The sequence below is a fragment of the Oncorhynchus keta genome, chromosome 27 (assembly GCF_023373465.1).
Source record: "Oncorhynchus keta strain PuntledgeMale-10-30-2019 chromosome 27, Oket_V2, whole genome shotgun sequence".
Classification (NCBI taxonomy): domain Eukaryota; kingdom Metazoa; phylum Chordata; class Actinopteri; order Salmoniformes; family Salmonidae; genus Oncorhynchus; species Oncorhynchus keta.
In genome coordinates, this window is record NC_068447.1 from 7,374,347 (window position 1) to 7,444,346 (window position 70,000).

At 43.7% G+C, this 70,000-nt stretch overlaps 2 protein-coding genes and 2 long non-coding RNA genes across 42 annotated transcripts in view; 3 read left to right on the forward strand and 1 right to left on the reverse strand.

Moving 5' to 3' along the window:
- Positions 1 to 15,021: 15,021 nt before the first annotated feature.
- LOC118373564 (synaptophysin-like protein 2) lies at positions 15,022 to 27,608 on the reverse strand. Its single transcript, XM_035759736.2, has 6 exons — positions 27,422 to 27,608; positions 27,188 to 27,265; positions 18,346 to 18,464; positions 17,858 to 18,059; positions 16,813 to 17,004; positions 15,022 to 16,571 (listed from the first exon to the last, which is right to left on the reverse strand). The coding sequence occupies exons 1-6, from the start codon at positions 27,437 to 27,439 to the stop codon at positions 16,437 to 16,439; spliced, it is 744 nt and encodes a 247-aa protein (XP_035615629.1). The 5' UTR covers positions 27,440 to 27,608; the 3' UTR covers positions 15,022 to 16,436.
- On the forward strand, positions 17,491 to 26,893 carry LOC127912402 (uncharacterized). Of its 37 annotated transcripts, XR_008082298.1 has the most exons (7): positions 17,491 to 17,573; positions 23,321 to 23,398; positions 23,438 to 23,515; positions 23,633 to 23,905; positions 24,360 to 24,905; positions 25,023 to 25,747; positions 25,865 to 26,893. It is a non-coding gene; the product is annotated as an uncharacterized LOC127912402 (long non-coding RNA). The 37 variants fall into 37 exon arrangements; XR_008082301.1 differs by lacking the exons at positions 17,491 to 17,573; positions 23,321 to 23,398 and adding an exon at positions 22,606 to 22,743 and having other exon boundaries at positions 23,438 to 23,905; positions 24,360 to 24,632; positions 24,711 to 24,905; XR_008082292.1 differs by lacking the exons at positions 17,491 to 17,573; positions 23,321 to 23,398 and adding an exon at positions 22,606 to 22,743 and having other exon boundaries at positions 23,438 to 23,905; positions 24,360 to 24,593; positions 24,633 to 24,905.
- A 21,948-nt stretch (positions 27,609 to 49,556) lies between the features above and the next one.
- Positions 49,557 to 70,000, forward strand: part of LOC118373560 (sortilin-like) — a 38,368-nt gene continuing 17,924 nt past the window's right edge. For both annotated transcript variants that reach the window (XM_052481447.1, XM_052481448.1), the window contains exons 1-6: positions 49,557 to 50,225; positions 60,245 to 60,304; positions 60,656 to 60,729; positions 60,919 to 61,021; positions 61,220 to 61,381; positions 64,968 to 65,041. In XM_052481447.1, the coding sequence (XP_052337407.1) occupies positions 49,965 to 50,225; positions 60,245 to 60,304; positions 60,656 to 60,729; positions 60,919 to 61,021; positions 61,220 to 61,381; positions 64,968 to 65,041 (734 nt within the window). In that variant the 5' untranslated portion in view covers positions 49,557 to 49,964. The remainder of the gene's footprint in view (positions 50,226 to 60,244; positions 60,305 to 60,655; positions 60,730 to 60,918; positions 61,022 to 61,219; positions 61,382 to 64,967; positions 65,042 to 70,000) is intronic.
- LOC127912403 (uncharacterized) overlaps positions 69,057 to 70,000 on the forward strand; it is a 1,273-nt gene continuing 329 nt past the window's right edge. Inside the window, exons 1-2 of one of the 2 annotated variants that reach the window (XR_008082310.1) lie at positions 69,057 to 69,383; positions 69,604 to 69,955. This is a non-coding gene — a long non-coding RNA (uncharacterized LOC127912403). The remainder of the gene's footprint in view (positions 69,384 to 69,603; positions 69,956 to 70,000) is intronic. The other variant, XR_008082311.1, reaches the window with a different exon arrangement.

Below are 70,000 nucleotides of genomic sequence, written 5' to 3' on the forward strand. Positions count from 1 at the left end.
TGCAGATTACAGAGCGGGATTAGTGTTATCCCTCTGAGCTGAACTCATTCACTAATTTGATGGAGACTTTTCCCTATCAGATTTATTTTTCTCTCTACGAACCATGGTGATGATACTAGATGGTTAGCTAACACTGATTTCCTCAGTGCCAATGTCCTAGCGTTAGTGGTTGACTTCACTGCAGAACTGTCCTCTGGCCTGGCTGGTGCTATCCTCTCCTGGCGACTTGGGGCCTTTGCTGTGTTAACACTATTATAAACCATGCAACATCTGTCTGGGGGTTGAACACATCTCCCAGAAACACAATTTATCTGTGGACTACAGTAATTAAGGAGGTCAGGGAGGACAGGAAGGCTGGAGGGAGATACAGACACAGGAAGGGGAGGGGCTGAAGGGAGATACAGACACTGGAAGGAAATTGGCTGGAGGGAGGGTGATACAGACACCGGAAGGAGAGGGGCTGGAGGGTGGGAGATACAGACACAGGAAGGGGAGGGGCTGGAGGGAGATACAGATACAGGAAGGGGAGGGGCTGGAGGGAGATACAGACACAGGAAGGGGAGGGGCTGGAGGGAGATACAGACATGGGAAGGGGAGGGGCTGGAGGGAGATACAGACACAGGAAGCGGAGTGGCTGGAGGGAGATACAGACACAGGAAGGGGAGGGGCTGGGTTGGCACCATAAACTATGCTTTAAAACAGTGGTTTCCCAAACTTTTTATAGTCCCGTACCCTTTCAAACATTCAACCTCCAGCTGCGTACCCACTCTAGCACCAGGGTCATCTGTACCCCCTCTAGCACCAGGGTCAGCTGTACCCCCTCTAACACCAGGGTCACCTGTACCTCCTCTAACACCAGGGTCAGCTGTACCTCCTCTAGCACCAGGGTCACCTGTACCCCCTCTAACACCAGGTTCACCTGTACCCCCTCTAGCACCAGGGTCAGCTGTACCCCCCTCTAGCACCAGGGTCATCTGTACCCCCTCTAACACCAGGGTCACCTGTACCTCCTCTAACACCAGGGTCAGCTGTACCTCCTCTAGCACCAGGGTCAGCTGTACCCCCTCTAACACCAGGGTCACCTGTACCCCCTCTAGCACCAGGGTCAGCTGTACCCCCTCTAGCACCAGGGTCAGCTGTACCCCCTCTAGCACCAGGGTCAGCTGTACCCCCTCTAAACGTACCCCCTTTAAACATAAGAATGAGTGTGAGTTTTTGCCACAACCTCGTGGGACGTGACAAAGAGCTCTTACAGGACCAGGGCACAAATAATAAAATAATAATAAAATAATAATAATCATTAATTTAGCTCTTTATTTAGCCATCTTACATATAAAACCTTATTTGTTAATCAGAAATTGTGAATAACTCACCACAGGTTAATGAGAAGGGTGTGCTTGAAAGGATAACTCTGCAATGTTGGGTTGTATTAGAGAGAGTCTCCGTTTTAAATCATTTCCCACACACAGTCTGTGCCTGTATTTCATGCTAGTGAGGGCCGAGAATCCACTCTCACATAGCAACGTGGTTGCAAAGGGCATCAGTGTCTTAACAGCACGATTTGCCAAGGCAGGATACTCTGAGCGCAACCCAATCCAGATATCTGGCAATGGCTTCTGATTAAATTACATTTTCACAGAACCGCTTGTTGCAATTTCAATGAGGCTCTCTTGTTCAGATATCAGTAAATGGACTGGAGGCAGGGCATGAAAGGGATAACGAATCCAGTTGTTTGTGTCATCCGTTTCGCTAAAGTACCCATGTAATTGCGCATTGTGAGAAACTCGTCGTCATGCGGCAGGGTAGCCTAGTGGTTAGAGCGTTGGACTAGTAACCGAAAGGTTGCAAGTTCGAATCCCCGAGCTGACAAGGTACAAATCTGTCATTCTGCCCCTGAACAGGCAGTTAACCTGCTGTTCCTAGGCCATCATTGAAAATAAGAATTTGTTCTTAACTGACTTGCCTAGTAAAATAAAGGTAAAATTAAAAAAATTAAATGCAAGCAGTCAGACAAGTAAAAATGATTGTCAGTAAAGAACTTTAAGCTCATCTCTAAATACAATTTTTAAAACGTGTCAATACTTTGCCCCTTGATAACCAGCCCACTTCTGTATGTTGTGAAAGCGTTACATTGTCGCTACCCATATCATTGCATAATGCATAAAATACACAAGAGGTCAGGGGCCTTGCTTTAACAAAGTTAACCATTTTCATTGTAGTGTCCAAAACGTCTTTCAAGCTGTCAGGCATTCCCTTGGCAGCAAGAGCCTCTTGGTGGATTCTGCAGTGTACCCAAGTGGCGTTGGGAGCAACTGCTTGCATGCGCGTTACCACTCCACTATGTCTCCCTGTCATGGCTTTTGCTCCATCAGTACAGATACCAACACATCTTGACCACCAAAGTCCATTTGATGTCACAAGCTGACCAGTACTTTAAAAATATCCTCTCCTGTTGTCCTGGTTTTCAGTCGTTTGCAGAAGAGGATGTCTTCTTTAATTTACCCTTAATTTGCCGTAACAGACATATACAGTGGGGCAAAAAAAGTATTTAGTCAGCCACCAATTGTGCAAGTTCTCCCACTTAAAAAGATGAGAGAGGCCTGTAATGTTCATCATAGGTACACTTCAACTATGACAGACAAGATGCGGGAAAAAAAATCCAGAAAATCACAGTGTAGGATTTTTAATGAATTTATTTGCAAATTATGGTGGAAAATAAAGTACGGCATTGCAGGCAGGTTCAGTTCTGATCTGGTCAATTCCTTGAATTGAACAATGACTTCACCAGCATGTCCTTGTATTCATCAGTAATGTTCTTGTCTAATGAAAACATTTCAGCTGTTACAGCTAGGGCTTTTACGGCGACCGTATTACTGCCACACCCGCGGTCACGAGTCATGACGGCATTCAAATTCCACGTGACCGTTCAGTCACGGTAATTAGGCTTCTCCAAGCTCTGATGCTGCTGATGGTCAAACTTGCTAACTGCCCGGACCTCAGCATTCTACTGTCCCTCTAATTACAATGACATCAATGGAAATGTGTTGAAAAATCTAATCAAACACTTCTTGAGAGCCCATGAGCTCATGTTGCGCAACATTTCTATAGGCCATGCAATTACGTGAGAAAACAGGATGATGGTCTCTATTAAAAAGTGGAGGATCCCATCAGCTTTCTATTGGTTCGGCCCATTCTATGTATTTCTCAACTTTCCTAATAATAAAGCACATTGCTTATCTTTACAACAGGAAAAGCGTCCTCCATTAGCAATTTAATTGCTTAGATGACATGCACGTTTTTAGTTGTATCGCAACTAAATTGGCCAAATAACTTCTTAAAATGAAGCACATTCATTTGATTTATAATGGGTGTAGAGCCCAACTGGCATTAATATGCAGCGCATGAGTTTCAAATTTAGGGAAGATAATTTTCACCATTTTAAACTTTTATAAATCATAGTATTACATGCATAATCGCATTTGCGGTCACTTTTGAGAATGGTGTTTTCCGCTAACGGAACATTTGTACTTATAGCCTACTGCCATGTGTGCATTGCTGCGCTTATAATGTGAAGAAACACCCAAATAGTTTATCAACATTTTAAGCTAAACGTTCTGATCTGTTGCGTCAACCTCAATGCTTAAAAAAGTAATTTGATGGTAGTGGTTGTATTAATGTGGGATCTATCGCATCCCACAACTGTCCCAGACTATGTTTGGAATATTTCTTCCTCCCACATAATATGTCAATGTTGTACTATAATTATTATATTCAGCCCAAGGGAACAACGACCACTGGCCGCAACAGGCATGGATTTTTTTAGGGGGCATTACAGCCACACAAAGGGGATGCTGCATGGAAATTTGAGGCATTATCAAGTGCTTTTGTGAATGAGAGACTGATGAAGTGTGTACAGCCTGCGCAAAAACAACAAAGCAGAACTCATGCCTTTCATGCAACTTTTTTTCAAATCATCATTAGAGTCGCATAATGTAGCCTTACAATGTGTAAAACATCGAAACACACAGCCCAACATTTGTATCACAACTAAAGTTACATAAATAACTATAAATGAAGCATATAGGAGTAGCTGTGTCTTTGTTAACCCCTCAACACAGAATAGCCGCATGTGCAACACTCCCTCAAATCGCTTGGAGAAAATAATATCCTTTCTATTTTATTCAGCTTTGTTCAATTGTGTTCTTCACGCTATAATATAAAAATAATGCCATGGAATTCTAAGCAAATCCTGTCTGCTAAATGAAGTAGTGTAGCCCACGGTCATGTGGCATAGCCAGATCAGGGCCTAACTTAAGGTGCTATTCTGTTCTTCTGAAATAGACTACATTATATTCATATCATGTTTCTTTAGACCTGTCTAAAATAAGTAATGGATTTATTGTGAAGGTGTAGGCTGTATTACAAGACTTTTTTACAATGTAGACGTTCCAAAGGTCTGCATCAGTGGCTTGTGGGCTGTGTGGAAGCCAGGAGATGCTACATGTTTTAATGTTAACCTATTTGGGAAAGGCATGCCGCTAGCGCCCCACCTCGACAACATCCGGTGAAATTGCAGAGCGCGAAATTCAAAATACAAAATTTGTAACATTAAACATTCATGAAAATACAAGTGTCTTACATCATTTAAAAGCTCAGATTTCAAAAAGGATTTATGGAAAAACCACACCATGCGATTATCTGAGGACAGCGCTCCGCATACAAAAGCATTACATACATTTTCCAACCAAGCAGAGGTATCACGAAAGTCAGAAATAGCGATACAATAAATCACTTACCTTTGAAGATATTCCTCTGGTTGCAATCACAAGGGTCCAGGCAACATAACAAATGTTCATTTTGTTCGATAAAGTCATTCTTTATATCCCAAAAAAGTCAGTTTAGTTGACTCAGTAATCCACTTGTTCAACATGCAGACAAAGGAATCCCAAAAGTTACCAATAAACTTCATTCAAACAGGTCAAACAACGTTTCTAATCAATCCTCAGGTACCCTAATATATCAATAAACTATTACATTTCAGACGGAATGTAGTATGTTCATTACCGGAGATAAACAACACTACAGCCAAAATGGGAACCACATTGAAAAACTAAACTTTCTAGCTCATTTTTTCAAAAAAAGAAGCCTGAAACTCTTTCTAAAGACTGTTGACATCTACTGGAAGCCCTAGGAACTGCAATCTGGGAGGTATTCCATTCATATTCCCATAGACAGCCATTATAATGAGTGGTGAGCTCCAAAAAATAAATCCCGGATGGATTCTTCTCGGGTTTTCGTCTGCTATATCAGTTCTGTTATACTCACATTATTTTTAACAGTTTTGGAAACTTTAGAGTGTTTTCTATCCAATACTACCAATTATACGCATATCCTAGCCCATATCCTAGCCTAACTGCCTGAGTAACAGGCAGTTAACATTGGGCACATCATTCATCCAAACTTCCGAATACTGCCCACTATCCATAAGAAGTTTTAATTAACAGTCAATTAAGACCAGCAGTTATTTACTTGACAATCGCCGGCTGTTGTCATAGTAACGCCTAGTTATTTCTGAGGTAACGAAGAAGAAATGTATCAATGGGATTGAACTAAAATACAAGGAACGAGGAACTGAGTGGCTGCCAGACAATCATTGAATGTATTGTAATAGAATGATGGTATGAAGAATATGAAAAGCACGTGGCTCTCCAATCATTTCACCCAATCACACAACCACACAGCAACGTTTCAGAAGACAAGGAAGGATCCAGCAGCAAAACATCTAGGGACAGAGTTTCTCTCTCTCTCTCTCTCTCTCCACCTTTCCCCTCTCGCTCTGTCCGTCCGTCTCCCGTCCGTCTGTCTGTCTCTGTTTCTGTCTGTCTGTCTCCCTACAGCCCAGTTAGACAGACAATGCTGTAACTTATCACATACTGACCCACACAACCCTGCTTGTTTTTTCCTTATTACAGATAACAGATGCAGTCCTAACCTACCTTCATCACCAGCCAATCCCCTGGTACCTCAACACCTGTCTCTCTATGGTTGCTTCTCAATAATCTCTCCTTCCTCCTGAAGTGTCCTTCCTCCTGAAGCGTCCTTCCTCCTTGTTCACTACTCCCCAGTAGTTTAAAAGCATTGAATTGGTGTGGGCATGGGCTAGAGGAAGTTTCCATAGGCCGATCATTTCCTTTCAAATCCAAGAAGGGAATTGAGCAAGTACACAATTCAAGAGAAATGTGAGATGATTGGGGATGCATCCTTTGAACTCTTCTAAATGCTAAGTATCTGAAATGGCACCGTTTTCACTATATTACACATTGATCTTCTAAATGGGATGTTTGTTCCCAATGGACAGAGAGATGATGTCAGGGTGTATGTTATTATCAGAATAGAAAGCCAGTATCATGTTGAACGATCTGTTATCCTCCTTAAATTGGCACATATTCATGTATTACGGTATGTTTCAAAAATGGTAAATCTATAGATTCCCTGGTTTTACTACTGCTATCTGTCTCTCTGGCCCTAATCCAGAGATGTCTGAGTGATGAAAAGTCCATTAATCAACTGACTGGTCTCTCCTCTCCAGCAGCTGACAGCTGTACATTGAGGTGTCTGAGTGGTGATAGGTCCATTAATCAACTGACTGGTCTCTCCTCTCCAGCAGCTGACAGCTGTACATTGAGGTGTCTGAGTGGTGATAGGTCCATTAATCAACTGACTGGTCTCCCCTCTCCAGCAGCTGACAGCTGTACATTGAGGTGTCTGAGTGGTGATAGGTCAGTCCTGCTGGAGGTTTTACCACCATTTTACCACTTCTCTTCTTAATTGTGTTGATGTCATTTAACCTCTAAATGACCTCTTACAGGGTGTGTTTATATGAAAGTGATTTAGGATAGTAATTAGTAACACCCAAGGATAGGACTCAAGGATTTGGGGTTCTGTCCAGCCGGGCTCGTAAGCCGCAATTCATACTAGCCTGGGTAGCATTCGGGTCCAAAATCTGTGCCATGCGATATTTGAAAAGACAACATTTTACTAGTCTGACGGGCCAGTTTTGCACATTTTCTACTAGCCCGGTGTGAAACGTACTAGCCCCGGGCTGACCTAATTTCCACCCCTGGTAATGCCCCACTGCACAGAGCATATGAAAGACATCATGTTCCCAACATCTAAAATGTTAATGAAGTCTCTACATTTCCACTCCTCTATGCGGTGTATTAAGCTGTTGTTGTAGTTGTTATTGTTGTGGTAGTTGTTGTTGTGGTAGTTGTTGTTGTTGTTATTGTTGTTGTTGTTTGGTAGTTGTTGTAGTTATTGTAGTTATTGTTGTTGTTGTAGTTGTTGTTGTTGTTGTTGTTATTGTTGTTGTTGTAGTTGTTGTTGTTTTGGTAGTTGTTGTTGTTGTGGTAGCTGTTGTTGTTTGGTAGTTGTTGTTGTTGTTATTGTTGTTGTTGTAGTTGTTGTTGTTTGGTAGTTGTTGTTGTTGTTGTAGTTGTTGTTGTTGTGGTAGTTGTTGTTGTTTTGCTGTTGTTGTAGTTGTTGTTGTTTGGTAGTTGTTGTTGTAGTTGTTGTTGTTGTGGTAGTTATTGTTGTTGTGTTAGTTATTGTTGTTGTGGTAGTTATTGTTGTTTTAGTAGTTGTTGTTGTGGTAGTTATTGTTGTTTTAGTAGTTGTTGTTGTGGTAGTTATTGTTGTTTTGTAGTTATTGTTGTTTTAGTAGTTGTTGTTGTTGTGGTAGTTGTTGTTTTGCTGGTTGTTGTTTTAGTAGTTGTTGTTGTGGTAGTTATTGTTGTTGTGGTAGTTATTGTTGTTGTGGTAGTTGTTGTTGTTTTGGTAGTTGTTGTTGTTTTTGGTAGTTGTTGTTGTGGTAGTTATTGTTGTTTTGTAGTTATTGTTGTTTTGGTAGTTATTGTTGTTTTGTAGTTATTGTTGTGTGTTATTGGTAGTTGTTGTTGTGGTAGTTATTGTTGTAGTTGTTGTTGTGGTAGTTATTGTTGTTTTGTAGTTATTGTTGTTGTTTATTGTTGGTAGTTATTGTTGTTTTGTTTTTGTTGTTAGTTATGTTGTTTTGTAGTTATTGTTGTTGTGTAGTTATTGTTGTTGTGGTAGTTATTGTTGTTGTGGTAGTTATTGTTGTTGTGGTAGTTATTGTTGTTGTGGTAGTTATTGTTGTTTTTATTGTAGTTATTGTTGTTGTGGTAGTTATTGTTGTTTTGTAGTTATTGTTGTTGTTGTTGTAGTTATTGTTGTTGTGGTAGTTATTGTTGTTTTGTAGTTATTGTTGTTTTTGTTGTTGTAGTTATTGTTGTTTTGTAGTTATTGTTGTTTTGTAGTTGTTGTTGTTGTGGTAGTTATTGTTGTTGTTGTTGTGTATTGTTGTTTTGTAGTTATTGTTGTTTTGTAGTTATTGTTGTTGTGGTAGTTATTGTTGTTTTGGTAGTTATTGTTGTTTTAGTAGTTGTTGTTGTTTTGGTAGTTGTTGTTGTTTTGTAGTTATTGTTGTTGTTGTTGTGGTTGTTATTGTTGTTTTGTCGTTATTGTTGTTTTGTAGTTATTGTTGTTGTGGTAGTTATTGTTGTTGTGGTAGTTGTTGTTGTTTTGGTAGTTGTTGTTGTTTTGTAGTTATTGTTGTTTTGGAGTTATTGTTGTTGTGGTAGTTATTGTTGTTGTGGTAGTTATTGTTGTTGTGGTAGTTATTGTTGTTTTGGTAGTTGTTGTTGTGTTGTAGTTATTGTTGTTTTGGTTGTTGTAGTTATTGTTGTTGTGGTAGTTATTGTTGTTTTGGTAGTTATTGTTGTTTTAGTAGTTATTGTTGTTTTGGTAGTTATTGTTGTTGTGGTAGTTATTGTTGTTTTGGTTATTGTTATTAGTTATTGTTTTGTAGTTATTGTTGTTTTGTAGTTATTGTTGTGTTAGTTATTGTTGTTTTGTAGTTGTTGTTGTGGTAGTTATTGTTGTTTTGGTAGTTATTGTTGTTGTAGTTATTGTTGTTGTGGTAGTTATTGTTGTTGTGGTAGTTATTGTTGTTTTGTTGTTTTGTAGTTATTGTTGTTGTAGTTATTGTTGTTTTGTAGTTATTGTTGTGTAGTTGTAGTTATTGTTGTTGTGGTAGTTATTGTTGTTTTGGTAGTTATTGTTGTTGTGGTAGTTATTGTTGTTGTGGTAGTTATTGTTGTTTTGGTAGTTATTGTTGTTGTGGTAGTTATTGTTGTTGTGGTAGTTGTTGTTGTTGTGGTAGTTATTGTTGTTTTGTCGTTGTTGTTGTTTTGGTTGTTGTGGTAGTTGTTGTTGTTGTTGTGGTAGTTGTTGTTTTGGTGGTAGTTGTTGTTGTGGTAGTTGTTGTTTTGGTGGTAGTTGTTGGTTTGGTCCCACTCCCTCCATTACACATAGTCCTACTGACCAGGTACTTCCTCATGACCAGTATAGTTCTTGTGTTGGAGGACTCTCGCTCTGTCTGTTAAGGTCGTGTCATGCCGCAGTGCGATGAGGGTCTCACATGGGCCCCTGGGACTAACTACGCACCTCACTACGCTTCCTCCCTTCCTCGCTCCCTTCCTTCCTTCTTCTCTATTTCCCTTCCTCGTCTCTCTCTCTCCCTTCCTCTCTCTCTCCCTTCATCTCCCTCTTTCCCTTCCTATCTCTCTCTCCCTCCCTTCCTTCCTTCCTTCCTTCATCCCTCTCTTCCTTCTTCTCTCTCTTCTCTGTGAGTAAGAAGGCTGTGAGCTTCAGGCTGGCTTCTACCTCAGCGAGATCTATTTTAAGCTTCTGCTCTTTTCCAACTCCTTGCAGCTATACTGATTTGAATATCAATATTAGTTATGACAATAGCCGGCCACTGAGATTTGAGGGGCTAGCAACTCACACTTCAGGCCTATTTTGCTTTTGGAACACCAATATGAGTTTGATGACCTCTTGTGTCTGGTGAGGTGCATGCTGGGACATTAGATGTTATCAATAGGAACCAAATGGAATAAAATGTTCTGAAACGGGGAGTTATTGTTTTCCTTTGCATAATGTTTTGCTACAGTGTGCACTAATGAATATGACCAAGTATAGCAGATGGATATCTTTAGATAGCGATATATGAACTAGACTCTCTGTCTCGTGAAGGACATTACGATCCATCCAGCCATTAAGCCAATATAATAATAATAATAATAATATATGCCATTTAGCAGACGCTTTTTATCCAAAGCGACTTACAGTCATGTGTGCATACATTCTACGTATGGGTGGTCCCGGGAATCGAACCCACTACCCTGGCGTTACAAGCGCCATGCTCTACCAACTGAGCTACAGAAGGACCAATTGGCGGTCTGATCAGGAGGGCAGAACATTACAGAATGTATTGTGTAGAACACATTTGATTGATTTAATTTTAAAATAAGTATAACAATTAATTGAATGAGAATATCTAGATGTAGCCCAGTAAAATTACAATTAATTAAATTCAACAACAACAACAAAAAGACGTTACTCTGTATAAAACTAATGGTTTTACTGCCATCTGGTGTTATCATGATGTTACTGCAGTCAAAAATGAGCAACCTGAACTTTATGCTTTTGCTACACTAGATGGCGACCAAACAGCTAAGTTAAAACTATTTCATAATTTATTTCTACATGTTGCCTGTAATTTCAATATAAAAGCTATTCAAGTATTTTTTTTTATATCGTTTTCCATAAATGACCATTTTATTACAGCAGCATAAAGTAAGTCTCATCTTGACTACATGGCAAAAGTATGTGGACACCTGCTCGTCTCGAACATCTCACTCGAAAAATCATGGGCATTAATATGGAGTTGGTCCCACCTTTGCTGCTATAACAGCCTCAAATGTTCTGGGAAGGCTTTCCACTAGATGTTGGAACATTGCTGCGTGGACTTGCTTCCATTCTGCCACAAGCGCATTACTGAGGTCGGGCACTGATGTTAGGAAATTAGGTCTGGCTCTCAGTCGGTGTTTCCAATTCATCCCAAAAGTGTTCGATGGGGTTGAGGTCAGGGCTCTGTGCAGGCCAGTCAAGTTCCACACTTATCTCGACAAAACATTTCTGTGTGGACCTCGCTTCGTGCAAGGGAGCATTGTCATGGTGAAACAGGAAAGGGCCTTCCCCAAACTGTTGCAACAAAGCACAGAATCGTCTAGAATGTCGTTGTATGCTATAAGCCTTAAGATTCCCCTTCACTGAAACTAAGGGGCCCGAACCATGAAAAAGACAGCCGTCCTCCGATGCACAACCAAGCCACACTGCTTCTTTAACACATTCGCACATCCAACCCGGAAGCCAGTCGCACCAATGTGTCAGAGGAAACACCGTACACCTGGCGACCTGGTCAGCGTGCACTGCGTCCGGCACGCCACAGGAGTCGCTAGCGAGCGATGAGACAAGGATATCTCTACTGGCCAAACAAACCCTCCAGAGTCTCTGGTGGCACAGCTAGCACTGCGATGCAGCGCCTTAGACCACTGCGCCACCCGGGAGGCCCTATAAAGTGTATTTCTATGTTTCTATATACTACACCAAAGTCACATACAAAACCAGCATAGGAAATATATTTTTAGACACACACACACACAGATACACACACACAGATACACACACACACACAGACACACAGACACAGACACACAGACACAGACACACAGACACAGACACACACACACACAGACACAGACACACAGACACACAGACAGACACACACAGACAGACAGACACACACACACACACACAGATACACACAACATCTGCAAAACAAAGGAGCTGATTGTGGACTTCAGGAGAAACCAGGCTGGGCACGCCCCCATCTTGGCCAACGGAGCCGCCGTGGAGAAGGTCAACAACGTCTAGTAACTCAGTGTACATCACAGAGGAGCTGAAACGGTCAAACCACAGGGACACAACGGTGAAGAAGACAAGACAGCAACTTCTTAAACCTCAGGAGGCTGAAGAAATTCGGGAGCTCTGCCGCCACTGACCCCAAGACACTACCGAGTGGCGCAGCAGTCTAAGGCACTGCATCTCAGTGTTTGAGGCGTCACTACACACACACCCTGGTTCGATTCCAGTCTGTAGCTCAACCGGCCGTGATTGGGAGCCCCATAGGGCGGCGGGACAATTGGACCAGTGTCGTCCGGGTTCGGCTGGTGGAGGCAGTCATTGTAAATAAGAATTTGTTTGTAACTTACTTGCCTAGTTAAAAGGTAAAAACATGTTTTTGTACACTCAGCCAAACAAACCATTGGGTGAGCACCGCCTGCCCTCCAGGACACCCAGAACAACAGGGGTCGCAGGAAGGCCAATAAGAGCACCATTGGGTGAGCACCGCCTGCCCTCCAGGACACCCAGAACAACAGGGGTTGCAGGAAGGCCAATAAGAGCACCATTGGGTGAGCACCGCCTGCCCTCCAGGACACCCAGAACAACAGGGGTTGCAGGAAGGCCAATAAGAGCACCATTGGGTGAGCACCGCCTGCCCTCCAGGACACCCAGAACAACAGGGGTTGCAGGAAGGCCAATACGAGCATCATTGGGTGAGCACCGCCTGCCCTCCAGGACACCCAGAACAACAGGGGTTGCAGGAAGGCCAATACGAGCATCATTGGGTGAGCACCGCCTGCCCTCCAGGACACCCAGAACAACAGGGGTTGCAGGAAGGCCAATAAGAGCAACATTGGGTGAGCACCGCCTGCCCTCCAGGACACCCAGAACAACAGGGGTTGCAGGAAGGCCAATAAGAGCACCATTGGGTGAGCACCGCCTGCCCTCCAGGACACCCAGAACAACAGGGGTTGCAGGAAGGCCAATAAGAGCACCATTGGGTGAGCACCGCCTGCCCTCCAGGACACCCAGAACAACAGGGGTTGCAGGAAGGCCAATAAGAGCACCATTGGGTGAGCACCGCCTGCCCTCCAGGACACCCAGAACAACAGGGGTTGCAGGAAGGCCAATAAGAGCACCATTGGGTGAGCACCGCCTGCCCTCCAGGACACCCAGAACAACAGGGGTTGCAGGAAGGCCAATAAGAGCACCATTGGGTGAGCACCGCCTGCCCTCCAGGAGACCCAGAACAACAGGGGTTGCAGGAAGGCCAATGAGAGCACCATTGGGTGAGCACCGCCTGCCCTCCAGGACACCCAGAACAACAGGGGTTGCAGGAAGGCCAATAAGAGCACCATTGGGTGAGCACCGCCTGCCCTCCAGGACACCCAGAACAACAGGGGTTGCAGGAAGGCCAATAAGAGCACCATTGGGTGAGCACCGCCTGCCCTCCAGGACACCCAGAACAACAGGGGTTGCAGGAAGGCCAATACGAGCATCATTGGGTGAGCACCGCCTGCCCTGCAGGACACCCAGAACAACAGGGGTTGCAGGAAGGCCAATACGAGCATCATTGGGTGAGCACCGCCTGCCCTCCAGGACACCCAGAACAACAGGGGTTGCAGGAAGGCCAATAAGAGAATCAGACATTTTTCCTGCCCCCACCCCAATGGTCATTTATCATGTTACAGTTGTAAACATGTACCGAGCTTTCGGAAAGTATTCAGACCCCTAGACTTTTCCCACATTTTGTTACGTTACAGCCTTATTCTAAAATGGATTAAATAAAAATCATCAATCTACACATAATACCCCATAATGACAAAGTTGTAAAAAATGCCAAACGTATTCACATAAGTGTTCAGACCCTTTGCTATGAGACTCGAAATGAATCTGTTGCATCCTGTTTCCATTGATCATCCTTGAGATGTTTCTACAACTTGGAGTCCACCTGTGGTAAATTCAATTGATTGGACATGATTTGGAAAGGTACACAACTGTCTATATAAGGTCCCACAGATGACAGTGCATGTCAGAGCAAAAACCAAGCCATGAGGTTGAAGGACTTGGCCATAGAGCGCCGAGATGAGATTGAGATGAGGCACAGATCTGGGGAAGGGTAACAAAAAAAAATGTCTGCAGCATTGAAGATCCAAGAACACAGTGGCCTCCATCATTCTTAAATGGAAGAAGTTTGGAACCACCAAGACTCTTCCTAGAGATGGCCGCCCAGCCAAACTGAGCAATTTGGGGAGAAGGACCTTGGTCAGGGAGGTGACCAAGAACCCAATGGTCATTCTGCCAGGAGAGGGAGATTGCTGTGGAAGGTTAACTGTCCTGGGGATGAGGGGGGGTATATCTGAAGCAGGGCTGTGGAGGGTTTACTGTCCCTGGGGCTGTGGAGGGGTATATCTGAAGCAGGGCTGTGGAGGGTTTACTGTCCCTGGGGCTGTGGAGGGGTATATCTGAAGCAGGGCTGTGGAGGGTTTACTGTCCCTGGGGCTGTGGAGGGTTTACTGTCCCTGGGGCTGTGGAGGGATTACTGTCAATGGGGCTGTGGAGGGTTTACTGTCAATGGGGCTGTGGAGGGCTTACTGTCCCTGGGGCTGTGGAGGGCTTACTGTCCCTGGGGCTGTGGAGGGCTTACTGTCCCTGGGGCTGTGGAGGGCTTACTGTCCCTGGGGCTGTGGAGGGCTTACTGTCCCTGGGGCTGTGGAGGGCTTACTGTCCCTGGGGCTGTGGAGGGCTTACTGTCCCTGGGGCTGTGGAGGGCTTACTGTCCCTGGGGCTGTGGAGGGCTTACTGTCCCTGGGGCTGTGGAGGGCTTACTGTCCCTGGGGCTGTGGAGGGCTTACTGTCCCTGGGGCTGTGGAGGGCTTACTGTCCCTGGGGCTGTGGAGGGCTTACTGTCCTGGGGCTGTGGAGGGCTTACTGTCCCTGGGGCTGTGGAGGGCTTACTGTCCCTGGGGCTGTGGAGGGCTTACTGTCCCTGGGGCTGTGGAGGGCTTACTGTCCCTGGGGCTGTGGAGGGCTTACTGTCCCTGGGGCTGTGGAGGGCTTACTGTCCCTGGGGCTGTGGAGGGTTTACTGTCAATTTAATGTTTTGTACACTGTATTGTTCAAGGTACACATTCCTGGTAGTAAACTCAGTGCAGACATGAAGACAAATGTAAATTATAGAAGAGACAGGACACATTTACCAGCCATTTCCCTTTAATTTACAGCTTTGTTTAATGTTGTGTCACAATAATGACACCTTAAAGTGAAATGTATCTATAAACAATACTGAATGAGACCTACCATTTGAAAGATAAATTATTTTTCTTTTTTTAGAGAGTAAAAAGGTTCTGCCTTCACAAAACCGAGGTAGAAGAAACCCAAGGTAATACAGAACATATCAGTACGTCATTTAAAAATGTATTTCAACAACAAGAGTTGAAAAATGTTTGTGACCAAAAAGGTATGACAAAAGTGAAAACAGGACTTTGCTGGCTTTTTCTTTTCTCCATACAAAAAAAAAAAAAAAACCCAACTTGTTAATTTAAAAACACATTACATTTTTACAAATCTTCTGGCACAAAGAAAGAAAAAAGAGGCACATTTCGAAACATGACATGAAAGTACTGTAGAATTGATCATGGCGTCACCCAGATGTCCGTAACTATTTCTGCTTCGTTTATTTTAAGTGTCAAATAACGAGCAACGCCCCCGCTGTAATAAGCCCCCGTTGTAATAAGCCCCCGCTGTAATAAGCCCCCGCTGTAATAAGCCCCCGTTGTAATAAGCCCCCGTTGTAATAAGCCCCCGTTGTAATAAGCCCCCGTTGTAATAAGCCCCCGCTGTAATAAGCCCCCGCTGTAATAAGCCCCCGTTGTAATAAGCCCCCGTTGTAATAAGCCCCCGTTGTAATAAGCCCCCGTTGTAATAAGCCCCCGTTGTAATAAGCCCCCGCTGTAATAAGCCCCCGCTGTAATAAGCCCCCGCTGTAATAAGCCCCCGCTGTAATAAGCCCCCGCTGTAATAAGCCCTCGTTGTAATAAGCCCTCGTTGTAATAAGCCCTTTTTTAAAATAAACATTCAACAAAAAAAACACTACAACTATCCACAAAGTAACAAAAAAGAAATAATCAGAGAGAGACTTTATAATAAATGTGATTGTTGCATTGGGTTAGTTATACCGTTAAGTAAAGAGTTAACTGCATGAAACAAAACTAGTTATGACTTAAACCCCCAACCCCCCCAAAATGTCTCCTTCCATATTTCCTGGATTCTGTTTTGTACCTATTTAAAGAACCTAAAATGCACAACTTCGAAAGCTTTTTGATTAATAAATGTGGCAATGCATGAACGAAACTGTGGTCCAGTTTACGGAAGACATTTCTAAGCAGCATTCGAACCAATTTACAAATCATCATCAAGTCAGAAATCACATAAGAGAGGAAAATCTTAACTTCCACAATGTCACATTGTCTCCTATTGGCATCGACGCATGACTGTGAGAATTTGAGTGGAGGTTAAGATTCGCCCCAAAAGATTGGTTAATTTATGGAGTGTGGCTGCATTGTGCAGGCAGTCTGGTACACGGCCGTTGAAAGCAGAGAACTGCCCAGTTAGGACGGCATGGGCCTGACCCCTGAACCCTCTTCTACGTCCGCAGGGGGGTTGGCTGACTTGTGGAAAGACGTTTCCTTGAAGATGAACCAGCAGTTCCCACCCCATAATATCAGATTGAGGAATCCAAAGATCTGCCGTCAGGGAGGGGCAACAAAATCATGTTTCTTAGTCAGGAAGAGTTACATTTTGTCCCCCATTGAAGATGTTTCTACTATGTCTCATTATGAACCTTTCCCGTTGTGAGATTTAAAGAGGGCACTACGAAAGAGGACTTCAAGTGAAGCAGGGTTCAATTCAATCAATTGAGGATTTTTGTATTTATTTTCTAAAGCAGTTTCCTTGAATTGAAGGTGCAGATTATAACCAACCTACCACAGAGGAGTTGAGTCGCCCCATGTGAGGCACTGCTCCTGGTGTGCACTTGTTTCTGACGTCCTTGCAGGTGGAGATGAAGCCTACCAGGTTAGAGGGGCTGGTAGCCCACTTCACGTCAGTCAGGCCTTTACCCCAGGCAGAGGAGGACACCAGCCACAGGAAGGTGAAGGCTGCGGTCACCAGCAGGTCCTGTTGGAAGGATGGTAAATACAAGCTGTACAATACATTCAGGTTCAGGATGAAAGTTGGAACTTTAAAAAAGAAACCCAACTAAACGGTACCGTCAGACCCCTTGATTTATTCCAAATGTTGTTGTGCTACAACCTGAATTCAACAGATCACACAATACCCCAGAATGACAAAGTGAAAACATGTTGTAGAAATGTGAGAAAAAAAAAAATGGAAACAAATGTTATTTACATAAGTAATTATTTTATTTCAGTTTACTAAATTGTTTTTTCATGATTCATTTTATAACCTACTGGCAATGCCCCCAAATCTGTTCTGTATGGTTCTGCCTGACAAAATGACTGAGGACTGGCCACTAGCCTACTATAAACAGCCTTGCTCTAGAGGTGGTTTTAATAGCTGTAACAAACACGCCTGTTATACATACACTACAGGATACAAGGGGCGGCAGGTAACCTAGTGGTTAAGAGCGTTGGACTAGTAACCAGCAGGTAGCCTAGTGGTTAGAGTGTTGGACTAGTAACCAGCAGGTAGCCTAGTGGTTAGAGCGTTGGACTAGTAACCAGCAGGTAGCCTAGTCTGGTCTGGTCTGCCTGTAGACGTGCTGGTAGCCCAGTTAACTCACCACAACGGGGCCGCGGCTGGTCTGCCTGTAGACGTGCTGGTAGCCCAGTTAACTCACCACAATGGGGCCGCGGCTGGTCTGCCTGTAGACGTGCTGGTAGCCCAGTTAACTCACCACAATGGGGCCGCGGCTGGTCTGCCTGTAGACGTGCTGGTAGCCCAGTTAACTCACCACAATGGGGCCGCGGCTGGTCTGCCTGTAGACGTGCTGGTAGCCCAGTTAACTCACCACAATGGGGCCGCGGCTGGTCTGCCTGTAGACGTGCTGGTAGCCCAGATAGATCACCAGGCTGGCGGTGCTGTAGAGGAAGGCAAACACCCCGATACAGACGAAGAACTCGGCTGAGGAGGAGTAGTCGCCGGTCAGATAGGTCTGGACAGTGCTGGAGTCGTTGTTACAGGAGGGGACAGTGTATGGGTGAGCCATGAGTCTGTAGGAGTACAGTGAGATAAGGTTGTGTTCACAAAGGACAAAAACACACACACACACACTTCTCAGGTCAGTCATAGTCAATGCATGTTTTTGTTTTACGTTGTGCTTACCTGGTGGTCCTTCTGTGGCTCAGTTGGTAGAGCATGGCGCTTGTAACGCCAGGGTAGTGGGTTCGTTTCCCGGGACCACCCATACGTAGAATGTATGCACACATGACTGTAAGTCGCTTTGGATAAAAGCGTCAGCTAAATGGCATATATTATTATTATTATTATTATTATTACCTGAATGGGTAGTTAAAGTCAGCAGTGATTTCTTGGCTTCTGCTTCCCTGGCACAGCACGTTGATGCTCGTAGAGCCGGCATAACCCGACGCTGTAGCGAAGGCAAATATGGAGAAGACCTGCAAGATAGACGAAAGCTCAAATGAGGACAGGACACAATCAAAATGAAAGAAGCAGTTGACACACGACGGGACATAAACTGGAAATAACTTTATGAAATGACGTTCTGTAGGTTTTTTGGACTGAACATGTGACTATGTCACCCCGTGGTAACTATAACACCAGTTTGTTTTACAGGTTTAAAGCAGTCTGAAGGCGTTGTGACACGAGTCGATAGGTCAGGTAACGGATCAGATAGAACTACTGACAGAATGTGGAGCAAGACTGGATCATGGGCCTTCGAGTCATCGTGGACGAGTCACACACATACAATACCAGAGTGACATTCTTCCTCACAGGAAGTGATTTTTATCACTTGAATATAGAATGAAAAAAAAAAACAGCCTTAGAGAAATCAACTGTGGTTGTAGAACTGTAGTGTTGGTCTGGGTTTGATCGCTATTATCTTTATTTTTAGAACACACTCAAGAACCTCCAGAAGCTAACCAGCTAGCTAGCTACAAGCTACTTAGTCATTGTTAGTTTTTTTTAACATGGATAACACTCGCCAGTCCAGCCGCCTGCCCCATCCACCGCTGCCCCCTGGACTCTGATCACTTGGCTACATAGCTGATGCATGCTGGACTGTCCATTAATCACGGTACTCCATTCTGCTTGTTTGTTTTATCTGTCGGCCCCGTTGCCTAGTCAATGCCATTTTACCTGCTGTTGTTATGCTAGCTGATTAGCTGTTGTCTCACCCACTGTTTTAGCTAGCTTTCCCAATTCAACACCTGTGATTACTGTATGCCTCGCTGTATGTCTCTCTCAAATGTCAATATGCCTTGTATACTGTTGCTCAGGTTAGTTATCATTGTTTTAGTTCACTATGGAGCCCACTATGGAGCCCCTAGTCCCACTCCTCATACCTCCTTTGTCCCACCTCCCACATATGCTGTGACCTCACCCATTACAACCAGCATGTCCAGAGATAAAACCTCTCTCATCATCACCCAGTGCCTGGGCTTACCTCCGCCATACCCGCACCCCACCATACCCCTGTCTGCGCATTATGCCCTGAATATATTCTACCATGCCCAGAAACCTGCTCCTCTTATTCTCTGTCCCCAACGCTCTAGGCCTACAATCTAAGCTAGATGCCCTCAATCTCACACAAATCATCAAGGAACCCACCAGGTACAACCCTAACTCTGTAAGCAATTGCACCTTCATAGACGTCATCCTGACCAACTGGCCCTCCAAATACACCTCCGCTGTCTTCAACCAGGATCTCAGCGACCACTGCCTCATTGCCTGTATCCGCTACGGTGCTGCAGTCAAAATTGCACCTCATAGACCACCCCTCATCCTCATTGCCTGTATCCGCTACGGTGCCGCAGTCAAACGACCACCCCTCATCACTGTCAAACGCTCCCTAAAACACTTCTGTGAGCAGGCCTTTCTAATCGACCTGGCCCGGGTATCCTGGAAGGACATTGACCTCATCCCGTCAGTTGAGGATGCCTGGTCATTCTTTAAGAGTAACTTCCTCACCATTTTAGATAAGCATGCTCCGTTCAAAAAATGCAGAACTAAGAACAGATAGAGCCCTTGGTTCACTCCAGACCTGACTGCCCTCGACCAGCACAAAAACATCCTGTGGCGGACTGCAATAGCATCGAACAGTCCCCGCGATATGCAACTGTTCAGGGAAGTCAGGAACCAATACACTCAGTCAGTCAGGAAAGCTAAGGCCAGCTTCTTCAGCCAGAAGTTTGCATCCTGTAGCTCCAACTCCAAAAAGTTCTGGGACACTGAAGTCCATGGAGAACAAGAGCACCTCCTCCCAGCTGCCCACTGCACTGAGGCTAGGGAACACGGTCACCACCGACAAATCCATGATTATCGAAAACTTCAACAAGCATTTCTCAACGGCTGGCCATGCCTTCCGCCTGGCTACTCCTACCTCGGCCAACAGCTCCGGCCCCCGCAGCTCCTCGCCCAAGCCTCTCCAGGTTCTCCTTTACCCAAATCCAGATAGCAGATGTTCTGAAAGAGCTGCAAAACCTGGACCCGTATAAATCAGCTGGGCTTGACAATCTGGACCCTCTATTTCTGAAACTATCCGCCGCCATTGTCGCAACCCCTATTACCAGCCTGTTCAACCTCTCATATCGTCTGAGATCCCCAAGGATTGGAAAGCTGCCGCAGTCATCCCCCTCTTCAAAGGGGGAGACACCCTGGACCCAAACTGTTACAGACCTATATCCATCCTGCCCTGCCTATCTAAGGTCTTCGAAAGCCAAGTCAACAAACAGGTCACTGACCATCTCGAATCCCACCGTATCTTCTCCGCTATGCAATCTGGTTTCCGAGCCGGTCACGGTGCACCTCAGCCACACTCAAGGTACTAAATGACATCATAACCGCCATCAATAAAAGACAGTACTGTGCAGCCGTCTTCATCGACCTCGCCAAGGCTTTCGACTCTGTCAATCACCATATTCTTATCGGCAGACTCAGTAGCCTCGGTTTATCGGATGACTGCCTTGCCTGGTTCACCAATTACTTTGCAGACAGAGTTCAGTGTGTCAAATCGGAGGGCATGTTGTCCGGTCCTCTGGCAGTCTCTATAGGGGTGCCACAGGGTTCAATTCTCAGGCCGACTCTTTTCTCTGTATATATCAATGATGTTGCTCTTGCTGCGGGCGATTCCCTGATCCACCTCTACGCAGACGACACCATTGTATACACTTTCGGCCCGTCATTGGACACTGTGCTATCTAACCTCCAATTGAGCTTCAATGCCATACAACACTCCTTCCGTGGCCTCCAACTGCTCTTAAACGCTAGTAAAACCAAATGCATGCTTTTCAACCGATCGCTGCCTGCACCCGCATGCCCGACTAGCATCACCACACTGGATGGTTCCGACCTTGAATATGTGGACACCTATAAGTACCTAGGTGTCTGGCTAGACTGCAAACTCTCCTTCCAGACCCGTATCAAACATCTCCAATCAAATCAAATCAAGAATCGGCTTTCTATTCCGCAACAAAGCCTTTCAACGCAAAGCCCCTCCTATCCTTCCTCACTTCGGCTCAAGCTTACCTCTAGTAAAACTGGATGCAGTTTATCCTTTACCGTTTTGTCATCCTCCCCACCACTGATCCTCCTGACTATCCTACTCAGGTCTCTACAAGGCCATTATCTCTCAGTTCACTGGTCACGATGGCAACACCCATCCGTAGCACGCGCTCCAGCAGGTGTATCTCATTGATCATCCCTAAAGCCAACACCTCATTCGGCCGCCTTTCGTTCCAGTACTCTGCTGCCTGTGACTGGAACGAATTGCAAAAATCGCTGAAGTTGGAGACTTTTATCTCCCTCACCAACTTCAAACATCAGCTAGCTGAGCAGCTAACCGATCGCTGCAGCTGTACATAATCTATTGGTAAATAGCCCACCCATTTTCACCTACCTCATCCCCACAGTTTTTATTTATTTACTTTTCTGCTCTTTTGCACACCAATATCTCTACCTGTACATGATCATCTGATCATTTATCACTCCAGTGTTAATCTGCAATATTGTAATTATTCGTTATTCACCTACCTCCTCATGCCTTTTGCACACATTGTATATAGACTCCCCTTTTTCTCTGTGTTACTGACTTGTTAATTGTTTACTGTGTACTCTGTTACACTGCTATGTTTATCTTGGCCAGGTCGCAGTTGCAAATGAGAACCTGTTCTCAACTAGCCTACCTGGTTAAATAAAGGTGAAATAAATAAAAAATAAACAAGGGTTAAATATGGTGGTTAGATTCATGTTTATTTAAACATTTATTTTTGCCCGCACCCAAAAAAAATCATTTGGTTTTATGTTCAGTTTAAAAGTTATTTTAGTTCGTTTTGGAGTCAAACATAGTTTCAGTACATTTTGTTTTTTCAAACAGATTTGTAAATGTTTTCTTCTCCATTTTTTGGGATTATTTGTTTTTCATTTGAGTTTTATAGGCTACTGGCAATGCCCCCAAATTAGTTCTGTATGGTTCTACCTGACAAAATGACTGAGGACTGGCCACTAGCCTACCATAAACAGCCTTGCTCTAGAGGTGGTTTTAATAGCTGTAACAAACACGCCTGTTATACATACACTACAGGATACAAGGGGCGGCAGGTAACCTAGTGGTTAGAGCGTTGGACTAGTAACCAGCAGGTAGCCTAGTGGTTAGAGCGTTGGACTAGTAACCAACAGGTAGCCTAGTGGTTAGAGCGTTGGACTAGTAACCAGCAGGTAGCCTAGTGGTTAGAGCGTTGGACTAGTAACCAGCAGGTAGCCTAGTGGTTAGAGCATTGGACTAGTAAACGGCTAACCTAGTGGTTAGAGCGTTGGACTAGTAACCAACAGGTAGCCTAGTGGTTAGAGCGTTGGACTAGTAACCAGCATAGCCTAGTGGTTAGAGCGTTGGACTAGTAACCAGCAGGTAGCCTAGTGGTTAGAGCGTTGGACTAGTAACCAACAGGTAGCCTAGTGGTTAAGCGTTGGACTAGTAACCAGCAGGTAGCCTAGTGGTTAGAGCGTTGGACTAGTAACTGGCAGGTAACCTAGTGGTTAGAGCGTTGGACTAGTAACCGGCAGGTAACCTAGTGGTTAGAGCGTTGGACTAGTAAAGCAGGTAACCTAGTGGTTAGAGGGTTGGACTAGTAACCGGCAGGTAGCCTAGTGGTTAGAGCGTTGGACTAGTAACCAGCAGGTAGCCTAGTGGTTAGAGCGTTGGACTAGTAACCAACAGGTAGCCTAGTGGTTAGAGCGTTGGACTAGTAACCAGCAGGTAGTCTAGTGGTTAGAGCGTTGGACTAGTAACCAACAGGTAGCCTAGTGGTTAGAGCGTTGGACTAGTAACCAGCAGGTAGCCTAGTGGTTAGAGCGTTGGACTAGTAACCAGCAGGTAGCCTAGTGGTTAGAGCGTTGGACTAGTAACCAACAGGTAGCCTAGTGGTTAGAGCGTTGGACTAGTAACCAGCAGGTAGCCTAGTGGTTAGAGCGTTGGACTAGTAACCGGCAGGTAACCTAGTGGTTAGAGCGTTGGACTAGTAACCGGCAGGTAACCTAGTGGTTAGAGCGTTGGACTAGTAACCGGCAGGTAACCTAGTGGTTAGAGCGTTGGACTAGTAACCAGCAGGTAACCTAGTGGTTAGAGCGTTGGACTAGTAACCGGCAGGTAGCCTAGTGGTTAGAGCGTTGGACTAGTAACCAGCAGGTAGCCTAGTGGTTAGAGCGTTGGACTAGTAACCGGCAGGTAACCTAGTGGTTAGAGCGTTGGACTAGTAACCGGCAGGTAACCTAGTGGTTAGAGCGTTGGACTAGTAACCAGCAGGTAACCTAGTGGTTAGAGCGTTGGACTAGTAACCAGCAGGTAACCTAGTGGTTAGAGCGTTGGACTAGTAACCAGCAGGTAACCTTGGTTAGAGCGTTGGACTAGTAACCGGCAGGTAACCTGTGGTTAGAGCGTTGGACTAGTAACCGGCAGGTAACCTAGTGGTTAGAGCGTTGGACTAGTAACCGGCAGGTAGCCTAGTGGTTAGAGCGTTGGACTAGTAACCGGCAGGTAACCTAAAGAGCGTTGGACTAGTAACCAGCAGGTAGCCTAGTGGTTAGAGCGTTGGACTAGTAACCAGCATAGCCTAGTGGTTAGAGCGTTGGACTAGTAACCGGCAGGTAACCTAGTGGTTAGAGCGTTGGACTAGTAACCAACAGGTAGCCTAGTGGTTAGAGGGTTGGACTAGTAACCAGCAGGTAACCTAGTGGTTAGAGCGTTGGACTAGTAACCTGCAAACCTAGTGGTTAGAGCGTTGGACTAGTAACCTGCAGGTAGCCTGTGGTTAGAGCGTTGGACTAGTAACCAGCAGGTAACCTAGTGGTTAGAGCGTTGGACTAGTAACCAGCAGGTAGCCTAGTGGTTAGAGCGTTGGACTAGTAACCAGCAGGTAACCTAGTGGTTAGAGCGTTGGACTAGTAACCGGCAGGTAACCTAGTGGTTAGAGCGTTGGACTAGTAACCAGCAGGTAGCCTAGTGGTTAGAGCGTTGGACTAGTAACCAGCAGGTAACCTAGTGGTTAGAGCGTTGGACTAGTAACCAGCAGGTAGCCTAGTGGTTAGAGCGTTGGACTAGTAACCAGCAGGTAACCTAGTGGTTAGAGCGTTGGACTAGTAACCGGCAGGTAACCTAGTGGTTAGAGCGTTGGACTAGTAACCGGCAGGTAACCTAGTGTTTAGAGCGTTGGACTAGTAACCAGCAGGTAGCCTAGTGGTTAGAGCGTTGGACTAGTAACCAGCAGGTAGCCTAGTGGTTAGAGCGTTGGACTAGTAACCAGCAGGTAGCCTAGTGGTTAGAGCGTTGGACTAGTAACCAGCAGGTAGCCTAGTGGTTAGAGCGTTGGACTAGTAACCAGCAGGTAGCCTAGTGGTTAGAGCTTTGGGTCAGTAACCAGCAGGTAACCTAGTGGTTAGAGCGTTGGGTCAGTAACCAGCAGGTAGCCTAGTGGTTAGAGCATTGGGTCAGTAACCAGCAGGTAGCCTAGTGGTTAGAGCGTTGGACTAGTAACCAGCAGGTAGCCTAGTGGTTAGAGCGTTGGACTAGAAACCTGCAGGTAACCTAGTGGTTAGAGCGTTAGACTAGTAACCTGCAGGTAGCCTAGTGGTTAGAGCGTTGGACTAGTAACCGGCAGGTAACCTAGTGGTTAGAGCTTTGGACTAGTAACCAGCAGGTAGCCTAGTGGTTAGAGCGTTGGACTAGTAACCGGCAGGTAACCTAGTGTTTAGAGTGTTGGACTAGTAACCGGCAGGTAGCCTAGTGGTTAGAGCGTTGGACTAGTAACCAGCAGGTAGCCTAGTGGTTAGAGCGTTGGACTAGTAACCAGCAGGTAGCCTTGTGGTCAGAGAGTTGGACTCAGATCCAATCCCCGAGCTGACAAGGCAAAAAATTAATAATAGCGTTTCAAAAGTTACTCGCTCTGAGACTTGGAGTAGTTATTCCCCTTGCTCTGCATGGGTAACGCTGCCTCGAGGGTGGCTGTTGTCGATGTGTTCCTGGTTCGAGCGAGGAGAGGGACGGAAGCTATACTGTTACACTGGCAATACTGTAGTGCCTATAAGAACATCCAATAGTCAAAGGTTAATGAAATACAAATGGTATAGAGAGAAATAGTCCTATAATTCCTATAATAACTACAACCTCAAACTTATTACCTGGGAATATTGAATACTCATGTTAAAAGGAACCACCAGCTTTGGCAGGGTAGCCTAGTGGTTAGAGCATTGGACTAGTAACCGGAAGGTAACCTAGTGGTTAGAGTGTTGGACTAGTAACCGGCAGGTAGCCTAGTGGTTAGAGCGTTGGACTAGTAACCAGCAGGTAGCCTAGTGGTTAGAGCATTGGACTAGTAACCGGAAGGTTGCGAGTTCAAACCCTGACAAGGTACAAATCTGTCATTCTGCCCCTGAACAGGCAGTTAACCCACTGTTCCCAGGCCGTCATTGAAAATAAGAATGTGTTCTTAACTGACTTGCCTGGTTAAATAAAGGTAAAATAAATAAATATGTGCTCATGTTCTGAGCAAGGAACTTAAACGTTAGCTTTCTTACATGGCACATATTGCACTTTTACTTTCTTCTCCAACACTTTGTTGTTGCATTATTTAAACCAAACTGAACATGTTTCATTATTTATTTGAGACTAAATAGATTTGATTTATGTATTATATTAAGTTAAAATAAGTGTTCATTCAGTATTGCTGTAATTGTCATTATTACAAATAAATAAATAAAAATAGTCTGATTAAATCGGTATCTGCTTTTTTTTGATCCTCCAATAATTGGTATCGGTGTTGAAAAATCATTAAATCGGTCGACCTCTAACTGGTAGTATTTCATTAACATGACCAGTCAGATGAAAACGAGAATCTAAAGAGGTCTATAGTCTTCTGTAACTGCACAATGTGTTCCGTGTCACAACTCAGGCAGGCAGTCATACATAACATGCTTCGCAAACTACAACGTAACAATCTCATAATTGCAACCATGTTTAATGTTCATATGACTAACAACGAAGTTCTTACAATATAGGTTCAGGACGCCTAAATGATTACATTGTACTTACATGATGAATAGGTGAACTCTTACCATACCACCACTATGGGCATGATCTGTACAGTGACAAGGTAGTTTCAATCAATTAGAAACCCATTCTTCTATACTAAGACCAGTGAAATGTAGGTTCAACTGACTAACAGAGTGAAGAGCAGAAACAAACAGGTCGCAGCAATGAAGAACGCGAAGGGGTGGGGGTGATTTTCCCGCACAACACCAGCAGCAACATGGTTTAAAAAGTCCCTGGTTGCATAGGCCTAAATGATTTAGCTAAATAAAAACATATATTTGATACATTGAATTCCTCCCCATCCTAGGCTACATAATAACTAAGCGATATGCGACTCATCGATGCAACGTTACTTCACATCAACAGCGTTGAGCCTAATCGAGGCTATTCTTTGGTTAAACCGAAAGCCTTATTTGTTTTTTTGAATTAAAAACATCATATTATGTGACGTAAAAGCGCCAGTCCGTCCACGTCTCGCCGCTCAACTCCGTCGGTGTAGAGTACATCTCCGGGTTGAGCTCTACTTGGTTACCGACATAATATCCTAATATGTAAATAAGAACAAAAAAACTCACTTACCCATTCGAGCACTCTAATAAATGCCAAGGGCTCTTTCAAGGGCCCCAGGTCAAGAGCAAATCCTGAAGTCAGAATGTTCTTTTGATATTCAGGGGCGAAGAGGTAAACAACGTTTTTATTAACAAGGTGTTCGTTAGAGCTTCCGCATTCAACCACCACATGCATTGATTACCACGCAATATGTTTGCGGAATAGAAGTAGGTTGAACATTATATTTAGAAAACACATAAAAACCTGGGTTATCCCGTCCATCGTACCACTATCCAAGTTTATTTCTCGGACAGTATTACACACTTACACAATTACAAAATAACTTTCGAAATTTATGTCAAACTTTTTTGGTGTGTGTGTGTGAAAAGCGCTGCACACGTGATCACCGACGTTCTTAAAGTAACACGTTGTGAATAGATAGTCCACCTTTCCGTCTTCAACTTCGTCTTCTTCTATGATATCATGGCGGTCCGCAAACAATCGTTTTTAGTGCATACCGCCACCTACTGTGTGGAAGGTTCGATCAATCGCGATCTACCCGATTCTGTATTACCATGGAAATACAACTGGAAACCAAATAAATCCCTGACTTCTGCCACACCCCTCTCCACAACCCCAGTAAACTGTATCTAAACCATGCTGAAACACTCCTCCCAGCATGTCAACAACCATTTCAACAATAACACATGTTTCCCCCAATATATGTTTTGCCATCTCCACAATAACCTTCAACCTGGCAATTCTGCTTTCCACAACCCAAGTCGTATCAACAAACAAAAGAGGAATCGTCACATGCAAACAAGCACACATACAAACTATTTATATTTGCCAGGAATCCTGAACAAACAAATCATATTCATTAATAATACAAGTTTTAATTGCCTTTTTGTTTTTCATTTTAGTTCAAGTAAAGTGCCATATTGTACCCAAGTCATATTGACAGCCTTACTAATAAAAGCTATGAAGTCAACTTTATTCATTATCAAAAGTGTCCTTTGACACCACACATTCATGAACAAGATTTCTGAACAGTCCTAGAAACCATGACAGGACCATCAGAAGCATCAGTCTGACAGTAGGTCTACTTACTACAGATACATCCATGTCAGCTCCATCAGTCTGACAGTAGGTCCACTTACTACAGATACATCCATGTCAGCTCCATCAGTCTGACAGCAGGTCCACTTACTACAGGTACATCCATGTCAGCTCCATCAGTCTGACAGTAGGTCCACTTACTACAGATACATCCATGTCAGCTCCATCAGTCTGACAGCAGGTCTACTTACTACAGGTACATCCATGTCAGCTCCATCAGTCTGACAGCAGGTCTACTTACTACAGGTACATCCATGTCAGCTCCATCAGTCTGACAGCAGGTCCACTTACTACAGGTACATCCATCTCAGCTCCATCAGTAGGTCCACTTACTACAGGTTCATCCATGTCAGCTCCATCAGTCTGTCAGTAGGTCCACTTACTACAGATACATCCATGTCAGCTCCATCAGTCTGTCAGTAGGTCCACTTACTACAGGTACATCCATGTCAGCTCCATCAGTCTGTCAGTAGGTCCACTTACTACAGGTTCATCCATGTCAGCTCCATCAGTCTGTCAGTAGGTCCACTTACTACAGGTTCATCCATGTCAGCTCCATCAGTCTGTCAGTAGGTCCACTTACTACAGGTACATCCATGTCAGCTCCATCAGTCTGTCAGTAGGTCCACTTACTACAGGTTCATCCATGTCAGCTCCATCAGTCTGTCAGTAGGTCCACTTACTACAGGTTCATCCATGTCAGCTCCATCAGTCTGTCAGTAGGTCCACTTACTACAGGTTCATCCATGTCAGCTCCATCAGTCTGACAGTAGGTCCACTTACTACAGATACATCCATGTCAGCTCCATCAGTCTGACAGTAGGTCCACTTACTACAGGTACATCCATCTCAGCTCCATCAGTAGGTCCACTTACTACAGGTACATCCATGTCAGCTCCATCAGTCTGTCAGTAGGTCCACTTACTACAGGTTCATCCATGTCAGCTCCATCAGTCTGTCAGTAGGTCCACTTACTACAGGTTCATCCATGTCAGCTCCATCAGTCTGTCAGTAGGTCCACTTACTACAGGTTCATCCATGTCAGCTCCATCAGTCTGACAGTAGGTCCACTTACTACAGGTACATCCATGTCAGCTCCATCAGTCTGACAGTAGGTCCACTTACTACAGGTACATCCATGTCAGCTCCATCAGTAGGTCCACTTACTACAGGTACATCCATCTCAGCTCCATCAGTCTGACAGTAGGTCCACTTACTACAGGTACATCCATGTCAGCTCCATCAGTAGGTCCACTTACTACAGGTACATCCATCTCAGCTCCATCAGTAGGTCCACTTACTACAGGTACATCCATCTCAGCTCCATCGGTCTGCACTGTAGTTCTACTGATCTGTTTTATGTCCTCTGAGTATGATACATCATGACTGATCCTTTATCTCTGATCCTCTCTAGCCTCTCTCTGTACCTGTCAACCACCCAATGCTGCACTGTGTTCTCCCCCCTCAACTACAGCACTTAACCTTCACATTGCTTCCACATTCACCATAATCATGTTCTCCTCCACACTTGGCACATCTTTTCTTTCCTTTCCACTGAGCAGCTAGTTAATACACCATACTGCATATGAATTTTTTTTTAATCTAAAATTGAAACTAAGGATTTCATTTTTTTTCAATGATTTAACCTTCAAGAACAAATTCTTATTTACAATGACAGCCAACCCCAAGCTAGTTCTTTATTGGCCAGTCTGTCCAACCCCAGACGACGCTGGACCAATTGTGCGGCTCCCTATGGGACTCCCAATCACGGCCGAGGGTGTGATACAGCCTGGATTTGAACCAGGGACTGTAGTGATGCCACTAGCTCTAAGATGCAGTGCCTTAGAACGCTGCACCACCCGGGGAGCCCCGATCTGAACTTTTCCAGACAAGACTTTCTCAAACCTCAGCAGCACTGATTAGCTTTCACTTCTTCGACTCTCTTTCCTACTGATCAACCTTTTCGGCCTCAATCACTCTGCCTCGCTTCACATTTTCTTTAATATCATCTGTGGACATAGATATTGGGACACCAGTGATGACTCCCCTCAATCTAGCATAAACACCAGGGACATGGCTTTCAATCTTCTTCCCATTAAGCTTTTCCATTTTAAAAATCTTCTCTTGCTGAGCCTGGCTGCCACACAATATTAACAATCTACCATTTCCAATGAACCAAGCTAATTTCACTTCACCTACCTCTTTCTCTATGGCATTAGTTAGTCTGATAGGGTGTAAGTGAGTCCCTGTGGTCTCATCAAACACTATCACCCCTTTCCACTCCAACACATCACTACTCTTGCTTGCTACCTTGGCCCTCTTTATTCTTTCTTTACTAGACGCTCCACTGCTTTCTGTAGCATGATCTCTCTTCTTCCTGTGTCTTTCTGTATCATGATCTTTCTTCTTCCTGTCTCTTTCTGTATCAGGATCTTTCTTCTTCCTGTCTCTTTCTGTGTCATGATCTTTCTTCTTCCTGTGTCTTTCTGTAGCATGATCTCTCTTCTTCCTGTCTCTTTCTGTATCATGATCTCTCTTCTTCCTGTCTCTTTCTGTATCCTGATCTCTCTTCTTCCTGTGTCTTTCTGTATCATGATCTCTCTTCTTCCTGTGTCTTTCTGTATCCTGATCTCTCTTCTTCCTGTCTCTTTCTGTATCCTGATCTCTCTTCTTCCTGTCTTTCTTTCTGTGTCTTTCTGTATCCTGATCTCTCTTCTTCCTGTCTCTTTCTGTATCCTGATCTCTCTTCTTCCTGTCTCTTTCTGTATCCTGTGTCTTTCTGTATCTCTCTTCTTCCTGTCTCTTTCTGTATCCTGATCTCTCTTCTTCCTGTGTCTTCCTGTATCATGATCTGTCTTCTTCCAGCACAGCTGTTGCTTTACCCAACTTTTTCTCAATTTCCTCCATTTTGTCCGCACTACTCGCCGCCATTTCCCATTCCCTGACCTATGGATCAACTCTACATGCTTCACCAATCAAGGAGCCTCGGGAAAATAACGTACACAACTCGACATCCCACAGGAAAATGCCGGCCTTCCATCCTCGCCGCAGACCACCTTTCTAAATCACCTTTCTAAGTCACCATTCTAAGTCACCATTGTAAGTCACCATTCTAAGTCACCATTCTAAGTCACCTTTCTTAGTCACAATTCTAAGTCACCATTCTAAGTCACCTTTCTTAGTCACAATTCTAAGTCACCATTCTAAGTCACCTTTCTTAGTCACAATTCTAAGTCACCATTCTAAGTCACCTTTCTTAGTCACAATTCTAAGTCTACTCTCTAAGTCTACTTTCTAAGCCACCTTTCAAAGTCACCATTCTAAATCAAATCAAATCAAATGTATTTGTCACATACACATGGTTAGCAGCTGTTAATGCGAGTGTAGCGAAATGCTTGTGCTTCTAGTTCCGACAATGCAGTAATAACCAACGAGTAATCTAACCTAACAATTCCAAAACTACTACCTTATACACACAAGTGTAAAGGGATAAAGAATATGTACATAAAGATATATGAATGAGTGATGGTACAGAACGGCATAGGCAAGATGCAGTAGATGGTATCGACTACAGTATATACATATGAGATAAGTAATGTAGGGTATGTAAACAAAGTGGCATAGTTTAAAGTGGCTAGTGATACATGTATTACATAAAGATGCAGTAGATTATATAGGGTACAGTATATACATATACATATGAGATGAGTAATGTAGGGTATGTAAACATTATATTAAGTAGCATTGTTTAAAGTGGCTAGTGATATATTTTCCATCAATTTCCATCAATTCCCATTATTAAAGTGGCTGGAGTTGAGTCTGTGTGTTGGCAGCAGCCACTCAATGTTAGTGGTGGCTGTTTAACAGTGTGATGGCCTTGAGATAGAAGCTGTTTTTCAGTCTCTCGGTCCCAGCTTTGATGCACCTGTACTGACCTCATCATCTGGATGATAGCAGAGTGAACAGGCAGTGGCTCGGGTGGTTGTTGTCCTTGATGATATGTTTGACCTTCCTGTAACATCGGGTGGTGTAGGTGTCCTGGAGGGCAGATAGTTTGCCCCGGTGATGCGTTGTGCAGACCTCACTACCCTCTGGAGAGCCTTACGGGTTGTGGGCGGAGCAGTTGCCGTACCAGGCGGTGATACAGCCCGCCAGGATGCTCTCGATTGTGCATCTGTAGAAGTTTGTGAGTGCTTTTGGTGACAAGCCTAATTTCTTCAGCCTCCTGAGGTTGAAGAGGCGCTCCTGCGCCTTCTTCACGACGCTGTCTGTGTGGGTGGACTAAGTCACCTTTCAAAGTCACCATTCTAAGCCACCATTCTAAGCCACCATTCTAAGTCACCATTCTAAGTCACCATTCTAAGCCACCATTCTACCATTCTAAGCCACCATTCTAAGCCACCATTCTAAGTCACCATTCTCAGTCACATCGTTCATTCATGATTATCTGTAATCATTATCTGTTGTGGGGCGTGGTTAGAGTGTAGAGGCGGCAGGGTAGTGGTTTTGAGTGTAGAGGCGGCAGGTAGCCTAGTGGTTAGAGCGTTGGACTAGTAACCGTAAGGTTGCAAAATCGAATCCCACGAGCTGACAAGGTAAAAAGAAATCTGTCGTTCTGCCCCTGAACAAGGCAGTTAACCCACTGTTCCCCGGTAGGCCATCATTGAAAATAAGAATTTGTTCTTAACTGACTTGCCTAGTTAAATAAAGGTTAAAAAAAATCATAATGGTAGTATACACATAGAAGTGTTCATAAACATACTATATTCTTATTTATAATAAAAGTGACTCCAAAATGACACTACATTATTTACCATGAATTTCTATTTGGCTCAAAATAATCTGAAACAACCAAAACAAACAGAAAATGCTATCCAACAAGTTTCTAGAGTCACAAACTTGATGTACCCATTGCATGCTGGGAATATGGAACCAAATAGGTCGATCCGATTGAAACATTTGACTAAATGTAACACGCTACAAGTGAATTTGTCCAAATACTTATGACACCTTTTAAAATGTGGTGGACTAGATACACATGTCACGTTTTATCAAGGTGGGTGGAATCAGGCGCAGAGAGAGAGAGGTTTCAGATATTTGACAGTTTATTCTCCGGCGCACAAAAAACACGGTCAACTCAACACACAGGGTGAATAATCAAACACAGGATCAAAAATAGACCGGAGAATAAAACACAAGTACTCCACCAAATGACATGAATACAAAAACAATCCCGCACAAAACAAGGTGCGGGACAACCTACTACATACATAAGGACGTTAATTAAAACTAAAATACACACAGGTGAAACGAATAAGACAAAACCAACAGACAAACGAAAAAGGGGTCGGTAGTGGCTCGTAGGACGGTGACGACGACCGCCCGAGCACCGCCCGAACAGGCAGGGGAGCCAACTTCGGCGGAAGTCGTGACAACACAAAGTGCATTTATTTCTAAACGGTAAAATGGCAAAAACCCTCAAATAAACGAGAGAGATATTCTGTACTGTTGCTTCATTATTATTATTATTATTATCAATTTTTTAAATCTAAAATCCAAAATGCTGGAGTATAGAGCCAAATAAAACGTTTTAGCTTCCCTTAACCGAATAAATACGTATGGGAGTGTATGTTCAAGACAGATGCATGACATAGCTTAATTTAAAGGTTCATAACATTGATTCGTATGTCCTCTGTTGAACAAGTTGATGCCCTTTCTTTCTCTACTGTCAATGAATTATCCTGGTTTCTCTCTGAACACGGAAACCCAGCCCTGTTGCCCACCAAGCGGCCAGACCCTGAACAACCAGCCATTTCTCTCTGAACACGGAATCCCAGCCCTGTTGCCCACCAAGCGGCCAGACCCTGAACAACCAGCCATTTCTCACTGAACACGGAAACCCAGCCCTGTTGCCCACCAAGCGGCCAGACCCTGAACAACCAGCCATTTCTCTCTGAACACGGAAACTCAGCCCTGTTGCCCACCAAGCGGCCAGACCCTGAACAACCAGCCATTTCTCACTGAACACGGAAACCCAGCCCTGTTGCCCACCAAGCGGCCAGACCCTGAACAACCAGCCATTTCTCTCTGAACACGGAAACTCAGCCCTGTTGCCCACCAAGCGGCCAGACCCTGAACAACCAGCCATTTCTCTCTGAACACGGAAACTCAGCCTTGTTGCCCACCAAGCGGCCAGACCCTGAACAACCAGCCATTTCTCTCTGAACACGGAAACTCAGCCTTGTTGCCCACCAAGCGGCCAGACCCTGAACAACCAGCCATTTCTCTCTGAATACAGAAGCCCAAGCCCTGTTGCCCACCAAGCAGCCAGACCCTGAACAACCAGCCATTTCTCTCTGAACACGGAAACTCAGCCCTGTTGCCCACCAAGCGGCCAGACCCTGAACAACCAGCCATTTCTCTCTGAACACGGAAACCCAGCCCTGTTGCCCACCAAGCGGCCAGACCCTGAACAACCAGCCATTTCTCACTGAACACGGAAACCCAGCCCTGTTGCCCACCAAGCGGCCAGACCCTGAACAACCAGCCATTTCTCTCTAAACACGGAAACTCAGCCCTGTTGCCCACCAAGCGGCCAGACCCTGAACAACCAGCCATTTCTCACTGAACACGGAAACCCAGCCCTGTTGCCCACCAAGCGGCCAGACCCTGAACAACCAGCCATTTCTCTCTGAACACGGAAACTCAGCCCTGTTGCCCACCAAGCGGCCAGACCCTGAACAACCAGCCATTTCTCACTGAACACGGAAACCCAGCCCTGTTGCCCACCAAGCGGCCAGACCCTGAACAACCAGCCATTTCTCTCTGAACACGGAAACCCAGCCCTGTTGCCCACCAAGCGGCCAGACCCTGAACAACCAGCCATTTCTCTCTGAACACGGAAACCCAGCCCTGTTGCCCACCAAGCGGCCAGACCCTGAACAACCAGCCATTTCTCTCTGAACACGGAAACCCAGCCCTGTTGCCCACCAAGCGGCCAGACCCTGAACAACCAGCCATTTCTCTCTGAACACGGAAACTCAGCCTTGTTGCCCACCAAGCGGCCAGACCCTGAACAACCAGCCATTTCTCTCTGAACACGGAAACTCAGCCTTGTTGCCCACCAAGCGGCCAGACCCTGAACAACCAGCCATTTCTCTCTGAACACGGAAACTCAGCCTTGTTGCCCACCAAGCGGCCAGACCCTGAACAACCAGCCATTTCTCTCTGAACACGGAAACTCCAGCCCTGTTGCCCACCAAGCGGCCAGACCCTGAACAACCAGCCATTTCTCTCTGAACACGGAAACTCAGCCTTGTTGCCCACCAAGCGGCCAGACCCTGAAAAACCAGCCATTTCTCTCTGAACACGGAAACTCCAGCCCTGTTGCCCACCAAGCGGCCAGACCCTGAACAACCAGCCATTTCTCTCTGAACACGGAAACTCAGCCCTGTTGCCCACCAAGCGGCCAGACCCTGAACAACCAGCCATTTCTCTCTGAACACGGAAACTCAGCCTTGTTGCCCACCAAGCGGCCAGACCCTGAAAAACCAGCCATTTCTCTCTGAACACGGAAACTCAGCCTTGTTGCCCACCAAGCGGCCAGACCCTGAACAACCAACCATTTCTCTCTGAACACGGAAGTCCAGCCCTGTTGCCCACCAAGCGGCCAGACCCTGAACAACCAGCAGTTACTGTTAGAAAGGCTCCAGTCCCAGTTTTCTCCATATCGTTGGGCACATCTCCAACAAGGAATAAGGCTTTGTTTGTTCTCCACATTATGATAGTGGACTGGGCGTCCATGCTGGGGCCATGGGGGATGGGTCGCCTGTGCATTGTACAGTTCTGCACATTAGGATAGTGGACTGGGCGTCCATGCTGGGGCCATGGGGGATGGGTCGCCTGTGCATTGTACAGTTCTGCACATTATGATAGTGGACTGGGCGTCCATGCTGGGGCCATGGGGGATGGGTCGCCTGTGCATTGTACAGTTCTGCACATTATGATAGTGGACTGGGCGTCCATGCTGGGGCCATGGGGGATGGGTCGCCTGTGCATTGTACAGTTCTGCACATTATGATAGTGGACTGGGCGTCCATGCTGGGGCCATGGGGTATGGGTCGCCTGTGCGTTGTACAGTTCTGTCTACATCCTAAATGTAGGCCTAATCTCTACATAGTGGAGTTTTGGTTCACTAAGCAGATCGTAGTGCTGCTTACCTCAGTCGCCGGCCTCGCCAGAACGGTTGGCACTGAATCTGTGAGAGAGGTACTGTACATGTACCCAGTAACCACTGGGGCGTGGCTGGTATATATGTACCCAGTAACCACTGGGGCGTGGCTGGTATATATGTAACAGGTAACCACTGGGGTGTGGCTGGTATATATGTACCCAGTAACCACTGGGGTGTGGCTGGAATATATGTAACAGGTAACCACTGGGGCGTGGCTGGTATATATGTACCCAGTAACCACTGGGGCGTGGCTGGTATATATGTAACAGGTAACCACTGGGGTGTGGCTGGTATATATGTACCCAGTAACCACTGGGGTGTGGCTGGTATATATGTAACAGGTAACCAAATCAAATCAAATCAAATTTTATTTGTCACATACACATGGTTAGCAGATGTTAATGCGAGTGTAGCGAAATGCTTGTGCTTCTAGTTCCGACAATGCAGTGATAACCAACAAGTAATCTAACTAACAATTCCAAAACTACTGTCTTATACACAGTGTAAGGGGATAAGGAATATGTACATAAGGATATATGAATGAGTGATGGTACCGAGTACAGTATATACATATGAGATGAGTGTGTAGACAAAGTAAACAAAGTGGCATAGTTAAAGTGGCTAGTGATACATGTATTTCATAAGGATGCAGTCGATGATGTAGAGTACAGTATATACGTATGCATATGAGATTAATAATGTAGGGTAAGTAACATTATATAAGGTAGCATTGTTTAAAGTGGCTAGTGATATATTTACATCATTTCCCATCAATTCCCATTATTAAAGTGGCTGGAGTTGGGTCAGTGTCAATGACAGTGTGTTGGCAGCAGCCACTCAATGTTAGTGGTGGCTGTTTAACAGTCTGATGGCCTTGAGATAGAAGCTGTTTTTCAGTCTCTCGGTCCCAGCTTTGATGCACCTGTACTGACCTCGCCTTCTGGATGATAGCGGGGTGAACAGGCAGTGGTTCGGGTGGTTGATGTCCTTGATGATCTTTATGGCCTTCCTGTAACATCGGGTGGTGTAGGTGTCCTGGAGGGCAGGTAGTTTGCCCCCGGTGATGCGTTGTGCAGTCCTCACTACCCTCTGGAGAGCCTTACGGTTGAGGGCGGAGCAGTTGCCGTACCAGGCGGTGATACAGCCCGCCAGGATGCTCTCGATTGTGCATCTGTAGAAGTGTGTGAGTGCTTTTGGTGACAAGCCAAATTTCTTCAGCCTCCTGAGGTTGAAGAGGCGCTCCTGCGCCTTCTTCACGACGCTGTCAGTGTGAGTGGACCAATTCAGTTTGTCTGTGATGTGTATGCCGAGGAACTTAAAACTAGCTACCCTCTCCACTACTGTTCCATCGATGTGGATAGGGGGGTGTTCCCTCTGCTGTTTCCTGAAGTCCACAATCATCTACTTAGTTTTGTTGACGTTGAGTGTGAGGTTATTTTCCTGACACCACACTCTGGTGTGGCTGGTATATATGTACCCAGTAACCACTGGGGTGTGGCTGGTATATATGTACCCAGTAACCACTGGGGTGTGGCTGGTATATATGTACCCAGTAACCACTGGGGTGTGGCTGGTATATATGTACCCAGTAACCACTGGGGCGTGGCTGGTATATATGTAACAGGTAACCACTGGGGTGTGGCTGGTATATATGTACCCAGTAACCACTGGGGTGTGGCTGGTATATATGTAACAGGTAACCACTGGGGCGTGGCTGGTATATATGTACCCAGTAACCACTGGGGCGTGGCTGGTATATATGTAACAGGTAACCACTGGGGTGTGGCTGGTATATATGTACCCAGTATATATGTACCCAGTAACCACTGGGGTGTGGCTGGTATATATGTAACAGGTAACCACTGGGGTGTGGCTGGTATATATGTAACAGGTAACCACTGGGGTGTGGCTGGTATAGGTAACCACTGGGGTGTGGCTGGTATATATGTACCCAGTAACCACTGGGGTGTGGCTGGTATATATGTAACAGGTAACCACTGGGGTGTGGCTGGTATATATGTAACAGGTAACCACTGGGGAGTGGCTGGTAGATATGTACCCAGTAACCACTGGGGCGTGGCTGGTATATATGTACCCAGTAACCACTGGGGCGTGGCTGGTATATATGTAACAGGTAACCACTGGGGTGTGGCTGGTATGTATGTAACAGGTAACCACTGGGGCGTGGCTGGTATATATGTAACAGGTAACCACTGGGGCGTGGCTGGTATATATGTACCCAGTAACCACTGGGGCTTGGCTGGTATATATGTATCCAGTAACCACTGGGGCGTGGCTGGTATATATGTAACAGGTAACCACTGGGGCGTGGCTGGTATATATGTAACAGGTAACCACTGGGGAGTGGCTGGTATATATGTAACAGGTAACCACTGGGGCGTGGCTGGTATATATGTAACAGGTAACCACTGGGGCGTGGCTGGTATATATGTAACAGGTAACCACTGGGGCGTGGCTGGTATATATGTAACAGGTAACCACTGGGGTGTGGCTGGTATATATGTAACAGGTAACCACTGGGGCGTGGCTGGTATATATGTAACAGGTAACCACTGGGGAGTGGCTGGTATATATGTAACAGGTAACCACTGGGGCGTGGCTGGTATATATGTAACAGGTAACCACTGGGGCGTGGCTGGTATATATGGAACAGGTAACCACTGGGCGTGGTAACCACTGGTATGTAACAGGTAACCACTGGGGCGTGGCTGGTATATATGTAACAGGTAACCACTGGGGTGTGGCTGGTATATATGTAACAGGTAACCACTGGGGCGTGGCTGGTATATATGTAACAGGTAACCACTGGGGCGTGGCTGGTATATATGGAACAGGTAACCACTGGGGCGTGGCTGGTATATATGTAACAGGTAACCACTGGGGCGTGGCTGGTATATATGTAACAGGTAACCACTGGGGCGTGGCTGGTATATATGTAACAGGTAACCACTGGGGCGTGGCTGGTATATATGTAACAGGTAACCACTGGGGCGTGGCTGGTATATATGGAACAGGTAACCACTGGGGCGTGGCTGGTATATATGTAACAGGTAACCACTGGGGCGTGGCTGGTATATATGTAACAGGTAACCACTGGGGCGTGGCTGGTATATATGTAACAGGTAACCACTGGGGCGTGGCTGGTATATATGTAACAGGTAACCACTGGGGTGTGGCTGGTATGTATGTAACAGGTAACCACTGGGGCGTGGCCGGTATGTATGTAACAGGTAACCACTGGGGCGTGGCTGGTGTTGTGGTTTAGGAAGAGAAAAGTAAGTCTGTACAACAACTCACCACACTGTTTGGATTGACGTAGGCCAATGTTTTGACAACAGGTCACACAGTCAGGCTGTTGTACGGTTCCGCAAGGCATCTTACATCTCGTCTAAAGATATTCAAACTGTTTCAGTAAAGCTGGATCATATTATTTGTTTACCAGGTTACCGTTCTTCTGTATCTTGTTCTGAAACTATTTTCACCACCAGATGTTAAATAGTGGTGCTTGAATATGGTATCAAGAGTCCAAAAGGATGTTGGAAATGACACTGAATCTATGGGTGTGGGTTGCGTGGATCCTCTCTGACCACAGTGCATGGCATTGTGTTGCATGGTGTTATGGATTGGAATAGAGAAAAAGTGGCTCAGAAGTGGCAACAGGTCACAGTCAGGTCATCAGATTTGTGGGCGTGATAGTATGGTATCAAAAATCAACAGTCTAAAATAATGTGTAAATGGGTGGGGTTTGGGTGGATACTAGGTTGTCACATCAGCTGGCTAGAGTTCTCCTCCTCTCCTTACTCCCATCCTATCAGTGCAGGGACTTGTTGTTGTGGAGATATTCCTGCAGTGGAATGACTCAGCATTCTGGAACTCTGGAAGGCTCTAGAATGTCTTCTCCTCCTTTCCTTACTCCCATCCTATCAGTGCAGGGACTTGTTGTTGTGGAGATATTCCTGCAGTGGAATGACTCAGCATTCTGGAACTCTGGAAGGCTCTAGAATGTCTTCTCCTCCTTTCCTTACTCCCATCCTATCAGTGCAGGGACTTGTTGTTGTGGAGATATTCCTGCAGTGGAATGACTCAGCATTCTGGAACTCTGAAAGGCTCTAGAATGTCTTTCATCATTCTCAATGTTCCACCGCCAGGGAAGTAGGCTAGGTGTCATTGAAGGTCCTGTGGTCGTGATGGCCACTGAGTTTTAAAACTGTCTGGCCGGCAAGAGACTCTCTCCAGGCAGTCTTTTTTCTCCAACACCACATGATCTCCGGTCATGGGTTCCACCAATCCCCTTGGCAGTAGGGCTCTCCCATCACATGAATACATTTAACATCTTATCGGGAAACAAAATCGGTTTCCGACTCACTCCTTCTCATAAAATGAATTGAATCTAATCTGAGGTTGTGTACGGCGAATAAACAACACATTATGCGAGTTAATTCAGGAACAGAACGGAGAGCATAGTACGGTCATTTAGGCAGGGTTGAATTGTTGACCTGAATGACCCACCCGTCAGCACCTCCATCAATGTAGCCTATGGAATTCTGTAAGTAACAGGCGGATGGGTGGGCGGACCAAAGAGCGAGCAGGCAGGCAGGCAGGCAGGCAGGCAGACAGACAGACAGACAGACAGACAGGCAGGCAGGCAGGCAGGCAGGCAGACAGACAGACAGACAGACAGACAGACAGACAGACAGGCAGGCAGGCAGGCAGGCAGGCAGGCAGACAGACAGACAGGCACAGGCAGGCAGGCACAGACAGACAGGCAGACAGGCAGGCAGGCAGGCAGGCAGGCAGGCAGACAGACAGACAGACAGACAGACAGACAGACAGGCTGAGTATATACAGCTTAGAAATGTCCTTGTTTATGAAAGAAAAGCAAAAAAATGTGTCCATTAAAATAACATCAAATTGATCAGAAATATAGTGTAGACATTGTTAATGTTGTAAATGACTATTGTAGCTGGAAACAGCAGATTTCTTTAAATGGAATATCTACATAGGCGTACAGAGGCCCATTATCAGCAACCATCACTCCTGTGTTCCAATGGCACGTTGTGTTAGCTAATACAAGTTTATAATTTTAAAAGGCCAATTGATCGTTAGAAAACCCTTTTGCAATTATGCTAGCACAGCTTAAAACTGTTGTACTGATTAAAGAAGCAATAAAACTGGCCTTCTTAAGACTGGTTGAATATCTTGAGCATCAGCATTTGTAGGTTCAATTACAGGCTCAAAATGTATAGAAAAAAAGAGCTTGTGAGGTGATGTCAATAGCCTCAAACACTCTACTCAGCAAATTGGATGCAGTTTATCACAGTGCCATCCGTTTTATCACCAAAGCCACATATACTACCCACCACTGCAACCTGTATGCTCTCATTGGCTGGTCCTCGCTACATATGCGTTGCCAAACCCACTGGCTCCAGGTCATCTATAAGTCTTTGCTAGGTAAAGCTCCGCCTTATCTCAGCTCACTGGTCACCATAGCAACACCCACCCGTAGCACGGGCTCCAGCAGGTATATTTCACTGGTCATCCCCAAAGCCAACACCTCTTTTGGCCGCCTTTCCTTCCAGTTCTCCGCTGCCAATGACTGGAACGAATTGCAAAAATCACTGAAGTTGGAGACTTATATCTCCCTCAATAACTTTAAGCTTCAGCTGTCAGAGCAACTTACCGATCGCTGCAGCTGTACACAGCCCATCTGTAAATAGCCTATCCAACCAACTACCTACCTCATCCCCATATTTGTTTTTCTGCTAATTTGTACACCCGTATTTCTACCTGTACATCCTCATCTGCACATATATCACTCCAGTGTAAATGGCTAAATTGAAATTACTTCGCCACTATTGGCCTATTTATTGCCTTACCTCCTTACTTCATTTACACACTGTATACAAATTTGTCGAATGTGTTATTGACTATACGAATGTTTATCCCATGTGTAACTCTGTGTTGTTTTTGCCGCACTGCTTTGCTTTGTCTTGGCCAGGTTGCAGTTGTAAATGAGAACTTGTTCTCAACTGGCCTACCTGGTTAAATGAAGGTGAAATAAAAAATGCTTTTTGAAATAAACCTGTTTTTGTGATTGTCTCCATCCCCCTCCAGGTGTCGCCCATCTTCCCCATTATCCCCTGTGTATTTATACCTGTGTTCTCTGTTTGTCTGTTGCCAGTTCATTTTGTTTTGTCAAGCCTACCAGCGGTTTCCCTCTGCTCCAGTCTCTCGATTGTTCTTGGTTTACCGGTGTTGACCATTCTGCCTGCTATCCTGTACCTTAACCCCACTTATCTTGATTACTGACCTCTGCCTGCCCTGAGCCTGCCTGCTGTCCTCTACCTTTGCCCCACCTATCTGGATATCTGACCCCTGCCTGCCCTTGACCTGTCTTTTGCCTGCCCCGGTTGGATTAATAAACTGTTGTTACTTCGACGTTGTCTGCATCTGGGTCTTACCTGAAACATGATGGTATGAATTGGTCATGACTGACCCAGCAGACAAGGGCCAGCTGTGCAACGCCATCTCCTCCCAAGGAGCCACCATCGGTAGGCACGAGGAATTGCTTCATGGCCTTATGGTGGGGGTCCAAACGTTGGCTGAATACCATGACCGGACGTTGGACATTTTGCTGGAGCAATTATGGGGATGACTGGGAGGCAGCCTACCATGGTGGTAAACCCACAGCCCCTCAGTAACTCAGTTGTTAGCAGCTCATCGTCACGCCACCTTCTTGGGAGCCCCGCTTACCTCCCCCGGAACGCTTCAATGGAGAGCTGAACACCTTTCTAGCTCAGTGTGCCCTCATCTTTGAACTTCAGCCCTCCTACTTCTCCTCAAATTGCTCCAAGATAGCCTACCTCATCATGCTCATGACCGGGAGGGCTCTCACCTGGGCTACTGCTGTATGGGGAAAAACAGCCGGCCATATGAGTTAGCTTGGAGGGGTTTGTGGGAGAGGTGAAAGTTTTTGATGCCCAGTTCCCCCGGGAGAGAAGCTGCCTGGAATCTAATCCAGCTTCGGCAGGACTCCCGCAGTGTGGCAGACTATGAACCTGGAATCTAATCCAGCTTCCGCAGGACTCCCGCAGTGTGGCAGACTATGAACCTGGAATCTAATCCAGCTTCAGCAGGACTCCCGCAGTGTGGCAGACTATGAACCTGGAATCTAATCCAGCTTCAGCAGGACTCCCGCAGTGTGGCAGACTATGCGGTGGATTTCCGTACGTTGGCAGCGTAGAGTGCTTGGAACCAGGAAGCGCTGTTCGATATGTTCCTGCACGGCGTCTCGGAGGAGGTCAAGGACGAGCTTGCTGCTCGGGAGTTACCTAGAGATCTCGATTCCCTCATCGCTTTGACCATCCGAATCAATGGGAATGACGGAGGGAGAGGAAATTTGATTTTGCTCACACGTCCAGGGATTTCACCTTGCCTCCGAGTCATCCCAGAAGTCCCAGACGGTCCCGTTGCTTAGAGAACCCGAGGCTTTCCGACCTTCCCCGAGAGTCGCCGAGGACGGCTCAGTCACCGCTTCCCAAGCCTATGCAACTAGGCAGAGCTGGGCTGTCGCCAGCGGAACGGCAATACAGAATCAACACGAAGAGTTGTCTGTATTGGGGACTCTTAGTCATTTTGTGTCCTCTTGTCCTTTAAAAGACCAGGTTCACAGGTAGGAGTTCTCTGGTGGCCAATATCGGCCAGGATCCAAGAATGTCAAGCCGGATGCACTGTCTCGCCGCTATAACCTATAACCTTATGCTATTACCCCGGAGCCCGAGACCATCCTTCCCACCTCGTGCCTGGGGTATAGGGAAGCAGGTCCAGGAGGTGCAGTGTTCCCAGCCGAACCCCGGAGGGGGGTTCAGATAACCAGATGTTTGTGCCTGATGCAGTCCGCTCCGTGGTCTTGGCTTCCGTCGGACCCTGGCTTTTGTGCGACAATGCTTTTTGTCCCTGACGTCTCCGCATTCGACACCACTTGCACGGTTTGTTCACAAAACCAGGTGGCGTGGCGAGAATCTGTCTCCTCACCACGCGCTCTCACCACTGGTGTCCCCCAGGGCTCTGTTCTAGGCCCTCTCCTATTCTCGCTATACACCAAGTCACTTGGCTCTGTTATAACCTCACATGGTCTCTCCTATCATTGCTATGCAGACGACACACAATTAATCTTCTCCTTTCCCCCTTCTGATGACCAGGTGGCGAATCGCATCTCTGCATGTCTGGCAGACATATCAGTGTGGATGACGGATCACCACCTCAAGCTGAACCTCGGCAAGACGGAGCTGCTCTTCCTCCCGGGGAAGGACTGCCCGTTCCATGATCTCGCCATCACGGTTGACAACTCCATTGTGTCCTCCTCCCAGAGCGCTAAGAACCTTGGCGTGATCCTGGACAACACCCTGTCGTTCTCAACTAACATCAAGGCAGTAGCCCGTTCCTGTAGGTTCATGCTCTACAACATCCGCAGAGTACGACCCTGCCTCACACAGGAAGCGGCGCAGGTCCTAATCCAGGCACTTGTCATCTCCCGTCTGGATTACTGCAACTCGCTGTTGGCTGGGCTCCCTGCCTGTGCCATTAAACTCCTACAACTCATCCAGAACGCCGCAGCCCGTCTGGTGTTCAACCTTCCCAAGTTCTCCCACGTCACCCCGCTCCTCCGCTCTCTCCACTGGCTTCCAGTTGAAGCTCGCATCCGCTACAAGACCATGGTGCTTGCCTACGGAGCTGTGAGGGGAACGGCACCTCAGTACCTCCAGACAAGGGCACTGCGTTCATCCACCTCTGGCCTGCTCGCCTCCCTACCACTGAGGAAGTACAGTTCCCGCTCAGCCCAGTCAAAACTGTTTGCTGCTCTGGCCCCCCAATGGTGGAACAAACTCCCTCACGACGCCAGGACAGCGGAGTCAATCACCACCTTCCAGAGACACCTGAAACCCCACCTCTTTAAGGAATACCTAGGATAGGATAAGTAATCCTTCTCACCCCCCCCCCCCTTTTAAGATTTAGATGCACTATTGTAAAGTGACTGTTCCACTGGATGTCATAAGGTGAATGCACCAATTTGTAAGTCGCTCTGGATAAGAGCGTCTGCTAAATGACTTAAATGTAAATGTAAATGTAAGACTCCTCGACAAGCTCAGGCTGGTCTTCTCCAACCACTGCCTGTCCCTCACCGTCCCTGGCCTCACATCTCCCTGGACTTCGTCACGGGTCTTCCCCCATCTGATGGCAACACCGCCATCTTGACAGTGGTAGATCGCTTTTCCAAAGCCGACCACTTCATTCCTCTTCCCACACTACCCTCTGCCAAAGATACGGCCCAGCTCCTGATGCAGCACGTCTTCCTAATCCATGGCATACAGGTCGACATGGTCTCTGACCCGGGCCCTCAGTTCTTGTCCCAATTCTGGAAGGCGTTCTGCACCCTCATTGGGTCATCAGCCAGCCTGTCCTCCGGGTTCCAGCCCCAGTCCAACAGCCAGTCGGAGCGAGCCAAACAGGACCTAGAGACTACTCTGCACTGCCTGGTCACCACCTGGAGCCAGAAGCTGGTGTGGGTCGAATACGCCTGCAAACACATTTCTCTGCACTGCCACGGGCCTATCTCCTTTTGAGTGTTCCCTGGGGTATCAGCCCCCGCTCTTCTCTGAGCAGGAAGAGGAGGTCGGGATACCTTCTACCTCATATGTTTGTCCACCTCTGTCGTTGTAACTGGAGGACAGCCCGGTTGGCCCTCCTCTAGACCACCTCCAGGAATTGACGACAAGTGGATCGCCACCAGACCATCGTCTCGGGCAGAAGATAAGGCTTTCCACCCAGGATCCAAAATCATTAGCCCCTCTGCTGTTCGTCTTCTGTTGCCCCGAACCCTTCTTATACATCATACCTTTCATGTGTCCAGAGTTAAACCCATGTCTCACAGGCCCACCCCTCTCCCCCATCTCATCAACGGCCAACCGGCTTACACAGTGAGGCCTCTCCTGAAGGTTTGACCTCGGGGCAGGGGGTTCCAGTACCTGGTTGACTGGGAGGGCCTCATCACAGATTTCCAACACCGACATCCCAGTCAACCAGGTATGTGCCCAGGTAGGACGCCAAGTAGGCCCCTAGAGAAGGGTGGGTGGGTACTGTCACACCCTGATCTGTCTCACCTGTCTTTGTGATTGTCTCCACACCACTCCAGGTGTCGCCCATCTACCTCATTATCCCCTATGTATTTACACCTGTACTCTCTGTCTGTTGCCAGGTACATTTTTTTGTCAAGTATACCAGTGTTTTTCCCTCTGCTTCTGTCTCTTGATTGTTCTTGTTTTCCCGGTGTTGACCATTCTGCCTACCCTGAGTCTGCCTGTCATCCTGTACCTTTGCCCCACCTATCTAGATTACTGACCCCTGGCTGCCCTTGACCTGTCTTTTGCCTGCCCAGGTTGGATTACTAAACTGTTGTTACTTTGATGTTATCTACATCTGAGTCTTACCTGACTCATGATAAGTGGCTGCCAAAACTAGGCTATGCCATCTAATAAATTCATATTTTGGACAATGGCTTTTCTAACATTTTATACAGTAGGTAGGCCTATACATGTTTTGCATGCTTATAAACATGTATTCCTATTCATGTACAGTACCAGTCAAAAGTTTGGACACATTCAAGGGTTTTTCTTTATTTTTTACTATTTTCTACATTGTAAAATATTAGTGAAGACATCAACTTTTAAATAAAACATATGGAATCATGCAGTAACAAAACCAAGTTAAACAAATCTAAATATATTCAATAGAAACACAAGCAATGGACATTAGACCAGTGGAAATTTGTCCTTTGGTCTGATGAGTCCAGATTTGAGATTTTTGATTCCAACTGCCGTGTCTTTGTGAGACGCAGAGTAGGTGAATGGATGATCTCAGCATGTGTGGATCCCAACGTGAAGAATGAAGGAGTAGGTTTTATGGTGTGGGGGTGCTCTGATGGTGACACAGTCTGTGATTTATTCAGAATTCAAGACACACTTAACCAGCATGGCTAAAACAAGTTTATGCAGTGTTACGCTATCCCATCTAGTTTGTGTTTAGTGGGACTATCATTTTTTTTCAACTGGACAATGACCCAATGTAACGGATGTGAAACGGCTAGCTTAGTTAGCGGTGTGCACTAAATAGCGTTTCAATCGGTTACGTCACTTGCTCTGAGACCTTGAAGTAGTAGTTCCCCTTGCTCTGCAAGGGCCGTGGCTTTTGTGGAGCGATGGGTAACGATGCTTCGAGGGTGACTGTTGTTGATGTGTGCAGAAGGTCCCTGGTTCGCGCCCGGGTATGGGCGAGGGGACGGTTTAAAATTATACTGTTACACCAACACACCTCCAGGCTGTGTAAGAGCTATTTGACCAAGAAGGAGAGTGATGCTGCATCAGATGACCTAGCCTCCAGAATCACCTGACCTCAACCTTATTGAGATGGTTTGGGATGAGTTGGACCACATATTGAAGGAAAAGCAGCCAACAAGTGCTCAGCATATGTGGGAACTCCTTCAAGACTGTTGGATAATCATTCCAGGTGAAGCTGGTTGAGAGAATGCCAAGAGTGTAAAGGTAAAGGGTGGCTACTTTATATATTTTGATTTGTTTAACACATGTTACTACATGATTCGATATCTGTTATTTTATAGTTTTGACGTTTTCACTATTATTCTACAATGTAGAAAATAGTTTTAAAAAAATAAACAAAGAAAAACCCCGGAATGAGTAGGTCTGTCCAAACGTTTGACTGGTGCTGTATATTTCCTTTGATAATTGTACATATTCTGAATCATAAATATTAACAAATTGATGAAGCTCACTGAAGGGAGAAATACTTCCATAATGGAGAGAAATAGGCTAGTAATGGCATCTTTTTGTAGGAACTCCTCCGTGGCTCGTTGGACAAAACCTATTGGGAAATGAATGGCGTTTTTGGATGAACGCCCGGAAATAAGGTCTGTGGTAAACACAGGTTTAGGAGATCTGATACGTTTTGTTCTATCAGCTGACGTCACTTTTTGTGAATTTTTAAGCATTTATGTAATTTTAAAAAAGCACATAAATCACATTAAGGCTTCATAATTCATAGAGGTCATGTTAGCTGACTGCTTTTATCTCATAGAGCAAAACATGAAGGATTCATAATTCATAGAGGTCAGGTTAACTGACTAATAGTAACTCATAGAACAGAACATGAAGGCTTCATAATTTATAAAGGTCATGTTAACTAACCCTTATTTTGACAAAGAACAAAACGTATCAGATCTCCTAAGCCTGTGTTTATCTCAGACCTTGTTATCTTCGTCGACCCCAAAACCCTATTCTCTCACCATTCATTTTCCCCACGGGGGAAAAAATTGGCAATATGGTCAAAAATATGCTAAAATTAGCTTTTTGGTCTTAATTTAAGGTAAGGCATAAGGTTAGAAGTGTGGTTGGGGTTAATGTTAGGTTTAAAATCACATTTTAAGAAGATAAATGGTAGAAATCATTGTTTAGGTTTATGACTTTGTGGCTGTGCCAACTAGTTACAACCCTACAAGCTGGCGAGTAGTCCTTAAAACCGGAAATTAGTTACCCCTGGTTCGTTTAGTCATGTGGAAAATTGGTTTTGGGATAGACGACGATAATAAGGTCTGAGGTTAACACGGGTTTAGGAGATCATATATGTTTTGTTCTATGAGATATTAGTAAGGTTAACATGACCGTATTTTTCGCGTTTATCCAAAACCCTACAAAAACTCCATTCATTTCCCCATAGGCTTTGTCCAACGAACCATTGCGAAGTTAGTGCCTACAAAAATACGCCATTATTATTTCTCTCTATCGGTATATCCATAATCTTTGTCTCTATAGAATAGCTGTAGTGCCCTCAACCAAGCTTGACAAGGCTTTGCCAGCTATCAAAAAGTTGTGTGATAGGAAGTACGAATGGGGTCTTAACCAATCAGAAGACTCATTTTCAGTGTCAAACACAGTAAAATCCAATCACAGCGGGCTATCTGCAAAGGTGTGTAATATCCATCCCATAGACACAATTTCATGCACCGTTACATTGTATAATTTTTGGACAAGGAGTTGCACGGTGGACAATTGGACCTAATGTATCTCGGCACATTAGTGCGTCTGATTTGTTGTTAGCTGGGGACTTCCGACATTTTTTTTCCGCGCATCGGGACGTAAAACTAAGCGCCCTGGAGACTGGAGCGCACCGCCTCAAATAGTCTATGACCCATGCAGAGCATACAAAGCCCGAAGTAGGCTACCACTCGCTGTCAGGACTACTGTTTGTGTTGATGTCATCGGCGGCCGTGTTCGAACCGGAGCGTCCCACGATTTCTCGTCAGGATTACTAGAATAACAAAAATATATCGCACAATAATAGTCGTGTTTTTGGCCAACAGTGAATATGGGAGTTCTGGCGCACTGTGTTATTATTTTTATATTCCAGCATTTGACGTCATCTTATGATTTTAAAGAAGGACTATATAACAGCGGCCAGTATGAATTTGTGAAAGATCCCAGTTTGAATATCGAAAAGAGATCACCAGATTTAGATCCGTTTGATTCTGAATCATCCGACCACATTAGGAGCAGAAGAAGTGCGGATCAAGGAGACTGTAACCGTCTCCAGGGATTCGACACCAAGTTGACTAACAACACCCAAACCGTAAGTTAACCCCGCAGGTCCGGTTAGGTTACACTCACCCACATAATAGGTTAATGCTCTTCAGGTGACACTTTACCTCGACAATTATCCTCATAATGACATGACTGCTCCCTTCTCAAATGACGTGGGGTTTTTTAACAGTGCAACTGATCTGCTGCGGTTGCCATGCAACTAACCAAATAGCATATATATTTTCCAGTTGTGTAAAACACTTATTGTGTTAATGCCACGGCATGTGAACGAGATCAATGTTTTCATGTTTGACTCACTGAACCATCGTCAAGCCAGCCCTTACCCCCTAAAGAAATATTGCCGTTTTGAAACTGCCGTAAAAGTGCAATTGAATGTTGTATCCTTTGCAGCATACTGCAGTTATACTGCACTCTGACTGCGATATTTTTTCGTAAGGGCTAATGAGGATTCATAATAAATAGAAATCAAGATAAATGTTTATTTGTCACATGCTTCGTTGACTAGTGTAACGCGTACACCCCCCCCGTTTACTTACGGATCTTTTTCCAACAGCATATGATTGACACAAGTAGGCTACTGGAGTTAAAGATTACTTCAACCCCGTATCAGTGCAGGACTATGGGTTATAATCTTCAATTTAGCATCTTTGTAGCTAATTGTTTTAGGGTATCTGTAAATCATGTCACGTTTAATCTTATGTGAGTTTAGCATACAGTTTGTCTTCTGTTCTACAGCTCTAATACAGTATAGAAATAGTATACAAAAGAGCAATTACTTTAAATGTTATATCCCGCCCAGTGCCGTACTGCATGGAGGCCATTCTCCAGTCTAGTGTAAACATATACTAATATGCGTCTCCAGTTAGTCCGGTCTCTCAACTGTTCCCTGTCTAATGGTTATGAGTCTGACCTATATTTCCCCATAGGAATGATGCTGCTCTACTTCATACTAGGCCTTGTTTAGCTACCTTGTTTTTCCACATGGCTTGAACTGGCATTATTTTTTCAATAAGGATATATTCTTTATCTATGTAAGCTTTAGACAATAGTTGTAACCCAGTGTAAGTTTCATAGTTAGGTAATTCATGGAATGATGGTGGTGTACTTAATACTACAAATTACGTGGCCTGCTAGCTTGTTTTCATTTTCTGCCCAACTCTAGAATAGATAGTAAAATATCCTGTGTGTCTATGGAGGGTATTTCATATCCTGTGTAGTCTATGGAGGGTATTTCATATCCTGTGTAGTCTATGGAGGGTATTTCATATCCTGTGTAGTCTATGGAGGGTATTTAATTTCCTGTGTAGTCTATGGAGGGTATTTCATTTCCTGTGTAGTCTATGGAGGGTATTTAATTTCCTGTGTAGTCTATGGAGGGTATTTAATTTCCTGTGTAGTCTATGGAGGGTATTTTCAAGAAAGTACTGGTGTCATCGGGTGTGAGTTTAGTTGTTAGGCATTTAGCTTATCAAATTCACACATGCAAAACCTGTAGTTCAGGCTACCTTGTTATCATGTTCTGACTCAGTGTGTCTGGATGGTAAAATGCTTTTCAAGAATGGTAATAGGCTCGGCATATAGGGAAAGGGCGAGTGTAGTTAGATATGTTCACAAGCAACTGTTTCTGCTTCTGAGAGCACATCTGACATTTACAATAGGCTACATGGCAGAACTGATGAGAATTGGGAGTAGGCCCATATTCATAGGTTTTTGACTATCCATTGATCAGCCTTGAGATGTTTCTACAACTTGATTGGAGTCCATCTATGGTAAATTCTATTTATTGGACATGATTTGGAAAGGCACACACCTGTCAAGGCACAGATCTGGGGAAGGGTACCAAAAAAAAGTGAAAGAAGTTTGGAACCACCAAGACTCTACCTAGAGCTGGCCTCCCGGCCAAACTGAGCAACCCAGGGGAGAAGGACCCGGTGGTCAGTCTTGACAGAGCTCTAGAGTTCCTCTGTGGAGATGGGAGAACCTTCCAGAAGGACAACCATGTCTGTAGCACTCCACCAATCAAGCCTTTACGGTAGAGTGGCCAGATGGAAGCCACTCAGTAAAAGGCACATGACAGCCCACTTAGAGTTTGCCAAAAGGCACCTGAAGACTCTCAGACCATGCGAAACAAGATTCTCTAGTCTGATGAAACCAAGATTGAACTCTTTGGCCTGAATGCCAAGTGTCACATCTGGAGGAAACCTGGCACCATGTCTACGGTGAAGCATGGTGGTGGCAGCATCATGTTGTGGGGATATATTTCAGCGTCAGGGACTAGGAGACTAGTCAGGATGAAGGCAAAGCTAAACGAAACAAAGTACAGAGCGATCCTTGACGAAAACATGCTCCAGAGCGCTCATGACCTCAGACTGGGGCAAAGATTCACCTTCCAACAGGACAACGACCCTAAGCATGCACACGCCAAGACAACTTAGGAGTGGCTTCGGGACAAGTCTTTGAATGTCCTTCAGTGGCCCAGCCAGAGCTCGGACCTGAACCCGATCGACCATCTCTGGAGAGACCTGAAAAATAGCAGTGCAGCAACGCTCCCCATCCAATCTGACAGAGTTTGAGAGGATCCGCAGAGAAGAACGGGAGAAACTCTCCAAATACGGGTGCCAAGCTTGCTTCATACCTGTAGTGTCATTTAATTGCTGCCAAAAGGTGCTTCAACAAAGTACTGAGTAAAGGGTCTGAATATTTATGTAAATGTGATATTTCACTTTTCTAATTTCTAAAAAGCAGTTAGTGTGTAGATTGTAATACATTTTTAGAATCAGGCTGTAACCGTTTTTATTTTACCTGTATTTAACCAGGCAAGTCAGTTAAGAACAAATTCTTATTTTCAATTAAGGCCTAGGAACAGTGGGTTAACTGCCTGTTCAGGGGCAGAACGACAGATTTGTACCTTGTCAGCTCGGGGATTCGAACTTGCAACCTTTTGGTTACTAGTCCAATGCTCTAACCACTAGGCTACCCTGCCCCCCTGTGGGAAAAGTCAAGGGGTCTGAATATTTTCCGAATGCACTGTACATCATGGACAAGCTGCTGACTGCCTTTCTTAATGATGTTGTCCTCAAACACCCTGTAACTAGCTCTTCCTTAAAGCACAGTCTAATTTCAGATCACCAGATGTCCTTGAAACAAGGCTATATTATTATCTGGCTGTGTTAACACAGGATAGAGTAAAACCAATTTGTATTTTTTTTTAACAACATCTTACCCAATACGTCTGTGGACTATTCGGATAACAAAACCGCTTTACTCACAGACACCTCGTTGATTTTAGTTGGTAGTTCCTGATAAGAATGTGTGTGTGTGTCCTGTTCTTGATCGTCCTTATCGTCGTCCTTCATTACCTTCTATGCAAGTGAAAACAAATGACATTTTAGTATAAACGTTTTAGTAGGAACTTAATGACGATGCACTTTCTTCCAAATGATACCTTCCTCCTACATATGAATGTGTTATGGCACGTTGGCTACATAAGGAAGCTTGGCATGATTCAGAAGTGGTAACACCAGGCCCTGAGGTGGAAAGAGTAAGGACACCACCTCCTGCACCCTAGTTAACCTCTGACAATGAACAATCAGCTTTATAGTCAGTCCTTGGCTACAACTTGTAATAATAATAATATAATAATATATGCCATTTAGCAGACGCTTTTATCCAAAGCGACTTACAGTCATGTGTGCATACATTCTACGTATGGGTGGTCCCGGGAATCGAACCCACTACCCTGGCGTTACAAGCGCCATGCTCTACCAACTGAGCTACAGAAGGACCACGTACATCTCTGAACCAACCGTGAATAGGACAAACAATGACCACTTAGTCATTATGGGCTTCCCAAAACATAATACATGGATTCACTCCTGTACGTACAGTATTGTGTTGTCACAGGGTCTTCTTAGAGTCATGCACTGATAATGATTGACATAGTTTCAGATCTAACGCCATTCCAAAGCGATATACTTTGCATAGTTTCTCTGTCCCAGCCAGACCTTGAAGCCAAAGGCAGGATTATGTGTAATCTAGGGACTAAACGTATATCCCAAATGCCACACTTTCTCCTATGAGCCCTGGTCAAAAGTAGTGACCTTTTATAGTGAATAGAGTCCTATTTTGGAAGAACCCTAAAGATTGAAGGCAGAATTCCAAGAGTCTCAACCTAAATGTCCTCCATACGTCCAACATACTCCTGTTTGGGTACAGTACAGCATAGTTCCCATTGCAGCTTATAGTAGACCTGGGTTTACATACTATTTGAAATATTTAAAATCTATAAAATACTCTGAGAGTTTGCCTGGAGTGCCAGGTGCACTTTTGGGATTGGTCTATTGGTTCATTTGCAGCAGGCAATCTCAATCAAGCACAGATGGAAGTATTTGAAATGATTTCAAATACTATTTGAACCCAGGTCTGGTTTATAGATGGTACTGCCCGGATGTGGCCTGGGCCTAATCCTACGAATGTCCACATAGTGAAAGAGTAGAGTAACCGCTTGATGAGATTAAGAGTTTAAGTATCTTATTCTAGCTAGCTAGCAGAACCAACAGCTCCGGTCAGAACTCCATGCTTTTGGTTTAATTTCCCTGGCACTGTTTCCACATGCTTAACGTTTTAGAAGTTGTGGCACAAATCCCATTTCAATTTATATTAGCATTAGTTTTCACGCATAATTTTCAAATCATCTATAAGTGACTTTGTTGAGCTTAACAATCCATTTTAGATCCTTTTAGGAGGATTTTGGAGAAAGGGCGGCAGCGTAGCCTAGTGGTTAGAGCGTTGGACTAGTAACCGGAAGGTTGCGAGTTCAAACCCCCGAGCTGACAAGGTACAAATCTGTCGTTCTGCCCCTGAACAGGCAGTTAACCCAGGCTGTCATTGAAAATAAGAATATGTTCTTAACTGACTTGCCTGGTTAAATAAAGGTAAAATAAAAAATAAAATGCTAATATCGGGACCAGCCAGGGCTTGATTGGATGCTAAAACCCTAAGCATGTAGATGCAGGTAAACCAAATCATGGATTGCTGTCATAAGGAAAACATCATGTCATTTTTGTAATTTGGGTTAAGTACGTGTATGTTTGACTCTTCTTCTAAAGAGGATTTGGCAGTTGATTGACAGTTGGGACTAGTTGTACTATAGTGCAGCCTCCTACTGTGAGGACATTTTGGTCCAAGGCCTACTGGTTTGGTTCTGCACGCTAAGGATTAGCGGTGTGTGGCTTTGTAACACTCTAGTGTCTACATGTGATGCTTTGTAACACTAGTGTCTACATGTGATGGCTTTGTAACACACTAGTGTCTACATGTGATGCTTTGTAACACTAGTGTCTACATGTGATGCTTTGTAACACTCTAGTGTCTACATGTGATGCTTTGTAACACTCTAGTGTCTACATGTGATGCTTTGTAACACTCTAGTGTCTACATGTGATGCTTTGTAACACTCTAGTGTCTACATGTGATGCTTTGTAACACTCTAGTGTCTACATGTGATGCTTTGTAACACTCTAGTGTCTACATGTGATCCGGGTCCTTCTGTAGCTCAGTTGGTAGAGCATGGCGCTTGTAACGCCAGGGTAGTGGGTTCGATTCCCGGGACCACCCATACGTAGAATGTATGCACACATGACTGTAAGTCGCTTTGGATAAAAGCGTCTGCTAAATGGCATATATTATTATTATATTATTATATTATGTGATGCTTTGTAACACTAGTGTCTACATGTGATGCTTTGTAACACTCTAGTGTCTACATGTGATGCTTTGTAACACTCTAGTGTCTACACGTGGTGCTTTGTAACACTCTAGTGTCTACATGTGATGCTTTGTAACACTCTAGTGTCTACATGTGATGCTTTGTAACACTAGTGTCTACATGTGATGGCTTTGTAACACTCTAGTGTCTACATGTGATGCTTTGTAACACTCTAGTGTCTACATGTGATGCTTTGTAACACTCTAGTGTCTACATGTGATGCTTTGTAACACTCTAGTGTCTACATGTGATGCTTTGTAACACTCTAGTGTCTACATGTGATGCTTTGTAACACTCTAGTGTCTACATGTGATGCTTTGTAACACTCTAGTGTCTACATGTGATGCTTTGTAACACTCTAGTGTCTACATGTGATGCTTTGTAACACTCTAGTGTCTACATGTGATGCTTTGTAACACTCTAGTGTCTACATGTGATGCTTTGTAACACTCTAGTGTCTACATGTGATGCTTTGTAACACTAGTGTCTACATGTGATGCTTTGTAACACTCTAGTGTCTACATGTGTGGCTTTGTAACACTCTAGTGTCTACATGTGATGGCTTTGTAACACTCTAGTGTCTACATGTGATGCTTTGTAACACTCTAGTGTCTACATGTGATGCTTTGTAACACTCTAGTGTCTACATGTGTGGCTTTGTAACACTAGTGTCTACATGTGATGTCTTTGTAACACTCTAGTGTCTACATGTGATGCTTTGTAACACTCTAGTGTCTACATGTGATGCTTTGTAACACTCTAGTGTCTACATGTGATGCTTTGTAACACTAGTGTCTACATGTGATGCTTTGTAACACTAGTGTCTACATGTGATGCTTTGTAACACTAGTGTCTACATGTGTGGCTTTTTAACACTCTAGTGTCTACATGTGATGCTTTGTAACACTAGTGTCTACATGTGATGCTTTGTAAAACTCTAGTGTCTACATGTGATGCTTTGTAACACTCTAGTGTCTACATGTGATGCTTTGTAACACTAGTGTCTACATGTAATGCTTTGTAACACTCTAGTGTCTACATGTGATGCTTTGTAACACTCTAGTGTCTACATGTGACGCTTTGTAACACTTGGGTGTCTGGAGAGTGAGAGGCAGACGAATGGTACAGCAGTAGGGAGGGAGAGGGAATTAGGTTCACTTGTGCACACACACAAACATACATAATACTTATGTTTCTTAGCTATTTGGGCACTTTATAAAATGTAGATTAGGCGTATAACTTCCTTATGTGTGTGTGTGTGTGTGTGTGTGTGTGTGTGTGTGTGTGTGTGTGTATATGTACATATATATATGTGTGTTATATGTCTAATCTACATTTTATAAAGTGCCCAAATAGCTTTTTAGCGTTTACCTGTATGTTTATTATACTGACCATCTTCCTTGAATACACTATATATATATATATATATATATATATATATACACAACTGTGTGGACACCCCTTCAAATTAGTGGATTCGGCTATTTCAGCCACACCCGTTGCTGACAGGTGGATATACATTGAGCACGCCACCATGCAATCTCCATAGACAAACATTGGCATTAGAACGGCCGGTACTGAAGAGCTCAGTAAACTTTATACGTGGCACCATCGAAAGATGCCACCTTTCCAACAAGACAGTTCGTAAAATTTCTGCCCTGCTAGAACTGCCCCGATTAGCTCGAAGTGCTGTTTTTGTGAAGTGGAAACATCTAGGAGCAACAACGGCTCAGCCGTGAAGTGGTAGACCACACAAGCTCACAGAACTGGACCGCCAACTGCTGAAGCGCGTAACATGTAAAAATGAATCCTCGGTTGCAACACTCACAGCCGAGTCCCAAACTGCCTCTGTTAGTAAAGTCAATGTCAGCACAAGAACTGTTAGTCAGGAGCTTCATGAAGTGTGTTTCCATGGCCGAGCAGCTGCACACAAGCCTAACATCACTATGCGCAATGCCAAGTGTCGCCTGGAGTGGTGTAAAGCTCGTCGCCATTGGACTCTGGAGCAGTGGAAACGCGTTCTCTGGAGTGATGAATCACGCTTCACTATCTGGCAGTCTGACAGATGAATCTGTGTTTGGTGGATGCCAGGAGAACGCTACCTGTCTGAATGTATAGTGCCAACTGTAAAGTTTGGTGGAGGAGGAAATATGTTCTGGGGCTGTTTTTCATGGTTCGGGCTAGGCTCCTTAGTTCCAGTGAATAGAAATCTTAACGCTACGGCATACAATGACATTCTAGATGATTCTGTGCTTCCAACTTGTGGCAACAGTTTCAGCATGACAATGCCCCTGTGCACAAAGCGAGGTCCATACAGAAATGTATTGTCGAGATCGGTGTGGAAGCCCTTGACTGGCCTGCACAGAGCCCTGCCCTCAACCCCATCAAACACCTTTGGGATGAATTGGAACACCGACTGCAAAGCCAGGCCTAATCGTCCAACATCAGTGCCCGACCTCACTAATGATCTTCCAGCTGAACGGAAGCAAATCCCCTCAGCAATGTTCCAACATCTAGTGGAAAGCTTTCCCAGAAGAGTATAGGCTGTTATGGCAGCAAAGGGGGAGGGATCAACTCCATATTAATGCCCATGATTTTGGAATGAGATGTTTGACGAGCAGTTGTCCACATACTTTTGGTCATGTAGTGTAAATTCCAGTTAGACAACGTGCTGCCAGTCAGAACAAGATATTTTGGTCATGTGGTGTATATCCTTATTACGTTGTTAGCTCTTCTGCAGTTAATTTTAAAGATCACGTATGCCTAAAAAACACTCCTGTATTACACACCCCATGACTAATGTGATGGCTTGCTTCCTTTTAGTTACAGTTGAAGTCGGAGTCATTAAAATCTCGTTTTTCAACCACTCCACAAATTTCTTGTTAACAAACTATAGTTTAGGCAAGTCGGTTAGGACATCTGATTTGTGCATGACACAAGTCATTTTTCCAACAATGGTTTACAGACAGATTATTTCATTTCTAATTCACTGTATCACAATTCCAGTGGATCAGAAGTTAACATACACTAAGTTGACTGTGCCTTTAATCAGCTTGGAAAATTCTAGAAAATGATGTCATGGCTTTAGAAGCTTCTGATAGGCTAATTGACATTATTTGAGTCAATTGGAGGTGTACCTGTGGATGTAATTCAAGGCCTACCTTCAAACTCAGTGCCTCTTTGCTTGACATCATGGGAAAATCAAAAGGAATCAGCCAAGACCTCAAAAAAAAATTGTGGAACTCCACAAGTCTGGTTCATCCTTGGGAGCAATTTCCAAATGCCTGAAGGTACCACGTTCATCTGTACAAACAATAGTACGCAAGTATGAACACCATGTAATACACGCAAGTATTACACGCAAGTAAAACACCATGGGACCACGCAGCCGTCATACCACTCAGGAAGGAGACTCGTTCTGTCTCCTAGAGATGAATGTACTTTGGTGTGAAAAGTGCAAATCAATCCCAGAACAACAGTAAATGACCTTGTGAAGATGCTGGAGAAAACCGGTACAAAAGTATCTATATCCACAGTAAAACAAGTCCTATATCGACATAACCTGAAAGGCCGCTCAGCAAGGAAGAGGCCACTGCTCCAAAACCACCATAAACAAGCCAGACTACGGTTTGAAAATGCACATGGGGACAAAGATCGTACTTTTTGGAGAAATTTCCTCTGGTCTGATGAAACAAAAATAGAACTGTTTGGCCATAATGACCATTGTTATGTTTGGAGGAAAAAGGGGGAGGCTTGTAAGCCGAAGAACACCATCCCAACTGTGAAGCACGTGGGTGGCAGCATCATGTTGTGGGGGTGCTTACAGGCCTACAAACCTGACTCAGTTACACCAGCTCTGTCAGGAGGAATGGGCCAAAATTCACCCAACTTATTCTGGGAAGCTTGTGGAAGGCTACCTGAAACATTTGACCCAAGTTTAACAATTTAAAGGCATTGCTTCCAAATACTAATTGAGTGTATGCAAACTTCTGACCCCCTGGGAATGCGATGAAAGAAATAAAAGCTGAAATAAATCGCTCTCCCTACTATTATTCCGACATTTCACATGTTTAAAATAAAGTAGTGATCCCCTAACTAACCTAAAACAAGGAATTTTTTACTAGGATTAAATGTCAGGAATTGTGAAAAACGGAGTTTAAAAGTATTTGACTAAGGTGTATGTAAACTTCTGACGTCCACTGTATGTATGTGATGCATATCAGTCAGCCAACAATAAACAGAATGCAACATTTCTGATTTATCTCACTTTTTCTTCTCAGTATTCCTTCAATGACCTGAGTGGGTCCGTGTCACTGGCCTGGGTTGGAGACGCCACCGGGGTGAGTTTGTTTACCATGTTCCATTCTGTCGTAATTATGTGCTGATTTTAAATGATCATTATGTCAAACTCATTGATGGAATACTAAAGCAGTAAGGCCTGTGGGGTGTGTGATATATGTATGACCAATACAGCTCTTAGCCGTGGTATATTGACCATAGACCACCATCCCCCCCCGAGTTACCTTGTTGCTATTATAAACTGGTTACCAATGTAATTAGATTAGTAGAAATACGTGTTTTGTCATACCCTTGGTATACGGTCTTACATACTACGGATTTCAGCCAATCGGCACTCAGGGATCGAACCACACAGTTTATACTAGTCCTTAAACTGGACTTGTTCTCTACAGGTCATCCTGGCTCTGACAACATTCCAGGTGCCGTTCTTCATGTTGCGGTTCGGTCAGTCTAAACTCTATCGAAGGTAAGGGTTCTTCATGTTGCGGTTCACCACAAGTTATGTCGCAAGAATGTCCGTGTAAGAATACAGCTATTATTTGAGCTGACAACTGGTTAAATATTTAAAAGTATATTAGTGTACAAGAAAAGTGGACAAGAAAGTGTCCTATTTGACTGTCTCACCTCCTTCTCACCTCCTTCTCTGCCTCCTCAGTGAGAACTACGGGAAGTCGTTCCAGGATGTCACTAACCTCATCAACAACACTTTCATCCGGACAGAGTTCGGCATCGCCATCGGACCAGAGAACTCTGGGAAGGTATGACTCGTTTCGTGTTTAAAACCCGTGAACTAGCTTACATGTTCATGGAAAATAATGGCAACACTTTTACTGAAAGCTTAGTTACTTTTCTAAGCTTACAAATATGGGATGTCTCCGTATGTAGCAAAAAAAAGCTGTTGGATGTTCCGAATAGTTCTAGGAGTTAATTTGGTTTGCCTGTCCTGCTCCTCTCAGGTGATCCTGACAGGTGACGTGTCTGGCAGCCTGGGATCTCGTATCTTTATCTCCAGAGACTTTGGGAACAGCTTTGAGCAGCAGGACCTTCCTTTCAACCCCCTGATGCAGATCATATACAACCCCATAGACGCCAACGTTCTCCTGGTCATCAGCAACACTGTGAGTGGGGGGTCAGCGTGTTTTGTGTGTGTGTGTGTGTGTGTGCTTGCTTATGGAAGCTGAGGAGTAATACAAAATATTCTTACTTCTCCTAACACCCAGACCCATCAGCTCACACAAGTTATCAGTACTTTATCTATGGCCTTATTCCCACTACAAGAAAAAAATAAAGGAGAGTCTGAGGAGTGGCCAATTCATATTACATCCTTGCCTTAGTCTTTTGTTGTGTCTGGAAACGTGACATTCTTGGGTCGCAGCTCAAATTTACCGTAAATATCACAGTAGCCACTAGCCATTAAGCACAAACTATTTAACAATCCAAGCCTGTGCCCCCCTCCCCCCCCGCCTTGCTCTGAGGGTCCCCAACCCCCCCAAATATATAATAATATAATCAATAATCATCTCAATTGAATCCATTTTTTAAATTTGGGCTGTAAACACAACAAAATGTTGAATAAGGCAAGGTGTATGAATCCTTTCTTAAAGGCACTGTAGCTATCTAGCAGGAGTTAGCTGTGTAATGTCAGCTAATTTAATGTGTACGGACAAGAAAATAAACCCTTTAATTGTCTGCACATACTTGTGAATTGTTACATGATTAAAGAGTGTAATATGGTTCAGAGGTAGACTGGCTCTGGCAGCCATAACAGCCAAATACTCCATCTAAACGTGAATCCATTCTCAATTGTGATACGATTCTAGAAACATAAAGCCATTTACTTTCATATCACATCAAAAATAATAATAATAAAAGCTAAATATACACTTACTGTACACTGTTTTAACCTGCTTTATCACAGTTGCAGAAGAAGACAGTGTTTTTCAGTGACATCACATTTCTAGCGGCCATTCTTCCATTCCACACAGGTGTTCCCTCTGTCTTCCGTCTGTCTTCAATTTAATCCGTTTGAGGTTCTGAGAGCTCTGGAGCAGGTTCTTATCAATAATCTCTCTGTTCATCTTTGCCTCGATCCTGACTAGTCTCCCAGTCCCTGCTGCTGAGAAACATCCCCACAGCATGAGTCTGCCACCACCATGCTTCACCGTAGGGATGGTGCCAGGTTTCCTCCAGACGTGACGCTTAGCATTCAGGTCAAAGAGTTCAATCTTGGTTTCATCAGACCAGAGAATCTTGTTTCTCATGGTCTGAGAGTCCTTTAGATGCCTCCTGGCAAACTCCAAGCAGGCTATCATGTGTCTTTTACTGAGGAGTGGCTTCCATTTGGCCACTCTACCATAAAAGCCTGATTGGTGGAGTGCTGCAGAAATGGTTGTCCTTCTGGAAGATTCTCCCATATCCACAGAGGTTCACTCTGACAGAGCTCATCGGGTTCTTGGTCACCTCCCTGACCAAGGCCTTATTTAATTTTTAAATATTTTTTAAAAACTTTATTTAACTAGGCAAGTCAGTTAAGAACAAATTCTTATTGACAATGATGGCCTACCCCGGCCAAACCCGGACGACACTGGGCCAATTGTGTGCCGCCCTATGGGACTCTCAATTACAGCCAGATGTGATGCAGCCTGGATTCGAACCAGGGACTGTAGTGACGCCTCTTACACTGAGATGCAGTGCCTTTGAACGTTGCGCCACTCGGGAGTCCCTTCTCCCCCGATTGTTCAGTTTGGCCAGCTCTAGGAAGAGTCTTGGTGGTTCATAACTTCTTCCATTTAAGAATGATGGAGGTCACTGTATTCTTGGGTACCTTCAATGCTGCAGACATTTTTTGGTACCCTTCCCCAGATCTGTGCCTCGACACAATCCTGTCTCTGAACTCTATGGACAATTCATTCGACCTTGTGGCTTGGTTTTTGCTCTAGCATGCACTGTTAACTGTGTGACCTTATATAGACAGGTGTGTGGACTCCAATCAAGTTATAGAAACATCTCAAGGATGATCAATGGAAGCAGGATACACCTGAGCTCAATTTTGAATCTTATAGCCAAGTGTGTAAAGCCACTTATGTAAATAGGGTGTTTCTGTTTGAAATGTTTTATACATTTGCTAAAATGTCTAAACCTGGTATTGTGATGTCATTATGGGGTATTGTGATGTCATTATGAGGTATTGTGATGTCATTATGCGGTATTGTGATGTCATTATGGGGTATTGTGATGTCATTATGAGGTATTGTGATGTCATTATGAGGTATTGTGATGTCATTATGGGGTATTGTGATGTCATTAAGGGGTATTGTGTGTTGATTGCTGAGGAATTTTCATTTATTTAATCCATTTTAGAATAAAGCTGTAACGTAACAAAAGGTGGAAAAAGTCTCGGGGGTCTGAATACATTCCGAAGGGACTGTATGTACTCTTACACTGGCATATCAAAGTGACCTTAGAACAAAGCAGGCTTCATTTGATCAATATCATGGAAGTTATTATATGAGGTAAAAGCACATTTCCATTGAAAACGTTGATGGTTCATTGGGGGAGTTTCTTTATTGCCTGTAAGCAACAACAACAAAAATGCTGCTGGGATTTAAAGCTACGGCGACAATTTACTACAATTCAAGTAAAAAACTTAAGACAAGTCTTCAAAATGTATATACGTTGTAAGAGTGTTGGCTCAATGAAACAATTCTGTTTACACTGCCCCGACAGAGGGGGAGCAACTGACGGACGAGCAGGACTCTACATTTGTTTACATTTATTAATTAATAGCACGGGTGCTTCCTACTGAACAAAGTAAGGAGCACCACATGAAATTTAGGAGCACCACATGAAATTTAGGAGCACCACATGAAATTTAGGAGCACCACATGAAATTTAGGAGCACCAGAAAATACTTTTAAAAAAATATTGTTTTATAATGGATTGAGATTCAGCCTATATTGGGCGTGTAGGAATTCAATCTACTTCTGAAGGTCATCTACAACTATTACATAATGCTGTAAAGACATACATTTATTATAAAAACCTAAATTGTCGATACGATTAAATGTGTTAACGATACACGAGTAGATTTAGAACGGCCCATGACATGGTTTCTACATTTATTTATTTGTTTAAATTCGCTACAGGAAGATGCATATTTGGTGCCGGTAATATGGGTCAGATCTTTCCCCCCTGATCGGGTTGAAAGCAAAGCCGTTTTCACTGTAGTGATGGTGCCACCATGACGCTTTTGAAATCTGCACTCGTTCCTCTAAGGCCGTCCTGAAACAATGGTACAAGGGAAGCCTTATCACCACAACCATTATTATCTGGGAGATTTATTTCCTAGTTGTACTGTGGTCCCAAAATAAATTAAACTCCTGGTCGCACAGCGAAATATTTTGTTGCATATGAAACGGTCGCACTTTTTGAGCCCATGCTCAAAGGGAGTATTTTAGCAGAAAGTCTAAGTGTGAAGACCCTCTAAATCCCTTCATGAGCTGACGCAATAGCAGGCCTGACGCAATAGCAGGTCTGTGTCAGAGGTGGAGAGTTGAGCTGTGGGAATCCAAACAAAACTAGAGAACATTACTGGCGTCCTTTATCTTTGTGTGTGTGTGTGTGTGTGTGTGTGTGTGTGTGTGTGTGTGTGTGTGTGTGTATGCATTTTAAATACCCTTGTTAACCATTTAACCCTTTTACCAGAATGAACTCTGGCTGTCTGAGGACTTTGGGGAGAAGTGGAGGAAGATCCACGACATGGTGTGTCTGGCCAAATGGTAAGAGACAACTTTTTAGGTGAATATATTAAGAATAGAGTTAGCAGAAGAACCCATCCTTACATGGCTGCCACAGGGTAATAGTTATATATATTTATTTATATATATATTTATATTTATATTTATTTATATATATTATATATATTAATAAATATTATTATTATATATTTATCTTATTGATTTTATTTGACCATTTTTTATTTATATATATTTATATTTATTTATATGTATTTATATATTTATTTATTTATATGTATTTATATATTTATATTTATTTATATATGTATTTATATATTTATATATTTATATTTATTTATATATATATTTATATTTATTTTATATATTATTTATATTTATATATGTATTTATATTTATATATTTATATTTATATATTTTTATATATTTATATATTATCATACTATATTTATATATACTATATTTATATATTTATTTATATTTATATATTTATTTATTTATATATTTATATTTATTTATTTATTTATATTTATATATTTATTTATATATTCATATATATTTATATAGTATATATTTATATATTTATTTATATTTAATACTATTTATTTATTTATTTATTTATATTTATTTATATATTTATTTATATATTTATATTTATTTATCATACTATATTTATATATACTATATATTGATATATTTATACTATGTTTATTTATTTATTTATATTTATATATTTATTTATAATATTTATTTATATATTTATATTTATTTATTTATATATTATTTATATAGTACTATATATTATATATTTATTTATTTATATTTATATATTTATATATTTATTCAATATATTTATATTTATTTATATATTTATATTTATATATTTATTTATATTTATTTATCAGTATATTTATTTATATTTATTTATATATTTATTTATATTTATTTATATTTATTTATATTTATATATTTATTTATATTTATATATTTATCAATATTTATATATTCATTATACTTATTTATATATATTTATATTTATTTATCATATTTATATTTATCAATACTATTTATATATTTATTTATATATTTATATTAAGAAAACTGTTGGCTTCAATACTATATTTATTTATCATTACTATTTATCATTGTTACTTATCAGTACTATATCGTTACTTATCAGTACTATATCGTTACTTATCAGTACTATATCGTTACTTATCAATACTATATCGTTACTTATCAGTACTATATCGTTACTTATCAGTACTATATCGTTACTTATCATTACTTATCAATACTATATCGTTACTTATCAGTACTATATCGTTACTTATCAATACTATATCGTTACTTATCAGTACTATATCGTTACTTATCAGTACTTATCAATACTATATCGTTACTTATCAGTACTATATCGTTACTTATCAATACTATATCGTTACTTATCATTACTATATCGTTACTTATCAATACTATATCGTTACTTATCGTTACTATATCGTTACTTATCATTACGATGTCGTTACTTATCATTACTATATCGTTACTTATCATTACTTATCAATACTATATCGTTACTTATCAGTACTATATCGTTACTTATCAATACTATATCGTTACTATATCAGTACTATATCGTTACTATATCAGTACTTATCAATACTATATCGTTTGTCTTATCAGTACTATATCGTTAAATATCAGTACTATATCGGGCACTTATCAGTACTATATCAGTTAGTTTATCAATACTATATTAGTTTACTTATCAGTTTGACTAGGTGTTCTCTCAATACTATATCACTTATCAGTACTATATCGTTACTTATCAGTACTTTATATCGTTAAGCTTATCAATACTATATCTCTGGGCTAAGCCCTTATCAGTACTTATCAATACTATATGTTTGACTTATCAGTACTATATCGTTACTAGGTATCAATACTATATCAATTGACTAGGTGTCAGTACTTATTTAGTACTAGTATTCTCTGGGCTAAGCCCTTTGTTATCAGTACTATATCGTTAGTTTATCAGTACTCTATCGTTAGTTTATCAATACTATATTCTCTGGGCCACTTATCAGTACTTGACTAATACTATATCGTTACTTATCAGTACTATATTCTCTACTTATCATTACTATGTTCTCTGGGCGTTACTTATCATTTCTTTATGTTTGACTAGGTGTTCTCTGGGCTACTTTGTTATTTCGTGTTTGACTAAATATCTGGGCTACTTTGTTAGTTTATCGTTTGACTATGTATCTCTGGGCCAAGCTCTTTGTTATTTAGTGTTTGACTATATATTCTCTTACTAAGCCCTTTGTTATTTGTGTTTGACTATATATCTCTGGGCTACTTTGTTAGTTTATGTTTGATCGGTGTTCTCTACTAAATATTCTCTGGGCTAAGCCCTTTGTTAGTTTACTAAATTATGTTTGACTAGGTGTTTCTGGGCCAAGCCCTTTGTTAGTATGTTTGACTAGGTGTTCTTTATCGTTACTATATATCGTTACTAAATATCGTTACTAAATTTGTTAGTTTAGTGTTTGACTAGGTGTTCTCTGGGCCAAGCCCTTTGTTATTTAGTGTTTGACTAGGTGTTTCTGGGCCAAGCCCTACTAAATGTTTGATCGTTACTAAATATGTTTGACTAGGTGTTCTCTGGGCTAAGCCCTTTGTTAGTTTAGTGTTTGACTAGGTGTTCTCTGGGCTAAGCCCTTTGTTACTGTTTGACTCGGTTTCTCTGGGCCACTCTTTGTTATCGTTTTGACTATATATCGTTTGTTAGTTTTTTTGATCGTTTCTCTGGGCTAAATTTAGTGTTTGACTATGTTCTCTGGGCTAAGCTTTGTATATTATTATTCTTTATCATTACTTAGTGTTTGACTATGTCAGAAGCCCATGAAAAATGAATGAATGGACTTGGGCCAAACGTTAGTTTAGTGTTTGATAGGTGTTCTCTGGGCGTTCCAAAATGTGCCGTTAGTTTAGTGTTTGACTAGGTGTTCTCTGGGCAAGGCAGAGTGTTTGACTAGGTGTCTCTGGGCCAAGTGGGTTTAGTGTTTGACTAGGTGTTCTCTGGGCCAAGCCCTTTGTTAGTTTAGGTTTGACTAGGTGTTCTCTGGGCTAAGCCCTTTGTTAGTTTATGTTTGACTAGGTGTTCTCTGGGCTAAGCCCTTTGAAGGCAATGTTCTCTGGGCCAGTTTTGTTAAGTGTTTGACTAGGTGTTCTCTGGGCTAAATTTAGTGTTTGACTAGGTGTTCTCTGGGCCACAGTCTAGTGTTTGACCAGGTGTTCTCTGGGCCCAGTCCACAGTGTTTGACTAGGCTCCAGTCCTTTGTTACAGTCTAGGCCCAGTCCACAGTCTTGACTAGGTGTTCTCAGGGCCACAGTCTAGTGTTTGACAGTCCACTGACTAAGCCCTTTGTCCACAGTTTAGTGTTTGACTAGTCCACAGACTAGGTGTTCCCAGTCCACAGTTAGTTTAGTGTTTGACTAGACTCTGGGCCAAGCCCTTTGTTAGTTTAGTGTTTGACTAGGTTCTCTGGGCCAAGCCCTTTGTTAGTGTTTGACTAGTGTTCCAGTGTTTGACTCTCTGACTAAGCCCTTTGTTAGTTTAGTGTTTGACTAGGTGTTCTCTGGGCAAGTCTTTGTTAGTTTAGTGTTTGACAGTGTTCTCTGGGCAAGCCTTTGTTAGTTTAGTGTTTGACTAGTGTTCACAGTTACTAGGCCTGGGCTAAGCCCTTTGTTAGTTTAGTGTTTGACTAGGTGTTCTCTGGGCCAAGCCCTTTGTTAGTTTAGTGTTTGACTAGACTCTGGGCCAAGCCAGTTTAGTGTTTGACTAGGTGTTCTCAGTCCAAGACTTTGTTAGTTTAGTGTTTGACTAGGTGTTCTCTGGGCCAAGCTTTTGTTAGTTTAGTGTTTGACTAGGTGTTCTCTGGGCCAACCCTTTGTTAGTTTAGTGTTTGACTAGGTGTTCTCTGGGCCAAGCCTTTGTTTTTAGTTCTGTTCTCTGGGCCAAGCCCTTTGTTAGTTTAGTGTTTGACTAGGTGTTCTCTGGGCCAAGCTCTTTGTTAGTTTAGTGTTTGACTAGGTGTTCTCTGGGCCAAGCCCTTTGTTAGTTTAGTGTTTGACTAGGTGTTCTCTGGGCCAAGCCCTTTGTTAGTTTAGTGTTTGACTAGGTGTTCTCTGGGCTAAGCCCTTTGTTAGTTTAGTGTTTGACTAGGTGTTCTCTGGGCCAAGCCCTTTGTTAGTTTAGTGTTTGACTAGGTGTTCTCTGGGCCAAGCCCTTTGTTAGTTTAGTGTTTGACTAGGTGTTCTCTGGGCCAAGCCCTTTGTTAGTTTAGTGTTTGACTAGGTGTTCTCTGGGCCAAGCCCTTTGTTAGTTTAGTGTTTGACTAGGTGTTCTCTGGGCCAAGCCCTTTGTTAGTTTAGTGTTTGACTAGGTGTTCTCTGGGCCAAGCCCTTTGTTAGTTTAGTGTTTGACTAGGTGTCTTCTGGGCTAAGCCCTTTGTTAGTTTAGTGTTTGACTAGGTGTTTTCTGGGCCAAGCTCTTTGTTAGTTTAGTGTTTGACTAGGTGTTCTCTGGGCTAAGCCCTTTGTTAGTTTAGTGTTTGACTAGGTGTTCTCTGGGCCAAGCCCTTTGTTAGTTTAGTGTTTGACTAGGTGTTCTCTGGGCCAAGCCCTTTGTTAGTTTAGTGTTTGACTAGGTGTTCTCTGGGCCAAGCCCTTTGTTAGTTTAGTGTTTGACTAGGTGTTCTCTGGGCTAAGCCCTTTGTTAGTTTAGTGTTTGACTAGGTGTTCTCTGGGCCAAGCCCTTTGTTAGTTTAGTGTTTGACTAGGTGTTCTCTGGGCCAAGCCCTTTGTTAGTTTAGTGTTTGACTAGGTGTTCTCTGGGCTAAGCCCTTTGTTAGTTTAGTGTTTGACTAGGTGTTCTCTGGGCTAAGCCCTTTGTTAGTTTAGTGTTTGACTAGT

Bases quoted from the DNA above. Each gene is read 5' to 3' on its own strand.
- LOC118373564 (XM_035759736.2), bottom strand. The intron at 18,060-18,345 runs GTAATAATAATA...GTACTCCTACAG, and splicing joins GACTTTAACTACCCATTCAG to ACTCATGGCTCACCCATACA. The intron at 16,572-16,812 runs GTAGGTTGGTTA...CCCTGACGGCAG, and splicing joins GGCGACTCAACTCCTCTGTG to ATCTTTGGATTCCTCAATCT.